Below are 72,089 nucleotides of genomic sequence, written 5' to 3'. Positions count from 1 at the left end.
ACCGCTGATCTCAGGGGCCAGTCAAGAATGGGGGGACGGAGGGAGGGTGGTCTAGGTTAGGGACCAATGCACACGGCAGAGAAACCATGCAGCTGGACTTTATGGCCATGGAAGAGTGTATGGGCACCCAATTTAAGGGAAGACATGCATGAGCTGGTGGCTCTGGGCAACTGTGCAACTTATTTTTCCATCCTCATCCCCACCCTTCAATCCTACGGAAAAGCATGTTAAAGCTTCCTTGGGATGATCATTTTTCTAAAAGTAGAGGAAGCAGAGCCAAGTAGAGAAGAGCCAGACGCGAGTTTAAATCTCAGCATTGCCACCCACCAGCTGTGGCCTTGGCAAGTAGTTTCTTCTGTGTGGGCTTCATTCAGTCTCTCCAGCTATGGGCCCTAAGCAGTGGATGAGAAGTCTCACTGAGGATGAGGCGCCTTGCTGAGCCCTTGCCTGGGAGGTTTCTGTGGCTCCCAGGAGGAAGGGGAGCAAGAGGCAGCAACATCCACTCCTCTGCCTCACTTAGCCCACACTCCCCACTCTAGGCTACTTAAGATTTAGGAGAAACGAAAAGGCACTTCCCTTTACCAAAATGCTGGGGATCCGCAGACTATGTCATATCTAAAGGCTCTTCCTACTTTAACATTTAATGGTTCACTAGTCACTTAAATCAAACAAACTGGATATTCAAGGAACTGATTCCAAGAGAATATTTTGTGAGCAAAGCTTTCAGTTAGGTTTTGGGTATAGATATTAGTTTTCTGTTCATATCCTTAATTACTGTGTGAAGGAATGTTGAGGCCTTTCTTCACTTATAAAATGTAATTTTGTCTGTATGTGCATTTATTTGTTTTTACTCGGCATGGTTACCACTGTAAGTGAAATATTTGTATTTACTAATTAAACAGGGCAATAACACTGTTATTGCTCTTAAGGAAGAATAAGAGAAAAAAAAAAAGCTAGCATGATGCTAATGGAGCAGCGTTTTCCAAAGTAGATTACATGAGAAACCAATTCCATAGAACGTAGTTTCCTTGGGGAAACATTGCCTGGTCACATGTTTGGGAAACACACTTCTGCCTTTTCAGGGGCCTGCTCCGCCTTCCAGAGGCCCACGTGGCCCTTCACACAGACAACGCCCTAGCCCTGTGAACTGACTTCCCTGATACTCAGCTTATTCCAATATTCCCACGGAAGTCTACAACTGTTCTGACCCGAATACCAAGGACTGGACAGCACATGCTAGTCAGTGAAGATGGTGAAGTTTCAATATACTTCTTTTTTTTTTTTTCTTAAGGTACCAAGTCTTCTGGGTTAGGGGCCTGTGAGTGGCTTCTTGTCCTCTCATCCCTGCTCATCATCATCCTGACCTTCCCTTTTTCTGTCTGGTTCTGCATAAAGGTGAGATCCTTTAAGTAATTTCCTGTAGCCTCTCAGTAACCACAACATGCCCTTTTACTTCTGTGTTTCAATAAGGGCTGTCTGCTCCCCATGGAATGCCCTCCCCACCCACCTTCTGGGAGAGCACCTACTCCTTTAAGACGTTGCTCACATGTAACTATGAAGACCTCCTTGACTTCCCCGGGCTGTCATTCCCTTCCTCGTGCTCTTGTGTCACTCTGCTTCCACATCCATTCCAGCACTTACCACATGTATGATATTTGTTGACACCCCATCTCTCTGATTACATGGAGAGCCCCTTCAAGACAGGGACCACACCTAGATCATCTGCACTCTGTAACACAAACGATGCCATTGTAATAACCTGGTTATTATTTAACAGGAAAGGAAAAAAGGGAAGACTAGAGAGACTACATACAATAGGCATGCCATTTATACAGCTTTGCCAAAAAACTGCCTTTAACTTCTCCAAGTCTGTTCCTCACTGACTGATGGGGGATGGGACTAGACAAAGGCAGTTTAGATACATGCCCAGTAAGGTCAGTGATGTGGGCGGGTGCCTGCCCTCTGCCAGGCATACTTGGGAACAAATTAGTGGCCAGGATAGGGGAGAACTTGTGACTAACTGGTATTACTTTTTCTTTAAATGTTTGGCAGAATTCACCAGCGAAGCCATCTAATCATGGATTTTTCTTAGTGTGAAATTTTTAAACTACTAATTACATCTCTTACTCCTAGTTCTTTTCAGTTTTTCTTTTTCTTCTTGAGTCAGCTTTGGTAGTTTGTGTATCTATAAGATTTTGTCCATTTCATCTAAGTTATCTAATTTGTTGGTGTATAGTTCACAGTATTTGTCTTATAATATTTTTTATTTCTTTAAGGACAGTAGTGATGTCCTTGTATCATTCCTCTTTGCTTCCTGGTTTTAACAATTTGAGTCTTCTTTTTTATTGGTCAGTCTAGATAAATATTGGTAAATTTTGTTGATGTTTTCAAAGAACCAACTTTTGGTTCTGCTGATTTTTCTCTATGGGTTTTCTCTTTTCTATTGCATTTATTTCCACTCTAATCTTCATTATCTTTCTTCTTGCTTTAGGTTTAGTTTGCTCTTCTATTTCCATTGTCCTAAGTAGAAGATTCAGGTATTATTTTGTGATACTTCTCACAGTTTGAAACAAAATATAAGAAGTGATATTAAAATATACTCCCTCTTTCTGTTAAATAACTGTTGATACATATAAAAACTAATCATGCAGAAGACACAGAAAAATATAAGATTGAACATGCTGTGGAAAACATTCTCTGATTTCTTTGAGTTAGGGCCTGTTGAACATTAGTGGAAGCATTTTTTTTTTTAGATAATCATGGCTCTTTAATCAAAATTCTGTTCATGGGCTCAAAAATGAACATGGCCAATATAGTTTTTTTTTTTATTGGTTTCTGAAACTCTACACTTACTAAAAGAAGATTTGGGAAATCTACATAGCAAGTTTTTTCTTGGTTCTCAAAACAAAAGATTCCTGATACTTAGAATTCCTCTCATGTCAAGGCCTTTTGAAGACTCTCTTTTTCTTTCTTGGAGTGATTCAAAAGTATTAAATTTGCTTTTAGGTTGTACAAGAGTATGAGAGAGTAATTATATTCCGGCTGGGACATCTGCTTCCTGGGAGAGCCAAAGGCCCTGGTAAGGAACAGTTTTTTAACCCCCTGTAGACTTGCCAATTTCTTCAATCCATGCATATTTGTAATATGGACCTTAGATTACAGGAAATAACTTGATTCATGATATCTCCATTTTCCAATCTGGTACTGGTAACATGGTTTATTAAGAAATTCTTCAGAGAGCATTACTACCAGGTCACAATAACCAAAAGAGAAGATGGGTGCAGAGAACTAAATGCCAGGGCCAGCCTGGCCAGAGTAACAGGTAGGCTTAGAACCCATGTCCAGGCACGAGTTTTAGTAGAATGTGTGTATGTTCAGAGTTCTGTGAGTTCTCAGAGCAAAGCTAAGCTAATTCAAAGTCTAGAGGGTCAGACCAAACTATGGGAAATAGGCAAAGTTCAGCATCCAGGTAACACATTGGTTTTAGTTGATGGAATTGAAGAAAAACAGATTGAGCACTTCTTATATTTCAGATACTGTATAACTACCAGAGATATCAACATGAATATGACATGGTTTCTGAATTCTAGGACCTTAAAGTCCAATGGAGCTGATGTTCAGAGGTCCAGGGTGATAATGGGCACTGACAGAAGCATGGTTAGTCTGAAAGGTCTAGTAGTTGGAATTTGGAGAGCCAAGTGAGCCAGGAAGGCATGAAAAGGAGCCAAGTCCCACAGTGCATATATTGGAAAGGCTCCAAAATTCCAAGCCAGCTCTACAGAAAAAGGTAGAAAATAGAGACCAGACTAGAAGACATAAATCAGAGTTAGGAGATTCATAATCAAAAGACCAAGGTGATTATACAGCCTATTTCGCCAAGGATAATCTCTGTTTATGCCTGTTGTCCTGGAGTAGGTTGTAACTGTGCTCTCTTTTCACTCTCAAAAGTGTTCCGGATCGAACAACAAATTATATAGTAACCTTAGCAACAACAAACACTATAGGGGTAGTGGTGGGGTTGCCCAATGGCCTGTGTGTAGTTGCAGGTTAAGAAAAGCAATGAAATGTGCAGCCTGACCCCCCAAAAGTGAACCCCAAACAGTCTCCATGCTAGCCATTCACCTGTAACTTTCTCCTCCCCCTCTTCTAGGTCTTTTCTTCTTTTTGCCCTACCTGGATACCTACCACAAGGTTGACCTTCGTCTCCAAACCTTGGAGATTCCCTTTCATGAGGTAAGCCAAATGATGGATTTTGCTTTCTCTACATTTTACATGGCTGGTCTAGGGCAAAATGACTACTTAAGATCAAAAGTAGAAAAGGGAAATAGAGATATGGACTACATCAAAACGAAAAAATTCCTGTACATCAAAGGACACAATCAACAGAATGAACAGGCACTCTATGGGATGGAAGAAAATAACATGTCTGATAAAGGGTTAATATCTAATATATATAAAGAAATCTTACAACTCAACAAGAAAGCAAACAACAAAAAAAGGACTTGTGATGGTTAATTTTTATGTATCAACTTGACTAAGCTATGGTACCTAGATATTTGGTCAGGAACATCTGGATGTTGCTGTGAAAGTACTTTTAGATAAGATTAATATTAAATTAGTAGACTTTGAGTAAGGCAGATTACGTTCTATAACGTGGCTGGGCCTCACCCAATCAGTTGGAGGCTTCAAGAGAAAGATTGCACTCCCCTTGAGGAGAGCATTCTGCCAACAGACTGCTCTCAGGCTGGAGCGGCAACATCAACTTTTCCTTGAGTTTCCTGTTGACCTCTCCTGAAGATTTTGGACACACCAGCTGGGCTAGCATGAGCTTTTGTCAGCCTCTACAATTGTGTAAACCAATTCCTTAGAATCTCTTACACACACACACACACACACACACACACACACACACACACACTGATTCTATTTCTCTGGAGAGACCTGGCTAATACAGACTTGAATAGCACGTCTCCAAAGAAAATATACAAATTGTCAACAAACACATGAACAAATGTTCAAAATCACTAATCATTAGAAAAATGCAAATCAAAGCCACAATGAGATCCTACCTCACATCTATTAGGGTGGCTACCAAAGAGAAGGGAAAAAAAAGCCAGAAAATAACAAGTGCAGGCATTGCAACCCTTGTATACTATTAGTGATTAGGTAAAATGGTACCACTGCTGTGGAAAACAGTACAGCAATTCCTCAAAAAATTTAAAACAGAATTGCCATTTGGTCCAGCAATTCCACTTCTGCGTATATACCCCAAGGGACTGAAAGCAAAATTTTGAAGAGGTATTTCTATACCTATGCTCATAGCAATATTAGTTACAATGACCAAGAGGTGAAAGAAACCCAAGTGTCCATCAGTGGCTGAATAAACAAAACGTGGTATATACCTACCATGGAAAATTATTCAACCTTGGAAAGTAAGGAAATTCAGACACTTACTACATCATGGATGAACCTGGAGAACATTAAGCTAAGTGAAATAAACCAGTCATAAAAAGACAATACTGTATGATTCCACTTATATGAGGTACCTAGAGTAGTCAAACTCATGGAAACAGAAAGTAGAGTGGGGGTTACAGGGGTTGGGAAGAGGAATGGAAAGTTCTTGCTTAATGGGTTTCAGTTTTACAAGATGAAAAGAGTTCTGGAGATTGGTTGCACAACAGTATGAATGTACTTAACACTACTGAACTGTACACTTAAAAATGGTTAAGATAGTAAATTTGATGTTATGTGTATTTTACCACAAATAAGAAATTTAAAAAGTAGAGGTAACACCTAGATTTTTTCTATTAGTAATTTAGATTTATAAGTCTTTCCTAACTGTCCCCCACTTTCAGTTTGAAGATCTTTCTTATGCTTTCTTTTGTTAAATAAAAACAGAAATTATATATATTTAAAGGCTTATTTCAGATAATAAAATGTAAAAAAGAAAAAGAAAATTTACCTCTAATCCTATTACCTATAGATAGATGTAGATATTTTGGAGTGTATCCTTTCAGACTTATCTGTGTGTGTGATTATATTTACAGACAGGAATATATATCAAACCATACATTGCATAGTATCATGACTTATTTTATTTTTAATATATTTTAATTGATTTCTTTTAGAGAAAGATGAGGAGAAAGGGAGAGAGAGAGAGAGAGAGAGAGAGAGAGAGAGAGAGAGAGAGAGAGAGAGAGAAACATCAATGACAGAAAAACATCAACATCAATCAGCTGCCTCCTGCATGCTTCCTACTGGGGATCAAGCCCATAACCCGGGCATGCGCCTTGACTGGAATTGAATCCTTACCTCTTTTTTTTTTCAAATCGTTACCTCTTGGTTCCTGGGTTGACATTCAACCACTGAGTCACACCAGCTGGCCTAGCATGACTTTTTTTTTACCCAACAATTTTTGTGATTATCTTTTCATACATTAGCTATGTTTCTACCTTTTTATTTTACATGGACACAAAGCATTCTAGTGTATGGACATACGTACCACAATTTATAATTCCCTATTGTTGATATTAGGTTGTTTCCAATTTCTTATTACAGTAAGCAATACTGTGAATAACATCCTTGCAGCTAAATCCTTATAATATGTCCTGTGAAGGGTCTGAGCGTGGAAATGCTGAGCACATGCGTCTGTGTGGGCACTGGTCGTGCATTACCAGCCTGCCCTCTAGTGTACACCCAGCACGTAGAGCATGCGCGTGCTTGTTTCCCGGACCGTGCTTCTCTTTAGCACATTTTTGGGGGCATCAGTTTAAAAAGACCTGATAAACGACTGATTTTTTCATGTAAGAAAATTCTTCCTGATTTTTTTTTTACAAAAATATTTACAACAGGATTCCCTTAAGTTGTGAGTGCTTTGGTGTAATTAATAAAAACTCCTTAATCTTCAGAAACAAGTCTATTTTGAATAATGGGTAGGCCAACTACTCTTTGGTTTTTTTCCTTGCTAAAATCTTCCTTTGAGAAAATTCCCCTTGAACACATTTAGTTCCAGTTCCTTTAATCCCGAATGGGAAAGGAGTCCAAGAATCAGGCCTGTCAGCCACACTCTCTTTTCTACGTAGGTTGTGACCAAAGACATGTTTATAATGGAGATAGATGCCATCTGCTACTACCGAATAGAAAATGCCTCTCTTCTCCTGAGCAGTCTTGCTCATGTGTCCAAAACTATTCAGTTCCTCGTGCAAACCACCATGAAGCGTCTGCTAGCACATCGATCCCTCACTGAAATTCTTCTAGAGAGGAAGACCATCGCCCAAGATGTAAAGGTACTTCAGTAAATTTAACATTGAATGTGTTGAAATTTAGCTTTATCTTTTACTCATTTTCTTCATTGATCATTTATAGAATCTGCCATGTGCCAGGCCTTCACTGTTGAAGGTGCTACCCCTTAAGAAACTGATAGTTAAGTAATGATTATCACATTGATCCTGAACCAATCATAGTCACCGGTGTGGTGCAGGATAGGCAATCATTGCCATAGTACTTGCTCTCAACCCTACTCCAGCAGCTTCAGACTCACTGTAAAGCGCCCACATAGCACAAAGTGGTGGGAGTGGGAGCTGGCCGGGTGAGGATGGGGGCTGGTTGGGAAAGGTTGGTGGCATCCCATGATGATAAGGAATGTCTCCTGGGAGCTGTCTAGTTGGGGAAACAAAGTTAAACAATGATAAGTTCAAATCAGACTTTCAGATAAAAAGATGTCACAGACCCTTACATGATTAATTTCCCAATCATCTAGATTTAACTGATCTGGAATTGGGGGGTGCGGGGAGAGAAGAGCCAGAACTGCCTCTCAAGATTGGGAAAGGTATTGAGAAGAGAGGCAAGAACAAAGCAGGATTCCAGAAAACGGACCAGTCAAGTGGTAGTTACCACCAGTGACAGAGCCTGAGTTAGGGGGTGATGAATCATGACTGAAAGGGGGACCTCCAAAAGGAGGCTCTAAGGACCAAAGGCATTGATGATGATTATGCTGATGGGGCCTGAGCAGACACTAATCTGAGAAAATGAAGTACCCAGATGTTTGTGAGTTGTCCCACTTGTTACTGATGAAACAGTGATTAGCATCCTGGTTGTAAATAAAGGGAAGAATTCAGTAAATAAGAGAAGCTAAAAAGAGGAAAAGTTATAACAAGAGGGACACAGGAGAGTTGTTGCTCTGGAATTTAAAAACCATCCAAGTGTGCCCCCCCTCGGTCCCCGTTCATCCGCTCTTCCTGTTCTTCCCTCCCCATTAAAGGGTAAAGTCCAGATTCTTGACATCCAAGCTTGCCTTGTTACACTGAATTATATTTTATGTATTTATACATTTGTCTTCCGGGTTATGAACTCCGTATGGCAGGGGCCATATTTTGTTCCTCTCTCTGTCTCAGAGCCTGGCCCAGGGCGATCACACAGCAGCCGGACACTGCTCTTTGGCTGAGTGAAGAAACAGCCCAGCTGTTGCAGCCTCACTTCTTGCTGTCCTTCCCCCGGGTACCTGATACTCCAGCCTCCTTAGCCTTCCGCCGGCTTCCTTGCCTCCTCTGAGGCTGTCTCCTCTGCATGGAATACTTCCCTTTCTCCACAGGCAAAATCCTATTTGTTCTTTACGATGCCACCTCCTCTGTGACGGCTTTTTCAACACTCCTTCCTCTCACCAAACTCCCAAATGAGTCAATCTTCTCAGGTTTCTCAATGCACTAAGCTTATTAGTTATCTAACAACTAAGAAATCATCAGAAATGATTAAAAAGGAAAAGAATATCAGCCCACATGTGGAGCTCCATGCCTTGTCCATTTTTCTCCAGAACCCGCAGTTCATTTTCTCCCGCCTCCTGGGACTGGACGTGGGGGAAACGGATGCCACCAACAGGAAGGCCGTGCAAGCACCTGTCATTGAAAACACCTGTTATTTGAGAGCAAGACTACAGACTCTGGGTTTCTCATAAATGCATTTTAAAACAGATTTAACAAATAAGCCATCTGTAGTATTCCCCATTGCTTTTATGACAAATTGCCACAGGCCTGGTGGCTTAAAACAACATCCATTGAATCTTGAACGGTTCTGAAGGCCAGAAGGCCAGAGTTAGTCTCACGGCCAAAGTCAAGGTGACAGCAGGGCTGGTGCCTCATGGAGGCTCTGAAAGGAGAATCCGTTTCCTTGCCTATTTCAGCTTCTAGCAGCCGCCTGCATTCCTTAGCTCGCGGCCCTTCCTCCATCTTCAAAGTACATCACTCCGCTGTCTGCTTCCGTCATCACATCGCCTTCTCTTCTGTAGTCGCATCTCCCTCTGCTTCCCTCTTGTAAGGACACTTACAAGCACCGCCTGGAGGTTGTCACTGACATCTCAACTCTTCCCTCTACAGGTCGCCTTGGATTCAGTGACCTGTATTTGGGGAATCAAAGTGGAGAGAACAGAAATGTGGGTAGGAAATTAACTGGGCAGAACAGTATGATAAATGGAAATATTTTGGTTTTATTAAAAAAAGTTTTATTTGATAAGTTATTTTTCATTGCGTGAGTATATGACCATAGCCATAATAGCATAAATTTGGGGGAGAAAAGAGAAAAAACACCTATACCAATTATTTCATAAACATAACACAATCATTGTGACATTTGGGCCAATTACTTTCATTTTTTTCTGTATGAATTAAAAAAATTTTTGAGATAAAATCACATAACGTAAAACTCATCTTTTAAGCCACTTTAAAGTACAATGCAGTGGTTTTTAGTATATTCACAAAGTGGTGCAAGCGTCACTACCAACTAATTCTAGAATATTTTCATCACCCCAAAAAGAAAGCCTGCGCCCTTAGCAGAAACTCCTCATTTTCCCTCCTCCTCAGGCCCTGATAACCACTCTCTCTCTCTGGACTTGCCTGTTCTGGCCATTGTATATAAAGGCAATTATACAATATGTGGCCTCTGTGTCTGGCTTCTTTCACTTAGCATAACGTTTTCAAAGTTCACTCATGCTGAAGCATGAATTAGTACGTCATTCCTTTTTACGGTCGAATATTATTCCATTGTCTGACTAGACCACATTTTGTTTATCTTCGCATCGACTGATGGACATTTGAGTTGTTCCCACTTTGGGGCTATTATGAATAATGCTGCAACGAACATTCACGTGCAGGTTTTTATGTGAACATGTTTTCAATTCTCTTGGGTAGATACCTAGGAGTGGAATTACTGGGTCATATGGTAACTCTATATTTAACTTTCTGAGGAATTGCCAGGCTGTTTTCGACCCATGTATTTTTCATTGTTGCATTCAGGGTAAAAGTAAAATGTTGTATCTTTTTTGTAATATATTAAGTATTGTTCTTATTCGGTCAGTTCTGTGCTTTTCAGAACAATTCTCTTGTATAAACCTAGATAACTTCCCTTATTCTTATTATTAATAACGTGGTTCTTCAAGGCTTTTTTCATTGTTCTAATTTAATAGCTGGGATTTAGATTAAACTAAGTGGGAGGAAAAGCAACATAATCCATCAACACAAAATTTGTTCTCCATGGAAGGAGAAAACCATAGCTCTACTGTAGCATCAGTGAAAATAAAAATCTGCAATAAGGCACTGACCCTTGAGACACACCCTTAGCCGACTGTCTGCCCAGGGATCTAGGGATGGCACTCTGTTAATCAGAATTTTCTGTGCGTCGTGAAACAACCGTAGGGGAGGGGGTAAGACTGTACGGAAGCTCTGACTGCTGAGAGCAGTGCCGCAAACCTACGTGGCCACGTTCTTTCTCTTTCAGTAAGGATGTGAGGCTGCCGGCCGGCCTTCAGCACTCCCTGGCTGTGGAAGCCGAAGCGCAGAGACAGGCCCGAGTGCGGGTGAGCCAGCACTGAGCAGGCCATCTGCCCTCCGAGGCTGTTCTTTGAGGAGCACCGGAGAATCCAGAAGGCCTGCTCATGCAGAGCATTTCCCCTTTGCTTCCCCACCTCCCATTCGTCCAGGCACTAAGAGGAATCCAACCAACTCTATTAAAATCGCTCGTGTGCTAGTAGCTCCTAAATGACTAATGCAACATCTCCTCCCGCTACTCCCTCTGAGGCCATTGGTAACAGTGACCATCTCCTCAGCTTGAGTCTTGTCTTCATTCTCTCTCCCTAAAGGCATCTCACCACACTTCATCCTTCTTCTCTTGTGCTGGCATCTGTCCTGGGTAATATCAGTCACCGGTCACCTATAGGTTAATGACACCCAGACCTGTCTCCCTAGCTCTGCGCAAGCTCTGGAGAGACAACCATGCTCAGGGGCCAGTTTCCTCCACACCAGAGCCAAGAGAAGGCTGTGGGACCCATAGCCTCTACTCAGACCTGCCAGTGAGAAGCAAGGATGTGGCTGCCAGCAACTCCTGACTGGTGTGGGTGGAATGGGAAGAGGAAAATGAGGACTGAAGGGGAGGCAGATTTCTTTTAAGGAACAGGAAGTAGGTGGAAAAACCCCTAACCACATAGAAGGCTGATAACTGAGGGGAAGTGGAGGCCGGGGAGGAAGATGGTCTTCTGGGCAGAATGGTATCTAACCCTCTCTGCCCACTTTACAGTGGCATTTAGGTGGTGAGATGGGTGTTTTTCCTTCTGAAAGGCTTTCTCACTCATTTTGCTTGAGTTGGGAATTACCCTTTCAGGATTCCATGTTTTTGCCTGGAATATTGGCCAACCTTTTCTCTATATGGCAAAATCCTTCTAATCTTTCAAGGCCCACTAGACATAACTCCCAAACACTTCACTATACTTGCCATTTGTTGCCTCAACAAATTCTGCCCTAAATTACAATTAATAGTGTAATCTGTCTTCCCTAGAGCAAGATCCTTGAAAACGAAGACCGTCTGTTCTATGCTTCACAGAACCTGCCACATAATAGATGCTTGCTGAATAGTGATTAAAACTGTCAAGGAACGAAGAAGGGAACTCACTTTGCTTTTCTTCACGTCTGTTCTCTAGATGATCGCTGCAGAAGGGGAGAAAGCCACCTCCGAGTCCCTGAGAATGGCAGCAGAGATTCTATCAGGCACTCCAGCTGCTGTTCAGCTTCGATACCTCCACACTCTTCAGTCCTTGTTCACAGACAAACCTTCCACCGTGGTTATACCTTTGCCATTTGACATGTTAAATTTCGTGTCTTCTCCCAGCAACAGAACTCAAGGAAGCATCCCCTTCCCAAATCCTTCCAAACCTGTTGAACCACTGAATCCTAGAAAGAAAGACTCTCCCATGTTATAAGAGGGGCGAAGGATAGTATGTGGGAGCCTGCCATGTAACAGCCACATCCCTGAGTGTTCTCACTTCCTGCTCTTTCTTTGGTTGCCAGATAGAATGCCCTTGGAATGTATGAAGTTGCAATGCAGCAACCTACCTACATGAGAAGACAGTGAAATCCTGTAATGACCAAGAAGAGATATAGCAAGTTTAAGTAGATCATCTAGTCAGAGTAATGATGGGAAAGAGCTTTAGCCAACATTCTACTTTGGGAAGAATTTTGAGTCCATATATGGCTAAACTTAAATGTGGTTCAAATGTCCTTTTTGCTGTGTGCCCTCTGGCCCCTTTGGCAAGGTCTTTGTTGCTCCCACGGCCCTTTCTTCATGCCCTGGTCATTGTGTTTATCACACTGTGTTGTATAATCCTGTAATTAAGATGCAGGCTTCTCTCCAACTATACTATGAACTCCTCAAAGGTACATCTTAGTCCCCCTCCCCCGACCACACTCAACCTTGTACACTCCACCCCATTGTCCTCACTCCTAATCCTGATACCTGCACCACAGTGACACTTAAATGTCCCTGAGTGAATGAAAGTAAAAGAGATATAGTTGGGCTAAATATAAATAAAGAATTTAAAAGGAATTTTTTTTATAAAGACTACTTTTTGAAATACAGGAATAAAAGGACAAAAACATTTATCTGATACATGTTGCTTAAAATTGGAGGAAGCATCACTATAAATATGGGGCCAATGTATTTTCAGTATAGAATTGACCAGTTTGCTTATTTTTCAAACAGTAACATTATGTGACCTATACATACTTTGAAGTATTCTTTTCTTGTATGTATTCCATAATATGAATACATTTATATAATTGGTCTTATTTTCTATTAACTTGCCTATACAATTAGAAATATATATCTATAGAAAAAAATAGTTAAATAAGAATATTTATATATATATATATATATATACATATATATATATATATATATATATATATAGTGAAACTTCTTATAAACTTAAAAAATCAACATTATAAAACATTACTAACATTACAAAAAAATGACTAAAATCATTATGAAGAGACATATGATAGAGATGACCCTGGGGTTTTCCATGTTGCTGTAGTGTAGCAGAAAGAAATGATGGTAGCTACCCCAGTGCTCACTAGTTGGTGATTTCTCTCCATCAAAGTGCCTCTTTACTCTTCATGTTATCTGATGTTATTATTGGGGATGTCTTCCTGCTAGCCCGTGAGAATTTTAAATATTTGGCATAAAAATACTGGTAAAGGACTTTTATGAATTTTATCCCATAAAACCCTGTTGAACATTATTTCAGAGAGAAATGTATTCTGAGCTCCTAACAGTGGACCTAGAAATTTTGTTAGCATTTTGTCTGTTGGAGACGGGCTGTTTTCCCACTATGTTTAAATAACAGAGACAAGGCTCCAAACCAAGGGTGCTTTGCCCATCCTGTTCTCTCTCAATCACTCCAATACTCCTTCCCTCTGCCATCCTTCTGTCCTCTAAAAAAGAACAAAAACTCCCTAGCAGTCTAATATAGCAGTGTATCATGAGGCCAACCTCAGGGTCATCTCCGTCATATGTCTCTAGGCCACCTCATCACCTCCATCCACACTGGGATAACCATACATTCTAGCCCAACCTTGCTATGCCCTTTGACTTGAGCCAAGCAATGAATCTTCCTAAGATTATGCAGGATTATTAGATTATTTCAGAACCTACATATGCATACTGCCATGCCAAATTCATTTATTAATATGACCATCTGCTTATAAGGTTACTATATAATGTGATAATTTTCAATTTTGTTTCAAAAGGCTATTTCATCCAGTTCTGAAAAATGTTTCTGAATGTTGTTAAGAGAGTTTCCCTAGTCCCTGCTCCCAAGGACCAGACTTGGTTGTGGGGGAATGGCGGTGCAAAAAGCCATAGATCCAACAGTCTCTGGGGCAATGGGAGATTCTGAAGCAGGAAAAGCTCTAAACCATGTTCAAGTGCCAAAATAGAAAGTGTGGAATCCAAAAGGTGGTCAAATCCAAGTAAGCCAAAGGCCGGTAATGAAATCTGCCAAGCTAGGAGTATGGTGCCAAAGAGAGGAAAGCAAGCACTAATGAGGCAGACAGAATGGGAAAGGGGGAAACTCCTGGGTGATTTCCTAGAATGCCTAATCCATTAGGTTTTGCAGTTTGTTTTTGTGCACCAGCCAGGGCACCGTCATAGGTGGCCCAGCCCATTTAAAGGGCCAATGGCAATTAGAGCATTCCTGAAGCGGGAAGAATTTTTCATTACCACTGTGTTGGCCTGTACCCATTCCAGTGTACTGTTGATTGAAGTTAAGATGACATCAAGAGTTGTTGGTCACTTTTCACCCCCTATAGATGGTTCTTGATATTGGGCTGGCAGATGTTGGAATGAGTAACGAAAAAAGGAGGTAGGGTCATGCTGGTTCAGGTAAAACCAGAGCCAGGAATGGAACAGTGAGAAGTGAATGCCAGGGTGACAATGAAACAATGGTTTGTATGGACCTTTAGTAATTCCTAAGACCCCCGACGTTAACAAAAAGTATTCTGAAAAACTTACTAAGAATTCTTTGTTGCCATGTTGAAAATGCGAATTCCTCCTCCATATTTTTGTGAATCCCAAAGCCTGAATAAAGTTTACTATGTCTCAAAAAAGAGAAAGAATTCTTAAGTCCCACCTAAAAGCCCCTAAATTTGTTAGGGTCATCCAAGGTCTGTTTGGGAAAGCAAAAGGGTACAGCTGTGTATGCTGGCAGGTGGTAACTTTACGTGTGAGTCTCAGCCTTGGCTTTCATTTAACCATGAACACAGCCAACTGTCTGAAAAATTTTATGTTTTCTTCCCCCAGATCTAAAGAACCGTTCCAGTATGCTCAGCATTTTTGAAACTCATCCCATACACACTTTGATGATGGCCAGGGGCAGGCATGGACAGGGGTTTGGCTTAAATAAGCAGGGGTTCTGGAATCGGGGTGGGGTTATCTGAGGCTTAAGGAACAGGCAAAGGTCTAAAATTTCAGGAGATAAATCCAAAGGAACACCAAATATGTGAGCCAAAGCAGGTGCAGAAATCTTCTTGCTATGTTACTACCCAGAACGTGCATTTGTCATTTGCAACTTACTTTTGCAGGTTAGTCCAACTCTAGTGCCTAGAAGAATCCACGGTCACAAACAGGATAGACAAATGAGGCAATAAAAGCAAAGAATGAAGATTCTGGGTGAACCTTCAGCAACACCGGCCTCTGTGAAGGAAACCGTTTGAACATTGATGGCCCATGGCCATTGTCAAACAATCCAGACACCCGTTCAGCAAGCTGGGGGCTCGGACACCGATCAGCTCAGTGACCTAGGGGGAGGCTTATAACCATTTGGGGCTTCAGTTTCATCTTCTGAGAAATTAGGCTAACAGTATGACCCCACTCACTTTATAGGGTTATTGTGAAAATCAGATAAACCATAAGAATGCCTGAAACCGTAAGAAATTTGAAAATACCGCAGAAACCTCAGAGTAATATCAGGATCCTCTCTTTTAAATTTAAAAATAATGCTTTTTATTTGTCATTCTTCTCTTCAAAAAGTATTATTTTCTTAACAGAAACAGACACTTTTCACAGACCTCTGGTAGGAAATAATTGAAGAGGTTAGCAAACTTTTGCACAAGCTCTTTTTAATCTGGGAATTAAGCTGATATACTGATTCCCTACAGCCATCACTGTGACTTTTAAAGGAAATGTTTGTGTGTGGTATGTCGTGGCTTTTCTCATAGCTATTGCAATGGAAGTCCTTCAGTTGAGGCACAGTGTCAGCTCAACTGCACCGAGATGCCTGGGGTGCACTCAGGTAGGGGAGCCACGGTGATGCCCAGCACCCTATGGATGTGGCTTTGGTTTGCCCTTACTGGATTTAGTCCGGATTCTGGATTTGCTGCCCAAAGTACTCTCCTTGCGTCGTACCTCTGAAAGACAAAAGCAATTAGAATGTTACACTAACACAATCTCATATTTACCAAATACTTTTTACTTTATAAAGCATTTTTTTGTAAATTACCTTTAGCTGAGGGTACTTTTTCCATTGATCTTTAGAGAGAATGGAAGGGAGGGAGGGAGGGAGGGAGGGAGAGAAAGACAAACATCGATGTGAGAGTAACACATTGAATGGTTGCCTCCCACACACAGCCTGACCAGAACCAGGAATAGAACCTGCAGCCCAGGTATGTGCCCTTGACGCACCACCCTCCAGGGCGTGGTGCGTGGACCAACACTCTAACCACTGAGCAACCAGCCAGGGCTACAAAGCAATTTTAAAATTCTATTCTGCCTGAGTAACTGCTAAGCTACCAACACATTCTGTGCCCAAAATTTGACTCTAAATTTGATATTGGAATTCAGAATGCATTTTCCTAAAGTTTAAGTGTAATCAGTTAGCCTGAAGTCTAGGTCCTAGAAGGGAACCATGTGGTCAAGGAGAGAAGAGAAAGAGGAAGAACGTTTTCTTCTTCCATCTTGTACACACCCCAAGCTTGGTGAGAAAACATTCAAATAGAGCTAGTATCCAGAATCCTGCCAGATCCATCCCTGTACCCCTGTTCTTTCTCTCCAGCCTCCTGAACACAGACCCTAACAAGCCCTATCCTTGGGATGGGTACAGGAGGCCTTCTGCCATCACACCTGCTATGTCTGTCTGCTCCATGACACAAACTTCGTAATCTGAATCCTTCTGACTGGCTACTGCCACCTCGATCCCACACTTGGTCACCTTGTTTGAACCCTTGTCTTGTATCTTCCCACTCCTAATTGTGGGCTTCACTGAGATCAGATTCAGTTTTGTAAACACCCCTCTCGATTCCTTTCTTCGTTCACAGCTCAGAGCAAAATTATTAAAAATATTGATATAAAACAAAAATAAATATCTCTCCCTATTCTGTCCAGACCTTCTCTTTACTTGGCACACACAAGGCTTCTTGCTTTACCGTACAGAATCTTCCATTCTTTCACTGCATAACTCTCAGGAGAAGAGTGGACTGCCTACACTAACTCGTACAAATATGATATTGTCTATGCCATATGGGTATCACATTGCTCCAGAGCTGTCTGCTAACTCAAAGGAATGTCTAACTTAGGATTTTCCAGAGAAAATGTTCCAGTCACCTGCATAGCATGGGGACTGCCTTACATAGGAGCCAATTCCCCTAAACTTTTCAGAGCTTCCCATCCGTTGTCCTGGGAACAGACCACAGGTTGAAGATGACAGCAAAAAATAAAAAAACAGTCTCCAATGTTGGAGATATTGAGAACTGCTTGAGGGAATATTATAGCACTCATTAGAGGTAAAAAAATAAAGAACTGGCAGGGGGGGGGGTCGGGCAATGGGGAGATAAGGACATATATGTAATACCTTAATCAATTAAAAAAAAAAAGTACTAAATGCCAAGTCCTAGCTGGTTTGGCTCAGTGGATAGAGAGCATCGGTCTGCGGACTGAAGGGTCCCGGGTTCAATTCTAGTCAAGGGCACATACCCAGGTTGCTCGATCCCCACTGGGGTGTGCAGGAGCTAGCTGATCAATGATTCTCTCTCATTATTGATGTTTCTATCTCTCTCTCCCTCTCCCTCTCCTTTCCTATCTGTAATCAATAAAAATATATATATTTTAAAAAGAACAAAATACCTTTTCCATTTAGTATAATAAAGGAGATATTTTCATCACAGAAAATCCAACAAGCACACAAAAATAAAGACAAAATTTCCCATAAAATTCCATCAACCAGAAACAATGTCTGTCAGTATTTGGGTATATTTACTTCTGGCCTGTTTCTAGCTTTAAAAAATAGTATTGTATGCATGCATATTGGCACAACCAATGGACACAGACGCTGGGATAGTGGGGGCTTGCCCGGGGTGGGAATGGATGGGGGGGGGGTTTAATCAGGGAAAAAGGAAACATATATAAAACTTTAGACAATAAATAAATAAAATAGAATTATAATTTATTTCTTGTATTTGATATGTTACCAGAATTTGTCATGTCTTATAACATGCAAGCAACATTTTACTGTATTCAGGTATATTAATGTATCATAACTTATTTAATTTTTCTTCCATAATTGGAGAGAGAGATTATTTCTTTTTTTCCCCCTATTATACATAAGGATGCACTGAACATCTTTATGCATTAATTTTTTTTCTGTATTTAGGATTATTTCCTTAGATTCTCAAGTGAAATTACTAGGTCAAAGTATATGTTGCTTTAAAGGCATATCCACACATACTCTCAAGTTATTTTTGTCTGTCTACCCACAAGTTTTCTGTAAAACTGACTACTTTGCCCCTCTGACCAGCATTGTATTCTTTCGTTTTAAACAATCTTTGCCAGTTTTATAAGTCAAAAATGTATCTCAAATTAGTTTACTAGTCTACAATTCTTAGTCATTTGGTTTTCTTTTTTATGTTTTCTGAATAAAATAAGTTATATAGTTAAATGTATGTGCAATCCTATGAGAAGTATGAAGTAGAAGATCAACACTAAATTTATTGATATTCTTCTAAAATATCTGTGACCCTTGCTCTGGCCAGTGTTGCTCAATGGTTTGAGTGTTGGCTCATACATCAAGGGTCTCAGGTTGGATTCTGGGTTGCAGGTTTGATCCCTGGCCCAGGTTGGGATGCGTGCAGGAGGCATCCAACTGATGTGTCTCTTTCACATCCATGCTTCCCTGTCTCTCTTAGTTTCTCTCTCTTTCCCCTCCTTCCCTCCCACTCTCTCTCTAAAAAAAAAAAAAAACAATGAAAAAAATATCCTCAGGTAAGGATTAACAAAGAAATATATAAAATAAAATATCTGGGACCCAATCAAGTTTTCTTTCATAAATACAACCTAAATAAAGCAAATCAAAAAGCAAGCCTCACCTTTCTGTAAAGGTTTGGAAGTTCCTGCTGAATAGTCGTCATCTTCTTCTTTTTCTTCTTCTGCTCTTTCGCCTTCATTTTCTTCTTCTCCTTCAAGCTCCTTCTTCCTAGACTTCTTTATTTCCTCCAGTTCCTTCTCTAGTTCTTTATTTCTTATAAGGGTAAAATGAAGTTGTTCATTTGCATCATCAAACTTCTTCTCTGCTTGTCTGGCTCGATTTTCAACCTCTCTGATGTGGACAAAGTCCAGAGAAACACAACAAAATGGAAAGGTTCAAAAAAGTATCATTCATATATAAAAACTCATTGCCTATAAAAAAAGGCAGTAGGATGAGGTAAATCTATCTAATGATGAAGGGTGCAAATAAGGGAAGCAGCAGCATCAATGATTACCCAAGAACTGGAGGCCTGGGATCTACTCTGGGTGATAATGTCAGAATTGCAGTCATTTAAGAACATACTTATAATTTCTTAATGAAATCTGATTTGGGGTATTTGGAAATCTTCATCAATACCCAAGAAATCCCTTTTCAGAAGTTAATTTCAGCTCCTCCTCATTGATGTGACCCAATAAACCAAATCCAACAGTATCCCTTTGTTAAAAAATAAATTCCTAAGCATAAGTGCCCAGAAACATACAGTCTTTTTTTTTTTCTTCATTCCTTTCTTTTTCAGCACCTTTAAAACCAGATTTTACAATCAAGAAAACCAGCTTGAGATGTGCTTCTTAATTACTACAGCACATAACTTGTATGGCTATGCTTCCGTTTTGGCATTCTCAGCCATCTTAACTATATTGTTCCTCCTACTTTTGGGGTTTTGTAAACTTTTTGTTGTTAATCCTCACCTGAGAATATTTTTTCCATTGATTTCTAGAGAGAGTGGAAGAAAGGAAGGCATGAGGAGGGAGGAAGGGAAAGAGGAAGGGAAAGAGTCAGAGAGCAAGGGGAGGGAGGGAAGGAAGGAGGAACATCTATGTGAGAAAGACACATCAACTGGTTGCCTCTCGAATGTGCCCCAGGGCTAGAGATCAAACCTGCAACCCAGGTACGTGCCATGCCCTTGACTAGTAATCAAACCCATGACCTTCCGGTGCTCGGGCTGATGCTCTAAGCACTGAGCAACGCCAGAAAGTGCTACATTCCTTCTTGTACACAGTAGTGTCTCCCTATTTCATCTATTTATCTAGTTCAGTGACAAATAAACCTTTTGAGCTTGGTGTGTCAAACTTCGCCAAAAAACTGAGCATAACTCGGGTAGTGTGTCACTTTGAGGAAAAAACATTATTTCGCAAATGTTTCATCCTGAGGAGCAGCAAATGTTTCATCCTCGGCATGCGGCCGCCTCAGCGGCCGCGTGTCATCAGAAATGGCTACGCGTGTCAGTGCTGACACGCGTGTCATAGGTTTGCCATCACTGATCTAATTCATGTATTAGAAACAAACTGAATTGGATCACTTCTAATTCCTCCCCCCCCCCCTCCCCCTAATTTGACTTCCTCCATCTCTACTGTGAGTGAGGTCAGATATTCCTTCTACAGCATGTAGTAGTTCACTGACTAGCAGAAGATTTGGAGATACCCTTCCCACTAGTGAGGATGGGAAGAAGCAGGAGAACCAAAGTCAGCCAAGAAGTGTGGATTTCTCAGCCAAACCTCCTGGCCAGCATCTTCATCTTCTTACCATTGTGGCACCTCACACTTACATTAACTTGTCCTGCATGTGTTCAATTATAGATATTGCTTCACGATACTTTGAGGCCAGTGTGCCTTGATTAGCTGCTTCTCTCTGACAAAGAAAATATGGGCAATGAATAAACTGAAAGTCCCAACAGTTAATACCCTACTTCCTCAGGATGTTCTGGACCAAGCCTTTCCGAATATGTTTTCTACTATCCATATTCACATAGTAGATAATTAAGTCCACTCTTAACAACAACAAAAATAGGGATTTCCTGTGGCCAAACAGCATCCCAGCTTTCAAATTATTTATGCTGCAGGTGGATTTAGATTTAGTTAGAGTTGTAAAGAAGAAGCAGAGAAAACAATATCAACAGAAAGAAACAGGGAAGGAAGAAAAGGCTTAATAATAAATAATGGGTAACCATGTTTCTCTATCAAATCAAATTAAGTATCAAGGAAATTATCTATATTTATCTTAATAACTTACTTTACACTAAGCACATAACATTGCAAAATCCAATAAGTTCTTTTAGTTTGATACGGAACTTCATAAATATCAAGGCAGTAAAATATGGGGCAGGGGAACACCTCTATAATGGTCCTAGAACTTTGTGTAGGAATTTTAAATCTGTTTTTCTGTTGAGTTTCTATAGCCACTGTCTAAAAGTTTCTAATTTCCCAGTAATTCTTATGGTTGGAGGTATGTGCTTAACATAGGTCTCAATAGAATCTGCTTAATAGATTTATTTAAAAATTGGTCAAATATTGACCAATAAATTGTTAAATGAAGGAAAGGAATGAGATGCTTATTTTAAAATAAGGTTTACACCCAGCAGGTGTGGCTTAGTGGTTGAGCGACGACGACTATGAACTAGAAGGTCACTGTTCAATTCCCAGTCAGGGCACTTGCACAGGTTGTGAGATCAATCCCCAGTGGGGGGTGTGAAAGAGGCAACTAATCAATGATTCTCTCTCATCACTGACGTTTCCATCTCTCTCTCTCCCTATCCCTTCCTCTCTAAAATCAATATGAGAGTTTTCTAGAGATGATGCTGGGAAGAAAAAAAAAAAGGATCTGGAAAATATATTACTTAGAAGCCCTTGGTCCTCATGGAGGAGATAAAAGTTAAGTTAGAGCTGTACCATTTTTGTAAAATGTTCAATTTCCTAGCTTTTCTCTCTAGCTTTGAATTTCCTAGTTGGGTTTCAGATACATACCCAGGAAGATAACCTATTTGCTCCAGATAGAGGTTTGGAATAAACGTTTTCATCTTCTCCAATGAATCGAATGAGTTTTTCATCCTCTGAAGGTTCCTAGGGCACAGAAATACCACAGACCTGTCAGTGAGCTCGTGTGTGACACAGTGGCATGGCAATTGCCTGGCACCAAGTCTAAACTTTCGTTTTCCGTTTGCTTTAATTATTTAACAAGTATTTTTGGAAGACTTACAGCAAATACCGTGCGATAATTTAGTGTGGATGGGGAAGTACTGTCGGACAAAGGGAGATACTGTGAGAAAAACAAAGCAGATTTCTTCTAGACCTCAGGAACTTATAGCACAGTAGGAGAGATAGACAATAAAGTAATTATAGTATATATGATTACTGCTAGCATAGAGGCATATTCCAAGGGCTGTGTATACCCAGAAAAGGGCCCTTCATTCTGCCTAGATACACAGAGAAGTTTCTACAGAGAAAATGATCTTTGAAGGCTAAATAGGAGTTTGTAAAATAGAGAGGAAATGGCCTGATCTAAGGCCACAGAAGAAGGAAAGGGAGAAAGGAGGTGATGCTCTATAGATTTAAAAGGTATGACAGAGTTTAGTGGCCAAATAATAATGTTTTCCATTTATGTTGTACCTTCTATATGCAAGCACTGTATCATAAACAGAACAGAAAATGCTGATCCAAAGAAGCTTGAGTGTTGTACAATATTTTTGTTCTGTTGTCCTGCATGTACAGCGAGTAGAGAATCTAGGACAGATCCTGGGTCATGCCAACATTTAAACTATTTGCAGAGAAGAAACATCAGGAAAGTAAATTAAGTAAATTAAAGAGTGTTAGATAATCATGATGAGTTCTGAAAGCCAAAGATGCATTCATTTTAGAAATTAACCAGGACTTATCTGAGTTTGAATGCTGGTTGTGCTACTTAGAGTCATATGATTTTGGGTAAGTCAATCTTTCTGATTTTCAGTTTTCTAATCTGTAAAATGGGGGTGGTAATATTTACTTTGAAATCATGTTGTGTAGATAAAAGATAACATGTGCAAAGCATATAGCTCATGCTAGGCATCAGTTATTAGTAATTATTGTATTTTTGTCATTATTACAAGTGCCCCAGGAAAGGTTATTACTACTAATGCCTCAACAGGGGTGGAGACAGGGTAAGGAAAAGAGAGATGTGGAGATGGGATTGGGAGGAGAGGGGAAAGGCAGCTCAGAATGGGAGCCGAAGAAGTGGAAAACGGAGTTTACACTATTTAAAGAATTTGCCTCCTGGCTGGTGCTCAGCAGTTGAGCATCAACCCATGAACCAGAAGGTCACAGTTCCATGCTCAGGTTGCAGGCTCAATCCCCAATTGGGGGCATGCAGGAGGCAGCTGATTGATGTTTCTCTGTCTTTCCCTCTCCATTCCTCTCTGAAGTCAATAAAAACATTATTTTTTAAAAAGAATTTGGCAATGAAAGAATAAAGAAACAGCATCGGGTGAGAGGTTGATTAGTTAGTAGGAATATAGGTGTGAATGAGGCTAATGGAAATGGCTGGATTTGAAATGAAAGAAAAAAGGATACTTCCTCAGAAAATTAAGAGGTAAGTTGTCTTCAGATATGGCTGCATCTATATGAGGAAAGGCCTTTTGTTGAAGTTGAAGAGTTTACTCCAAATGATCTGTTTTTATTTTCAACAGTATACATATAAGTTCTTTAAAAAATGATACTAAATAATCTTACTTCTTTCTCTTCTTCCTTCTCATATTTCTCAGTACTTTCTTCTTTATCCTCTTTAAAAGGCATGTCTATTTTAGTCTGGAGTAATCCTTTTATAATGTCCTGTGAGATAAAACAATAACATAATTATTTAGTATAGCTTAATATATATATTTAATATAGCTTTATATATATAATATAGCACTAAGATATATATTTTTTGAATAATTGCTAATATAACACTAAGATATATATATATATATATATCTTATATATAACACTAAGATACACACACACACATATGTGTGTGTGTGTGTGTGTGTGTGTGTGTGTGTATCTTAGTGCTATATTAGCAACTAGAGGCCCGGTGCACGAAATTCGTGCACGGAGGGGGGTTGTCCCTCAGCCCAGCCTGTACCCTCTCCAATATGAGACCCCTCAAGGGATGTCCGACTGCCCGTTTAGGCCCGATCCCTGGGAACGGGCCTAAACGGGCAGTTGGACATCCCTCTCACAATCCAGGACTGCTGGCTCCCAACTGCTTGCCTGCCTGCCTTCCTGATTGCCCCTAACCGCTTCTGCCTGCCAGCCTGATCACCCCCTAACCACTCTGCTGCCAGCCTGTTTGCCCACAATTTTCCTCCTCTGCCGGCCTAGTCACCCCTAACTGCCCTCTCCTGCAGGGTGATCACCTCCAACTGCCCTCCCTTGCAGGCTTGGTCCCTCTCAATTGCCCTCCCTTGCAGGCCAGGTGCCTCCCAACTGCCATCTCCTGCTGGCCATCTTGTGGTGGCCATCCTGTATCCACATGGGGGCAGGATCTTTGACCACAGGGGGCAGCTATATTGTGTGTTGCAGTGATGATCAATCTGCATAGTACTCTTTTATTAGATAGGATTATTCATTCAAAAATATTTAAAGGGCACTAATCCTGTGACTGGGCCCTGTGCTAAGGATAAGGATACAAAAGTTAATAAGAATGGTCTCTGCCCTCAAAGCGCTTACAATTTATTGTACAAGGAAATGCTATGGACTCATATAGTCAAACACTAGAAATACCCCATCTTGCTCTGGTAGAGTATAGGGGTAAAAGAAAGGGTGGTCAGGAAGGTTTCCTGAAGAAGATAATGTCTGGGTTTCTTCCTGACGGGTAAAAGAAAAACAGATGGCACAAGGGAGAGGATACTAATATGCACATTCTGGTAACTGGCTCTGAAAACAGAAGTACTGTAGTTCAACAGGACAGAAACTTAGGAGACAAGGGCACAGTCACAGCATGTCATGCAAGAGGACTGGGTTTTATCATGAAGGCAATGAGACACAAAAGGGAGGACAATGAGCATGGGATGAAGCGCTCAAAGGAATAGGTTGATGGGAAGACTAAGACTGCAGGGGCGGAGGGTGCGTGTGCAGAAGCAGGTAAGTCTGAGGATATGCCTCGGGAAGGGGCAGGCTGCTCTCCATGAAAGCCATCCTTTCCTTTCTGAAGTGGGAGACATCATCCTTCACCAAGAACGTGGAGAGAGGGCGGCGGCAGCAGTGGGTTCGGTTGCGCGTGGCGCACGGGGTGGGAGCGGAGCCCAGGCCGGGAACAGGCACAGCGGCCATCAACCATGGGGGAACGCGTTGGCCGCTAGCTCGCCATCCACGCCCGCCTTCGTGGGACCGCCGCCGCCTCCACCCTCTCCTTGGGCTTCATGCTGCCCCCGCTCAGGGACAGCCTGGGTGCTGCGGCTGGCGCGGGTCGAGGTTCAGAACGGACCCCCTGTACTGCAGGCTCCAGCGCCGCAGGGACCGCGGGGGCGATGGGGCCTGCAGCTGCCTTCCCAACCCGGCTCTTTCGCTGAGTGCCTCCCCAAGTGCAAGGAGCTGTTTCCTATTCAGATGGAAGGTGTCAAGCTCACAGGCAACAAAGGGTTGAGTAACCATTTCCCGGTGAACCAAACAGTAGCCCTCAGCACAATCGGGGAGTCCAACTATCATTTCGGGGTCACATATGTGGGGACAAAGCAGCTGAGTCCCACAGAGGCATTCCCCGTGTTGGTGGGTGACATGGACAATAGTGGCAAATTCATTCACCAGCTGGGTCCCGGTCAGGTCCAAGGTGGCCATCCAGACCCAGCAGTCAAAAGTTTGTGAACTGGCAGGTGGACGAGGAGTATCGGGGTTCTGACTTCACAGCAGCTGTCACTCTCAGGAACGCAGACCTCCTCGCAGCCCACTTACCTCCAAAGCATCCCGCCAGGTGGATGCTTCTGCCACCGGCGGCCTGGGGAGGAGTGTACTGTCATGTCTCCAGCTGGGAAATACACGTTGAACTGGTTGGCGACAGTAACATTGGGCCAGGCTGGCATGCACCACATACTACCACAAAGCCAGTGACAGCTGCAGGTAGGCGTGGAGTTTGAGACCAGCACAAGGATGCAAGACATGAATGTCTCCTTCGGGTACCAGCTGGACTTGCCCAAGGCCAACCCCTTTTCAAAGGCTCCGTGGACAGCAACCGGATCATGGGTGCCACGCCGGAGAAGAAGCTCCCGCCCCTGCCCCTGACGCTGGCCCTCGGGCCTTCCTGAATCACCTGAAGGACCAGTTCCAGTGTGGCTTTGGCCTCACCATCGGCTGAGCCCCTCCTGGCTCCTGCCTCCCACTCCCTCCCTCCTTGGTGATGGTGGTGGGGGGCAGCAGAAATAAGGGGGCCATCACCCCAGCAGCTGAGTGGGGAATTCTAGAACCACGGGTGCTTCAGGATTCAGAGCACCGGGAGCTGTGTGCCCAGTGGACCTGGGGCCCAGAACGGGATCTGGAATCGAGGGGCACGCCAGATTCTGAGCACCAGGGGCAGAGGCTGCCAGACAACTTCAGGGAGGTGTTGGGGCCCCACTCTGAGGGGGCAGCAAAAAGAGGAGCTTCCCCATCCCAGGTCTGCCCCTCCCCACTTCCCCATCCACTCCTCAGTATAAATCATGTTTATAAGTTACAGAAGAACCAGGACATTTTACAGGAAAAAAAAAAAAATATATATATATATATATATACATATACATATACATATACATATACATATACATAAAAATATATATATATATATATATATATATATAGATATAGAGAGAGAGAGAGAGAGAGAGAGAGAGAGAGGAAGAGAAGGTGAGGAGAGATGTTTGGGTGGTAACTCTCCCTGAGAAGGGAGAAGAGCTGCCAATGCTCTCGGTTGGAGTGAAATTCTCCTCTGAGAGAGTAAGTGAATGAGGATTCGGAACATTGATTGCAAACAGTCGCTGACCCCTTATCTATTAAAATACAGGAAGAACCTGAATAATGATGTGTGCTAGCACATGAAAAATACCTCTTCTTCAATCAGGTGGTCCTCTTCTTCATCTGTCAATAACTTTATTTTTCTGCCTTTGATCCCAGAGAGGAGTTGAGAGCATGTGGTGATCCACTCACAACATTCCTTCTGAGAAGAGATAAAAAAATCATTACTAAGCAGAAAAAAACCAGAGTACACCAACTCATTTATTCTTTCACTCCTACTGAGGAGCCGTTAAATACAATCCTCTAAATATAACTTCAATTAACATTGTATCACTTCAGTTCATTGATTTGTGCAGAAGTGTTTTTCTAGAGAGACCTAAAACGCCATTGTTTGCTTACTGACATCATTATAATGGGATAAGAAGTAGTGAAGTGTCATAAAATTAGATGAAGAAATATTGTTGGATTTACTATGGACAAGCAGTCTGTCCCAACAAATATACAACTGACCAGCTCACACTCTGGCTGGTGTTGCTCCGTTGCTAAGAGCACTGGCCCACGCACCAAAGGGTTGTGGGTTCAATTCCCGGTCAAGGGCACGTACCTGGGTTGCAGTTTTGATCCCTGGTCCTGGTCTGGGCATGTGTGGGAGACAACTGTTACTGTTTAGATGTCTCAAGTATTAACTAACCAAAATAGAAGGCAATTTAATATTTTGTGTGTTTTTTCCGAGTTTTATTGATATAAGCAACGTATAACATTGTATGTAAGTTTAAGATATATGACATAATGATCTGATAAATATAAAAATATATATATCAAAATGATTACATTAAATTTAGTTAATATCCATCACCTCACATAGTTGTTTTTTTCTTGTGATGAAAACTTTTAGGACCTATTCTCTTTAGCAACATTCAAATATACATTACACCAAAGGAGATATAGAGATGACAAATAAACACATGAAAAGATGTTCAACATTAATGGTCATTAAAGAAATGCAAATTAAAACCACGATGGCATACTACTACCCACCTATTAGAATGTCTAAACTTGAAAAGACTGATCATTATCAAGTGTTGGTGAGGATGTGAAGCAACTAGAACTCTCATATACTACTGACAGGAGTATAAAATGGCTTAACTACTTTGGAAGACAGTTTGATAGTTTCTTAAAGTTAAACATACACATTCCATATGACTCAGCCACTCCATTCCTAGATATTTACTTAAATTGCCACGATATTTTGAATTTAATTAAAAAAGGTTTGCCGTGTGCGTCTATAGATGCTTATATCGTACAAATGGTTAAGAGAAATGAAAACAATGCACATGTACATAAATATGCATTGAAGCTTTATTTATTATAATTGAAAAGTGGGAACAATTCAAATGCCCATCAACAGAGAATGGGTAAATCGTGTATATCCATACAATGAATACTACTCAGCACTAAAAAACATAAAATATGCTTTATGAAAAAAGCAACAATATGTGTGAACCTCAAAAAAATTTTGCTTAGTCAAAGCAGTCAGATCAAAAGTATATATTTTATATGATTCCATTTATACAAATTCTAGAATATGAAAAATCATCTTTGGTGTTAGAAAGGTGATCAGACATTGCCAGGGATGAGGATGGTGTACAAGGAAACTTATTTCTTTTCTTATCACGGTAATTGTTTTATGGGTGTATACAGATTTTAGAAATTATCAAATTGTACACTTTAAATATGTGTAGCTTGTTGTAAATCAATTAAACCTAAAATGTCTGCTCAGAACAAACAAAACAAAAGCAAGGGGAAGACAGAGTAGTTACCTTCATGTTATTCAGATCATGAAGTTCCTTAGCAGGATTTTTTTGTAGGTTGCCGGCTATACTCAGAGCCATAGCTGTTACCATCCCTTTGCAACAACTGGGGGGAAAGCACACACACACACACACACAGAGCAGACCTATTATTGTTGGTTCCCCTCTTAAGTGTTTTAAATCCAAATACAGTGGAAGTTTACCATTAACAATTAAGCTACTGACTCACCAAAGAGTATAATTTGTCTCTTTCTCAATTTTTCACTTTTTTTTTTTAAACCTTCCCAGATTTTCTGTGGATTCTCTTTTCTTTTTCTTTTTAAATATTTTATTGATTTTTTACAGGGAGGAAGGGAGAGGGATAGTTAGAAACATCGATGAGAGAGAAACATTGATCAGCTGCCTCCTACACACCCACTACTGGGGATGTACCCGCAACCAAGGTACATGCCCTTGACCGGAATCGAACCTGGGACCTTTCAGTCTGCAGGCCGACGCTCTATCTACTGAGCCAAACCGGTTAGGGCTGAATTTTCACTCTTGTCTTCTTCACTCCCCTCCATGCCTCTCACTTTTGACCATTGGTAACACTGAATGGAAATGAAGTGGGTAATTGGCTAGATTATAAAAGCTACTTCCCAAATTTGAAGTAATCAGAGACAGTATGCTTACTAGTTAATATTTTACAATTTTCCAGACTTCATCTTTATTTGGTGGGAATCCTCTAGCTTTCCAGACATAAGGTTTTAAAAAAGAGATGTTTTGGTTGGTGTTTATTGAAATACAAAAAAGTATACATTCAGCTTTGCGTGGAATTACATAGGACACTCACTATAAGCTTCTTAAATCCCCCAACTTGAGCAAAAGTGCAAAACGTTTCTTACTTATGCAAGTTAAGTGAGTCTTTTTGTTTTGTTACTAATTGTCACTCCCACATCTGTACATACTTCCCATCCTGCCCATGCTAACATTGTTTTCAAAAGAATTCTAAAGCCATCGGGAAAACACCAACATCTCATATTCCAACTGGGCTGTGTCAAAGCTAGTTTAGTGAAGAATTAGTGCTTCTTTCAAGGTTTTAGAACAATCCCTTATTGCTGCCCTTCTCTCCTCTGCTTTATGTCACATTTAATCTTCAAAGGGGCAGAAATAAAAGCAGATAGTTTTACCCGTTCAAATAACTGGAGTATCGGGACAGATTTTTGGCCAGTGCAATTGCGTCTAGCTCTAACTTTGCAATTCCTATATCACGTTTTTCATCACTTTCCTCCTCCAACTTTGGGAGACTGTCTCGGTCAGTAAAGTCAGGTACCATTATTATCAGCAAATGTACCATCCACTTGATCATAGATATATGCAATTCATCCATCTGTTAAAAAAAATTATAATACAAATGACCCATTTTAAATAAATCAAACAGTAAAAACCATGCCAAATTTAAAAATAGATGATATACTTGTATCCAATTTTTAGCAATGCTATCATCACTATGCAGCCGATATAACCATATATATATATTTTCTTGCTCACTATACTACATTAAACTCTTCTTTAGCTTGGTCAAGGGTATTAAAACTGCAGTTACCAAATTGTTCACCAAGGTATCCTAGGGCTCCACAGTGAACTCTCAAGGATGCCATGGAATTTTAAATTTTTGAGGGAAATAACAGTGATATTTGACATCTGTCAGACATAGCATGAACCTGACATAGTTCACACTCTCAACATCAGATGCACTATATCACTTTTGCAAAGCTGATTTTAGTGGTGGTGATATGGTAAAAACAAGCTCTGTGTGAGCCCTGGCCAGTGTGTCTTGGTGGTTAGAGCATCGGGCTGCACACTGGAGGGTGGAGGGCTTGATTCCTGGTCAAGGGCATGTCCCTTGGTTGCAGGTTCCATCCCCAGCCCCACTGGGAGGCAGGGTGCGTGTGGGAGGCAACCAATCGATGTATCTCTCTCACATTAATGTTTCTCTCTCCCCCCACTTTAAAAATCATTGGAAAAAATATTCTCTGGTGAAGATTGAAAAATTAAAAAAAAAACAAGTACTGTGTGAAAATCTAAGTGAAACAGGAAGGTGGCAACATTAAATCTGATTCCAAGGTTAGAAAAGTTGTACAGTGCCCCAGTACATACATCCCTTAGTAATTTTGATTGAGAATAAGTTTTTTCCCAATGTTTATATATATAAAAAGGTAAACTGAGACATTAAATTTTACAAAGTTTATTTCAGCAAAAAACTGTTTCAATTTGGCAATGCCAAACCTGGAAAATGGTTAGGGGTGCTCTGTGGGCAGGGCAGAGATGTTTATAATTGGCTGTAATTACTTACATGTTTGCCTTATTTGGGAAATTTTAGTTATTTGGCTGTTATGATAATTGTTCTTCCAAATCTCAGAAATTTCCCCCAACCCTGGATCCATACTTCTAGTCTTAATATATTTGCTTCTCAACTCTTGGTTCTATATATTTATAATGTGTTGTGATATACTGTAATGTAATGCTTCATAAGTAGTATTCCCATATAACTGATGAGCTCTGCTTTTCAAATTCCTAATTTAAACAATATTAAAATAAATTAAGTTCATTTTATCATATTAAGTTTACTTATAATAATTTTTCCAATGTAAATTTAGATTATAATTATGAGGTGAGAATAAATGTAATAAACTAAGACATCCTCTAGAAATTATTCATGTTATGCTGGCTAAGAAGTCAATGTAAGTTCCCATTTTGCCCTCCCAATCTCCTGCTTTAATTACATAGGCATGACCTGATTTTTTCTTAAAGAAAACTCTCAGCCAAGGCAAAATTAACCTCGAAAATAAGTACTTATTTGGCGCTGAAGTCAATGGGTTAAGTTCTTCAGAATTGAAGAACAATTCTATTTGTTCTAATAATTAAAGACCAATAGTATTGTGGCATCTTGTCTTTTCTCCTAGTAACATGTTTCTGTCATCCCTTCAACCAGTCTGGGGAACTAACATAAATCCTTAACATGGCCACACCCCTACTAAGGGAAAATATTCAGTATACTGAGTACAGAGTAAACATAATAATTAGAAGCCAAACAGCCCTAACTGGTTTGGTTCTCTGGATAGAGCGTTGGCCTGGGGACTGAAGGGTCCCAGGTTTGATTCCAGTCAAGGGCATGTACCTTGGTTGCGGGCACATCCCCAGTGGGGAGTGTGCAGGAGGCAGCTGATCAATGCTTCTCTCTCATTGATGTTTCTAACTCTCTATCCCTCTCCCTTCCTCTCTGTAAAAAATCAATAAAAATATATTAAAAAAAAAAAAAAGAAGCCTAACATTTTTTAACATCTCTGAAACTTAATTCCGGTGGCAGAAATATACTGCATTTAAAATCCACTGAAAATCATTTGAGTAATTATGTAAGTTCCCTTTTTGCCCTCCCAATCTCCTGCTTTCATTGCATAGGCATGACCTGATTTTTCCTTAAAGAAAACTCTCAGCCAAGGCAAAATTAACCTCACAAATCCCTGTAAGTACATACGTGGCGCTGAAGTTCAATGTTACCATTAGTAATCTCATTGCCTATCTTCAAATGCCATTGTTTAACCATGCTAAATATATGTGCTGCAAGTGCCCTGAAGGAAAAATTAAGCAAAATAAAGATAAGTGACTTACTTAGAATATAAAAGTAACTACCAGTTAAAGGAAAGGGTTTTATTTGGGTGGGCCTAGTATATATAGTGTTGACAAATGTTTGCGAATTCAAGGAAAGGTGAATGAAAACCTTGAATTATCTGGTATATTGGCTAATGCATGGACACGGCTTCCTAACATCCATAGCAATCAGCATGATGCACTTTGGATAATGTAGATCTTACCTTCAGTGCTAGCTCTCTACTGTAAAAACTCACACTCACATCCTTTATATTCACTCTTAGACCAGTGAGACCATAAAGTGAGAATGAATTTTTAAATTCTCTTAAGAAATCAGCTTCCAGCATGACAGTGTGAGGAGCAAAGCTGACCCATTTCCCAGTGAAATTGGTGAGAATTATTTCTTTTAAAAAAAAATCGAGCCCTGGCTCATTTGGCTCAGTGGATAGAGTGTCGGCCTACGGACAGAAGGGTCCTGGGTTTGATTCTGGTCAAGGGCACATACCTTGGTTGCAGGCACCTCCCTGGCCCGGGCCCAGGTCAGGACACATGCAAGAGGCAACCAATTGATGTGTTTCTCTCACACTGATGTTTCTGTCTGTCTTTCCCTCTCTCTTATACTCTCTCTTTATAAAAATCAGTGGTAAAAATATCCTTGGGAGAGGATTAAAAAAAAAAAATTTGAAAGCCTCTAAAAATGGTCCCAAGAACAAACAGCAACTGAAGAGATATCTCTTCAAGACAGTCTATGAAGATTCAGTAAGAAAGACAAGAATCTATGGTATCTGAACCATGACTGCCCCCACTCTTCCCCTTCCCAGCTCAGTGAGGCAGAAACTCCACTGTGGACTACTGCAGTCATGAACACAGGACTCCCTCACCCTCCTGCTCCCGGTGAGATGGGCTTTCTTCCTGGGAGGAACAGGATTTTAAGGTTTGTCATCTGACCCCAGCTACCTGTGGCTAAGGCTAGGTATTGGGAAAATGCAATTGAGAAGCAGACAGCTATGGGAACTTACGAGCCAGAATCTGCATCAAAGTACTGTGGAACAGTACCAACAATATTTAACAATGCATCCATCTGAGATACCATTTCATTAATTTTTTCTGTAAGTGCCTCCCAATCTTCAAGAAGAACTTCAGGAAACTCCAGATGGTCTTCGATCTTGTAAGAATAGAAGTCAAGAGTACTAATCAAATTTAAAAGAATTTTAGAGATACCTAGAAAAGTGAGAAAAGCATGAATTGTTATTAGTATTTGTAAGTTTAATATTTCTTTTTAAAAAATATATTTTTATTGATTTCAGAGAGGAAGGAGGGGGGAGGGAGGGAGAGAGACAGATATATATAGAGAGAAACATTAATGATGAGAGAGAATCATTGATCGGCTGCCTCCTGCATGACCCCTGCTGGGGATTGAGCTCGCAACCCAGTCATGTGCCCTTGACTAGAATTGAACCTGGGACCCTTCAGTCCGCAGGCTAATGCTCTAGCCACTGAGCCAAACCATCTAGGGCTAAGTTTACTATTTCAATAATCCTATATAATAAAAGGCTAATGTGCAAATAGACTGAATAGCAGAACAACTGGAAAACCTGAACAATTGGTCAATATGAAGTGCACTGACCACCCGGGGACGTATACAGAATATGGTGGGCACTAGCCACAGCGGGATAGTGGAGCAGGTGAGCAGAAGTGCCAGACCAACATGGGGTGCCAGTTGCTGTCATCATGGCAAGCGTCTGGTGGTTACTGAAAATTCTTTGTTCCTGTGTGCCGCATTCCTGCCCGGCGCTCACACCTGCTGCCAGCGCCAGCCTCACTTGCCACCCACAGCCAGCAGCAGAGCCGCTGCTCGCACCCTCTGCCAGTGCCTGGCACCATTAGCAGGTGTGAGCAGCAGCTGCCAGCCCAATTGCCCCTGAGGGCTTCTCCACCTCCCCTTGCTCCTGAGGGGTAATTGGGGCAGCAGCCTCTGATCGCACCCATTGCTGGCGCTGTCAGCGAGTGTGAGCGTGGCCGGCACCATCAGCATGTGGGAGCAGCAGGAGTGGGGCTGCCGGCAGCAAGAGATCGGGGGCCACGGCAGGAGGGGCCGGGCAGGGGCACGAAGGATGAGTCGAGATCCACCCCTGTGCCCAATGCAGCCTCATGGCCCAAAGTTCCTTTCTAGGTGCACGAATTTGTGCACTGGGCCCTTAGTAAATTATAAAAAAATCTAATGGGCAGGGGCATATTTTTTTTCACGTTTTTATTATCCTACAGCTTGCTGGGCAAAAATCTTATAAAGAACAATTCCTAGATAAATGTTTAATGAATAAATACTGTATAATTAGTGATTTTCTGACTGATAGAATATTTATTTGATGGCAACTTATACTCTGTCTCTTATCTTCTCAGCTGAAAACCAAATACATTAAACCCGGAAACTATAAACTATAGTTTTCTGAAAAAGGCATTAATTCACTGAGTCTTTCTGTTATGAAGACAATGGTGATAAACAGGTTCTTCATAATTATAGGATAGTTAATAAAGAGAAATGAAATATAGTTCTTGAGTTATTTTTTAAGTCCTTGTTCAGGTTTTCATAAGTTCATAGTTTTAGTCTGAACCAGAATCAAATATGGATCCTAGTCTTTGAATTGATTCACGTGAGATCATGGCAAAATAACCGCTTTAGACCTGTCTTATCTCATTTGCAAAATAAGAAATATAAATGCTCCCATCTCAGAGATATATAAAGAGAAATAATTTGAAAGCAAACTTTTTCTTATCTTTGATGAAAATATTTTCAATGCCTTCATCAGTAAACTTTGACCGCTTAGGAGTATTCAAAGTGATCTGTTAATTTCACTATCACTCTTCATTTTGACTCTCATTATTGAAAACCATTTACTAACTCATTTTTGTCTGCCCACGATAGGTATATTCTCACAGATAAGTATTGCCATTTTATCTGTAACTATATTACTGCTGTAACAGATCATAAAGATGTTTCTCCCCATCTAGAGTAGTTTGATATTGAACAACAGTGGTAGTCAATGCATCAGAGTTGCCTGGAACACTTCACAGAGAAGGACTGATTCTTAGGTAACATATGATGACATAGGGATTAAAAGTGTTTTGATGGATTTTTAATGTCTCTCATGGGTTTTGGAGGGCGAATTTTCAAAATGTCTCAAGGAAAACTGGGTTATTAGGACACCCCACTGGGGAAATAAAATTGAAGTTCAAAATCTGCTAACGAGTAGAGGCCCTGGTAAACACACCAGGCTTTCACTTGGGACCCCTGAATCCCAAGCCTGGAGCCACACTTCATCTCAGTTCAGTCCCTTTTTGGATTAAAATGATCTAGTCCTATCCTAAATAACCTGCCAGAATAAAAACTAAAACCATTCTTTTGAAATATAGCATCATCCCGAGTCTTAATTATTTGTAGAATTTGTCACACATGATGTCTAACATCAATTAGAAACAACCAGGAATATGGAAAGAATAGACTCAAAACCAAGACAAATTACAAACAATAAAAAAGGCCTAAGCAAAAAAGAAGAGAGAGAGAGAGAGGGGGGGGGGGGGGGAGAGAGAGAGAGAGGACACTATGGACACAGAAAACTGTGGTGATTGTGGGGTGGGGGGAGGTGGAGATGGAAGAGGGTATAGGGAGGATAAATGGTGATGGAAAAAAATAAATTAAAAAATTGAAAAAATACTTAATATACCTGAAACTAAGATAATATTATGTCAACTGTAATTTAAAAAATGAAAAAAAGACCTACAGGAGAACTAGATATCATCCAATTATCTAAAACTGACTGTAGTGATGGTTGCACACGTCTGTGAATACACTAAAAATAATCTAATTGTACACTTTAAACAGGTAAACTGTATTGTATAAGAATTACGTCTCAACAAAGTGATGCTCAATGGTTTATTTTGCTTTATTTCTAAAACTATTCAAGTACTATCTTGATTTTAACTATTAATTGTATTAAAAATAATAATTATTAAAATCCTTTATGTCAAGCAATCTAATTATCATTGTTTTTTTCTTACCATTATCCCCAGTTATCCTTAATTTAAATTCTTTGTAGAGTCTGTCTGTGTTTTTTATAATTTCCTCCATGTATTGGAGCTCTGGTGGCATTGCCCCCTCCATACTTTTATGGCGATGAAATATCGCAAACCCAACATCTGTCCAGTTTTCCTGTAAGTATTTAATAATCTTGAGAGAATCATATTTTGACACTAGAGAACTCCCAGTAAACTTCTCTTTATCTTCATTCAGTATCTAGAGAGTGAAAGGGAGGTAATGAAATTAGCACATTATCCACTAATGATTTCATCAAAGTCGAATCAGATCTTTATTTCAATTATTTTGGAGTTAAATATCCTATTATTATTTGTTCATACCATTTCTTCATCTGACATACATTTTATTTTCAAATTTAAAGTAAATTTAAATTAATTTGCTGTCTTATAAGATTATCCATCATTTACCAGGATGAAAATAACTATATTAAATCTATATGGGTAAAAAGTTGGTGATAGGCAATTAAGTACCAGAGAGCTAAGCACAGATAGAAAGGAAATTTGACACATGCTATGACATGAATAAAATTAAGAACATTATGCTGAAGGAAGGATGACAGTCACAAAGGCCAAATCTAAATGATTCCACTTATATGAGGTGCCCAGAGTAGTCAAATTCAGAGACAGAAAGTAGAGTGGTGGTTGCCAGGGACTAGGGCAGGAGGAAATGGGCAGTTAGTGTTTAATGGGTGGGTAGAGTTTCAATTTGGGAAAATGAAAGAAGTTTTAGAGATGGATGGTGGTGACGTTTGCACAACAATGTAAATGTACTTAATGCCATTGAACTGCACACTTAAATTGGTAAATTTTATGTTTATGTATATTTTACCACAATTTTAAAAATGATGTTATTGATTTTTAAAAGTCCAATTGTCCTTAAGACAAAAGCCAGGTATAGGAGAGGCACAAATGTTACATCTTACAGTTACATCTTACAGTTAATTGAAAAAAAGAAAAAAGAAAAGGAAAAAAAACCTATAGGAGAATCAGATATCTCCTCTCTGCCTTTTTTTCTGACAGCTTAACTAATTTGATCCAAAAATCTAAAATAGAACTGAAAATAAAATAGTTAAGCATATTTTTAAAAGCCCCTGTAGTCTTGCTGTTTTCCTTGTCTTACCCCAAACTTAGTATGGCATTTTAAAGATTGAGATGTGACTCAGTTGGAGGTGAGGAGTGGCAAGTCTTACCTTTAGCCAGTTCTTGAAGTCTGGAAGAATTGATTCAAATATATTTTCTTTACCAAGGGATAAACTGTCTTGTACACTGAAAGAAGGAAAAAGAAAAAGAGCAGGTCTCAGAACATGGTATAAAGAAAGAAAATCATGAGTCCATATACCATATGACAATATTATGCTTCTCCTTAATGATTTTCAAGCATGCCTTCCAGGTTCGGCCCCCCTTCCATAGGCATTCATCTTTAAATTTACAAATAAAAACATAAATTCAGATTCTACTCAGGCCTGAATAACCAAGAAACAAGGTCAGAAGCCATAGTAGTATTAAAAAAATCATTTCGCCCTAACTGGTTTGGCTCAATGGATAGAGCTTCCTGTGGATTGAAGGGTCTCGGGTTTGATTCTGGTCAAGGACACATACCTAGGTTGCATCTCAATTCCTGGCCCTGGTTGGGGGGCATGCAGGAGGCAACCAATCGATGTGTCTCTCTTATATTGATGTTTCTATCTCTCCTCCTCCCTTCCATTCTCTCTAAAAATCAATGGGAAAATACCCGCAGGTGAGGATTAAAAAAAAAAAAAAAGTTGATCTATGGGTCTTCTGGATCCAAAATTAGATCACCATAAGAATAATTCCTAGCCGAAACCAGTTTGGCTCAGTGGATAGAGCGTTGGTCTGTGGACTGAAGGGTCCCGGGTTCAATTCTGGTCAAGGGCATGTACATTGGTTGCGGGCACATCCCCGGTGGGGGGTGTGCAGGAGGCAGCTGGTCGATGTTTCTCTCTCATCGATGTTTCGAGCTCTCTATCCCTTTCCCTTCCTCTCCGTAGAAAATCAATAAAATATATATATTTTTAAAAAAAGAATAATTCCTGTTGAATACAGCTGTCAAAACAACATGTAAATAGAAAGGAAGCCTAATGAATAATTAAGGTCAGGAGCCCCAACTTATGGTAGGAAAGTTTCCTGTCCTATCTCTGAAGTCTCACAAGAAGAAAGCTGTTGATAAAGAAGTTCCTAGAGAGAAAGGGAGAAGAGAACCACTGCCATCTGTGCTCACCTCCCAGCTAAGGGTCAACAAATGGGAATGGCAGCAGCAACTAGCCTGGATATGTACAGCTTCAACTTCCAGAACTTCCAAATCTACTAACAGGGGATATGAAAAAACTGAAACCACCATTCTCAATTTGAAATGCAAACGATACTTAAATGTGTTGAGTCTAGCCTACATTCAAAGTATAGATTCCCACTAACTTTGGCTGTGATCCAGCCTAGACTTAACTACTTGATAGACAGCCTCTTCCACTGTCAGATTTTTCTAATTGTTATATAAGAGCCAATCAAAACCAATTTCCTTAGAACTGCCACTCGTGGATTCCACTTCTCTGCACCTGTGATGCGCTATGGTAAAGAATTTGCAAATAGATCCAGATAGAAGTAGCAGCAGATGGACTGAGGGATCAGGATGGACTACCAAGATAATTAGCACTAGAAACCATTAGACCAGTGGTCGGCAAACTCATTAGTCAACAGAGCCAAATATCAACAGTACAACGATTGAAATTTCTTTTGAGAGCCGAAAACCGACTTCTGTGCATGGGCCACGAAGTTTCAATCGCACTGTACGTGCACGCCCGCACGTGGTATTTTGTGGAAGAGCCACACTCAAGGGGCCAAAGAGCCGCATGTGGCTCGCGAGCCGCATTTTGCCGACCACTGCATTAGACCATTCAAACTTCCAGAACTGTGTCCTTGTAAGGGTTGCTGGTACATTACCAAAATCAATGGTAGAGTAATTACAAGGTAAAAGAGATAGAGAAAAGAGAGAGAGGAAGAATTGAACTGAGTTATCAGACATGACACAGTATAATCAGAAACACAAGATTCTTGGAGGCTCACTTATTAGTTCTGAAGAACTTCTGCCATTTGATAAGGCCATCCTTAATCACGAGCAATTTCTGCTTTGTAGACTCTTCGTTTTCTTCCACTTCCTGTTTAAATTTACTCACTGAGTTTCTCCATTTTTGTGTCAACTTCTGCAACAATGCAAGGTCCGAAGTGTCCTAGATAAAATGCATGGAATCAAACCACTTTTTCATTTATTAATGTAACAAATAGTTATTAGCATACACCAAGCCATTATCAATATTATAATACCAGAGACATCCATAGAAAATGGATTACAAAATTAAAAAGGTATTCCTCCTTCAAAATATCATCGGTGACACTACTATACAGTCCCTTCAGTGATAGATTTTCCGTGGAACAAGTATTAGAGGCAAAATTTTTTTCCTTTGCAACAAGAGCCAAATTTCCCCATGAAACTTTCATGGGAGGTAGTGCAGTGCACTGGAAAGAACAGAAATTCAAAGCAAAACAGGACAAAATGTTAATCTGAGATATTTAACTGGCTGTGGAACCTGGGGGAATGTTATTTAATCTATTTGAGATTAATTTTCTTATCCATTATAATAGGACTAAATAAAGATGTTGACCCTTAGCTGGGAGGGGAGCACAGATGGCGAAAATTCGTGTTCTGGGGGGTGGGGTCCCTCAGCCCAGCCTGCCCCCTCTCACAGTCCGGGAGCCCTCAGGGGATGTCCTACTGATGGCTTAGGCCGGCTCCCCGTGCCTAAGCCGCAGTCTGGCCTCCCTCTGCAGGAGGTGACCGGGCCAATCAGGGGAAGGCGCCACCCCCATCACCCTGCTACTGCTGCCATTGCTGGTCCTCGCAGCCACCGCAGCTGCCGGCCCTCCTCAGCCCTCACAGGTGCTACGGCTTTGTCCAGAAGGACATCCGGAAGACATCCAGTCTACCCGGTCTAATTAGCATATTACCCTTTTATTAGTATAGATTGTCAAAAGAATTAAATGAAATGACTAGGGTAAATGGTTTGAATCTAGAAACACTAAGTACCACTTTCCTCCTTTGTAACCTAGTGTGCTCACTGAATTTCCCCATTAAATTGCAGAGAATGCATCGATAATACAACTATTTTAATAAACACAGCTCATTACAACTTTTTTAGTTTAACTAATAAATAGAGTAACTATAAGTAACATTTACAGTGTTATTAACTTAGATAAACTGCTTAACTTGCTTTGATTAGAAGACCTTTATTCACCTTTCCTTCAATTTTTCATTCTACCACAATAAAGCACAAATGTAAAACTATATTTAAAATTTAACCTATAAATTTAGCAAAAGCCTCTTATAGTCTCAACTCTCAACAGTTGGAGTCTCTTTTTCCATAAGTTATGTGAACTGAGGTTTACCTTCGTTGACAGCATTATAATGAAATGCTTAGCATATTTATTCCAGGCTTTTTCATTGAGGTAAAGGTTTTTAGCCAATATGACTCTATTTTTTTGAATTACCTATATTAAAAAAGAACTGAAATTAAGATCCTAAATCATTAACAAACCACTTTAATTTATTAAACAAAAACCAATTTTACACTGAACTATGAACTCAATCACAATGACTTATATAAATCATGAACTAGTTTGAATCACAAATTTATATTTTCTAAAACTACTAAACTAGAACCAAATTGGAGTATAGTATGTAGCAGAAGTTCTCACACAATTAGATACCAAATACCCGTTACAGCCCTAGCTAGTTTGGCCCAGTGGATAGTGTCAGCCTGCAGACTGAAGGGTCCTGGGTTTGATTCCGGTCAAGGGCACATGCCCAGGTTGTGGGCTCGATCCCCAGTGTGGGGTGTGTAGGAGGCAGCCAATCAGTGATTTTCTCTTATCATCGTGTTTCTATTTCTCCCTCTCTCTTCCTCTCTGAAATCAATAAAAAAAATATATTAAAACAACACACACACAAAAAAAGTCATACTCTTAATAATTATTGAGAACTTCAAAGAGCTTTTCTATATATGATTTTATCTATTGATATTTACAATATTGCTAGTTAAAACTGAAAATATTTAAAATCCATTTGTTAATTCACTTAAATATAACATTAACGTATCCTCCAAAACAAAAAATATTGGAGAAAAGATCACCACTTTCACATTTAAAAAAATCTCTTTAATAGAATAGAGCTGAATTTCATATTTGCTTCTGCATTCAATCTGTTGCAATATTCCATATCATGTAACTTCAAAAAAATCCACTACACTCATGTGAGAATGACAGTGAGGCAAATAACATTCTAGCATTAAAATGAAAGTAGTTTTAAAATAAATAAGTGAAGAAAAAAAGATTAAAGTAGTTTTGACCTCATAAAAAGGTCTCATAGACCCCCAAGAGGTCATACTTTGAGAACCACTGATATACTGAATCAATTACCAGTATATAGTCATTCAATGAATGACTATTCTAGACACTGTGCATGTAGCTGTAAACAAAAGAAATAAAGTCCTTATTTTCAGGGAGTTGACATGCCAGCTGTCATTTCTTGTTGGAAGGAACTTTAGGGGTGATCTAACACAAAGCCCCATCAATTCGAGGCATTCTTTTAGAGAACCCTCTGCCAGCAGTCAATTCTCTACTGATTAAATACTTCTAGAGCGAGGGAACTCAATTGTCTTTATTTTTCCTAATGAATATGCCTAGCTCCCGGATTTGTTTCTTATATATTTACTGTCATGACTATTTTCTCTGGACATGACAATGTCCCTTTTAAATTCTGTATCAGGATAGAACGTTGTTTCCTGGATAAGTTCTGACTATTAGAGAAGAAAATAGGACAAAAATCTGAATCTGTTCCAGGTCATAATTTGCTATTAATTTTCTAAGTCCCATATGTGAGAATAGGCAACTTAACAGCACACACTTAACACTTCAGAAAAATAGAAGATTCTTGCTCATACTCCAAAGATTCTGGTGAGAAAAAAAAAAAAAAGAAAAGAACCCCTTAAGTGGGCAATAGGCAGGCACCCAATAGTAAGGAAACAAACAAAAAAATATAACTTTCCCTTTCCAAGGTTCATAATATCTACCATATTCATCAATTAAATATGCATCTTCATGTTTTTATTTGACTCTTCTTTTTTTAATTTATTTTTATTGTTGAGAGTATTACAAATGTTCCCCATTTTTACCCCTTTGCCCTCCTCCCCTTGGCTCCTACCCCATAATTTTTCAACTTTTAGTGCAATTGAAATTTGTAAAATGAAATTTTATTCAAACAAAAAAGAAGTTCAAGTTATGATTCCTGATGAACCAACCTTTAGGGCCAATTCATATGTGGCTGTGCTCCAGATATCTCTTTCTGCCATTAATTGTTTAAGATCATTCTCCATCCTTCCTCTTTGTAACATATATAAGTCATGGTAATCTTCTACAATTCTAAAAGAAAAATTAAGAGACAGCTATAAAGGACATTTTTAAGGTAATTATAGTATAATTTCTGGATGTTTTGATAATAGAAATAGAAGAAAAATATTCATAGTTCATTTAAAAATCTCACGAAAGTTAAAGTAAAGCCCTAACCGGTTTGGCTCAGTGTATAGAGCATCAGCCTGCAGACTGAAGGGTCCCAGGTTCGATTCCAGTCAAGGGCATGTACCTTGGTTGTGGGCACATCCCCAGTAGGGGGAGTGCGAGAGGCAGCTGATTGATGTTTCTCTCATTGAAGTTTCTAACTCTCTATCCCTCTCCCTTCCTCTATGTAAAAAATCAATAAAATATATTTAAAAAAAGAAAAGTTAAAGTAAAAAGTTCAATATACTGTTCTCTGCTCTAAATATTTTTCAATATATTCTTCTAATAGAATTTTCACAACATGGTATTCCAATAACATAACACTATATCTAATAAAAATTTTAGAAAACAAGTAGCAATAATACAGTAATGTTGCTGTTAAGCTTGTATTTCTCACAGACTTAGGATTCTTTACTAAAGGCATAAAGCCCAATCGTTGTGAGACATTACATTTTAAAATTACATTTAATTAGCATAAGATTTAAAGAAATTCACTTGCCGTGAAAAGAAATTCTCCACCAACCAACCAAAAGCTAAGTATAATTAAGTACCTTTTTCTTAAATGTTTCCTTCGTGTTTACCAGAACATACCTTTTCCTTCTAACCTACACTGAAGCTTCTCTTAGAATTAAAAGCCCTTCTGAGATTAAATACAAACACAAAAGTAGTAAAATTAATAGAAGCATTTGATAAACCTTTTAAAACACATCCTCCTAAGGCAGTGGTCGGCAAACTGCGGCTCGTGAGCCACATGCGGCTCTTTGGCCCCTTGAGTGTGGCTCTTCCACAAAATACCACGGCCTGGGCGAGTCTATTTTGAAGAAGTGGCATTAGAAGAAGTTTAAGTTTAAAAAATTTGGCTCTCAAAAGAAATTTCAATCGTTGTACTGTTGATATTTGGCTCTGTTGACTAATGAGTTTACCGACCACTGGCCTAAGGAATATTAACTTTGCTACATGAATTAAAAGCCAGCAAATCATTGAATCCTGGCTGCTTTCAAACTACAATGGCACGTTACAGAGGCAAAATTGATTGTGTAATTGCATCAGAAACCATATGTCACCATTTGACCCTTCACAGAAAAAATATTGCTAACCCCAAATAGAGAATAAAACATTAAGATCATAGTAGAGCCCTAACCAGTTTGGCTCAGTGGATGGAGCGTCGGCCTGTGGACTGAAAGGTCCCAGGTTCAATTCCGGTCAAGGGCATGTACCTTGGTTGCAGGCACATCCCCAGTGGGAGGTGTGCAGGAGGCAGCTGATCAATGTTTCTCTCTCATTGATGTTTCTAACTCTCTATCTCTCTCCCTTCCTCTCCATAAAAAAAAAAAATCAATAAAAATATATTAATAAAAGAGAAACCAAGATGGCGTCATAGTTAAACACCTAAACTGCAGCCTCGCACAACAATTTCAAAAATACAACTAAAAGACAAAACGGACATCATGCAGAACCACAGGAAAGCTGGCTGACTGGAAATCCTACAACTAGAAGGAAAGAGAAAACCACAAGGAAAATCAGAGGAGCTGTAAAAGCCTGAGGTACGGAGACACGTGTGCAGAGAGGATGGAGCCAGAGAGGACGGGGCGGCTGAGTGCCTGGCTGGCATTCTCTAGCAGGAAGGAGATAAAAGCTCCAGACTGCGCTGAACCCCAGCTCCGACTGCACTGAACTCTAGTTTCGGGCGAGACCCTGGGGACCCAGGCTCATACTGGGGGAATGAGGCTGTAAGGCAGAAACTCAGGGGAGTGGCAAAAGGCAGAGCTCCGGAGGTGCGCACGTGAATGTGCGCAGAGGACGGACTGTTGACTGTGCCACTGAATTGCCCTAGTGGGAAGGAGACAAAACCTCCAGACTGCACTGAACCCCAGTTCCGACTGCACTGAACCCCAGTTCCGGGTGAGAATCTGGGAATCCAGATTCATTGGGGGAGAGACTAGACTGTTTGGAAGCAGGTGAAACTCCAGGGCGCCTTTCTCTCAGAGGTGCTTGCAGCTAGTACTGAGGGACACTGAGGGACACTGAGACCCAGAAACCTCATAGGGCGGGGCTGACGGGAAGCCAAGGCTGTAGGCTCCACCCTGAAACTCCGCCCCATCCAAGCTGAGCACAGAGGCTTTTACAATTTTGCAAGTGTAGTCGAATAGGGCTGTCTCCCGGCGTAGACACAGCTGATTCTCACAGCCAATTGGCCTGGAGGTCAACTCCTCCCACTGATACCAACAACAATCAAGACTTAACTACATCAAGGCTGTACACACAGTCCACAAAGGGGTGCACCAAGAGCGTCCACCTCAGGTAACTGGGGAGGCCAAGCCACTGGCCCATATAGGACAACTAGCACACAAAGCTACCCTACCAACTCAGGGAAGCAGCAAAAATGCGGAGACAAAGAAATAGATCAAAAACCAAAGAAATGGAGGAAAACAAACGACTGGAGATAGAGTTCAAAACCACGGTTATAAGGTTTTTCAAGAATTTCCTAGAAAAGGCTGATAAATTTAGCAAGACCCTCGAGGATATGGAAAAGGACCAACTAGAAATTAAACATACACTGACTGAAATAAAAAATATTATACAGACACCCAACAGCAAACTAGAGGAATGCAAGAATCAAGTCAAAGATTTGAAATATAAAGAAGCAAAAATCACTCAAATGGAAAAGCTAACAGAAAAAAGAATCCAAAAATTTGAAGATAGTGTAAGAAGCCTCTGGGACAACTTCAAGCGTACCAACATCCAAATTATGGGGGTGCCAGAAGAAGAGAGAGAGCAAGATACTGAAAACCTATTTGAAGAAATATTGATTGAAAACTTCCCCCACCTGGTGAAAGAAATAGACTTACAAGTCCAGGAAGTGCACAGAACCCCAAACAAAAGGAATCCAAAGAGGACCACACCAAGACACATCATAATTAAAATGCCAAGAGCAAAAGACAAAGAGATAATATTAAAAGCAGCAAGAGAAAAACAGTTAATTACCTACAAGGGAGCACCCATACGATTGTCAGCTGATTTCTCAACAGAAATTATGCAGGCCAGACGAGAGTGGCAAGAAATAGTTAAAGTGATGAATAGCAAGAACCTACAACGAAGGGTACTCTACCCAGCCAAGCTGACATTCAGAATTGAAGGTCAGCTAAAGAGCTTCACAGATAAAAAAAAGCTAAAGGAGTTCATCACCACCAAACCAGTATTATATGAAATGCTGAAAGGTATTCTCTAAGAAGAGGAAGAAGAAGAAAAAGGTAAAGATAAAAATTATGAACAACAAATACATATCTATCAACAAGTGAATCTAAAAATCAAGTGAATTAAAAATCCGATGAACAGAATAAACTGGTGAATATAATAGAATCAGGGGCATAAAAAGGAAGTGTACTGACAACTTTCAGGGGTAAAGGGGTGTGGGGGGTGTGGGAAGAGACTGAACAAAAATTGTACACTTATGGATGAGGACAGTGGAGGGGAGGTAAGGGAAGAGGGTGGGATGGGAACCAGGTGGAGGGGAGCTATTGGGGGGAAAAAAGAGGAACAACTGTAATAATCTGAACAATAAAGATTTATTAAATTAAAAAAATATATATTAATAAAAATAAAAGAAGACCATAGTAGAATCACTAAAATCCTCTCCCAAAAAACTAGACTCACACTATTCATTACGAAAATGCAAACAAAAACCAGGTATCTTTTCATACCTATCCAATTAATAAGATATGGGCAAAAGGCAACTCTCCCATACTGATGAGTGGATATATACTGGCGCAACTACTTTGTGGAATATTTGGCAACATCTAGCAAGACTAGGCTATGCATATTATATGACGCAGTAACTCCACTGCTAGGTATACATCCCTAGAAGACTATCACTCAAGAAGACATTAGAGGAACCAAGATGGCGGCATAGTTAAACAACTAATCTGCTGCCTCACACAACAATTTCAAAAATACAACTAAAAGACAAAAACGTCTACCACCCAGAACCACGGGAAAGCTGGCTGAGTGGAAGATTTACAACTAAGAAGAGAAAGAAGCACAATCGCTGAAAAGCTGAGGTACGGAGGCACGCGAATCGGCCGGCGGCGGGCGGCTGGGTGCGCGGCTTTTCTTCAACCCGCAGGGAGACAAGCTCCCGATCACTCTGAAATCCAGTTTCTGGGGACACTCGGGGGACCCAGACACCTACGGGGAGAAGCTGGACTCTCGGCCATCGGGTCGGAAAGTGAGAGTGACTTTTTTGCGGTGGTGCGCCCAGCAATCATTGTTTACTGCGCTGGAGCGCGGGGCGCAGGGACTTGGAAACGTGGAAAGGCAGAGACAGCTGACGGCAGCCATTGCCGTTGGCCACGCCCCAGCCTAGTGACGTCCTGAGACCCCACCCAGCCCTGAGGCCCCGCCCTGAGGCCCCGCCCCACACATTCTACAAACCCGCCCCGGCTCCACACAGCGGCTTTTGCATATAAATGGCCTGTTCTGGAGCAGCTTAACCAACTGCAGCTCCAGTCAGACTGCTCCAAAACCGCCCAAGCAAAGGAGGAGGAAACTAGCCCTTGCTGTAGCTCCTGCTGGGGGACACACAGTACACAAGGGTATACCAAGAGTGTCCACCTCAAGTAACTGGGAGGCTGACCCGTTGAACCAATAGGACACCTAGTACACAAAACTACCCTACCAACTTAGGGAAGCAGAGAATATGAGAAGGCAAGGAAACAGATCACAAACCAAAGAAATGGAGGAGAACAAGCGACTGGACATAGAGTTCAAAACCACGGTTATAAGGTTTTTCAAGAATTTCATGGAAAAGGCCGATAAATTCAATGAGGACCAACAAGAAATTAAACATACACTGACTGAGATAAAAAATATTATACAGAGACCCAAAAGCAGACTAGAGGATTGCAAGAATCAACTCAAAGATTTGGAATACAAAGAGGCCAAGGACACTCTTCCTGAAAAGGCCGATAAATTCAATGAGGACCAACTAGAAATTAAACATACACTGACTAAGATAAAAAATATTATACAGAGACCCAAAAGCAGACTAGAGGATTGCAAGAATCAACTCAAAGATTTGGAATACAAAGAGGCCAAGGACACTCTTCCAGAGAAGCATGAAGAGAAGAGAATTCAGAAAGTTGAAGATAGTGTAAGAAGCCTCTGGGACAACTTCAAGCGAACCAACATCAGAATTATGGGGGTACCAGAAGAAGAGAGAGAGCAAGATACTGAAAACCTATTTGAAGAAATAATGAACGAAAACTTCCCCCACCTGATGAAAGAAATAGACTTACAAGTCCAGGAAGCATACAGAACCCCAAACAAAAGGAATCCAAAGAGGACCACACCAAGACACATCATAATTAAAATGCCAAGAGCAAAAGACAAAGAGAGAATCTTACAAGCAGCAAGAGAAAAACAGTTAGTTACCTACAAGGGAGCTCCCATACGATTATCAGCTAATTTCTCAACAGAAACCATGCAGGCCAGACGGGAGTGGCAAGAAATATTCAAAGTGATGAATAGCAGGAACCTACAACCAAGACTACTCTACCCAGCAAAGTTATCATTCAGAATTGAAGGGCAGATAAAGAGCTTCACAGATAAGAAAAAGCTAAAGGAGTTCATCACCACCAAACCAGCATTATATGAAATGCTGAAAGGTATTCTTTAAAAAGAGGAAAAAGAAGAAGAAAGATAAAAATTATGAACAACAAATACATATCTATCAACAAGTGAATCTAAAAGTCAAGTGAATTAAAAATCTGAGGAACAGAATAAACTGGTGAACTTAATAGAATCAGGCATAGAATGGGAGTGGATTGATAATTCTCAGGGGGAAAGGGGTGTCTGTGTGGGGAGTATGGGAAGAGACTGGACAAAAATCATACACCTATGGATAAGGACAGCGAGGGGGGGGGAGGTAAGGGAAGAGGGGGGGTAGGAACTGGGTGGTGGGGAGATATGTGGGGAAAAAGGAGAAACAATTGTAATCTGAACAATAAAGATTCATTAAAAAAATAATAATAAAATAAAAAATAAAAAAATAAAAAAAATAATAAATAAAAAATAAATAAAAAAAAAAAAAAAAAAAAAAGAAGACATTAGACATCTACAAGATGTGCATTACAACAGTGCCCGGAGGAGTTAATATATGTAATGGACTTTACACTGTTGTAATTTTAAAAAACCTTCAAATGTTTCTATAAAGTTTTGAAATAAAGTGTGAAGCAAGTATGACATAATGACAAACATTTGGTAACTCACTTGGCATTCTTTTCAGCATCTAAAAGAGCTTGTGCCAAATCCTGGTGGGTCTTCTCTGCATCCTTTGTTAACTTCATATCATGTGCCCGAACCAAACACAGCTCCCTGAAATAAAGCAAAGAACTTTTATAATCATAGTTAAAGATTTCCAAAACTTTCTACCCAGGAAAATCAAGTTTATACTCAAGAATCTTCGCAGTTATCACTGTACATTTCTTCCTAGTTTTTCCACCTTACAAACCAAATCAATAAACCTAGTGTACATCTGGATGGAATCTTGCCAGGTTTGTCAATGGAATCAGGCTGTCTAGAAAAGGCAGAAAGAAAATGTGGGGGTATTCTCTAGAATGGAGTGAAGGTAGGTACAGACAGGCAAGGCCTCCAGGCTGCTCTATCCTACCCTCTGACCTGCCTATCCTACCCTCTTCATTCCTGCCACTAATTACCTTGCTATGAGTTTAGGTGATCACTGACCTAAACTCACAATCTGATTGCTATATAATGCTTATTCTCTTTGGCATTTGAACCTTAACATCCATAATCAAGGCACTGCTCTGTAAACCTGATTTAAAAAAATCTCTATCTTAGATAGAAGAACCAGATCTTTTCCCTACTGAATATACACAGAGCCCTAGTTTTAACCTGTGTAATCCATGCCTATATGTCTATATCTACATCTACATCTATATCCAGTCCTTTCTGTTCTCTTGCTAAAGATGAAAAGAAAACAAGAGTCCTCACCTTTAACCATTTTACTTTCCCTGAGTATTCTTGACTCACTTTAGAGGCATGGCTTTGACTTTTGTGTTTAAGATAATCATTTTTTACCTGGTCAGTTCCTCAATAACATTCTTAAAATTGTACAATTCTTGCAAAATGCGCTGATCCATCAATCGCTGAGTTACCAGGTCCTTGTAGAAGTCAATCATCTGCCGGGCAATTTGGTCAAGCATTTGTACATACCGTTCTCTGCATGATAAAGAAGGAAACCAAGACATCATGAAGAAAAAGAAAAAGGAGCGAAAATATGAGAGAGAAAGCAATGTTAGAGAAACACTGAACAGACACAAATGCAAAAAAAGAAATGGATTCAGGCTGTGTATTCCTACTATACTCATACACATGAATGAACTTTGAAGAATTTTAACCAGTCATAATTGGAACATGGGAGATGCAAAACAGAATAGAACATCTTTCTTTCCCAAACTCTATCGGGATAAGAACCATGTCTTACATATTTATAACATCTAACAGAGTGCCTTGAATATAGTGTGATTTTTATAAATAGGTGAATTCGTGATTAAAACCACTTTCCTCTCAAACTGACCAAAATGTAACCACTATTTAAAAAGAAAAAAGACCTGCCCTTGCCAGTTTTCTCTGTGGTTAGAGTGTCAGCCCATAGACCAAAGGGTCTCTGGTTTGATTCCTGGTCAAGGGCATGTACCAAGGGCAGGTACCTTGTTTACAGGTTCAAACCCCAGCTCCTGGTTGGGGCTCATGCGGGAGACTATCAAAGTGTCTCTCTCACTTTGATGTTTCTCTCTCTCCACCCCCCCCACTTCCTCCCTTCCACTCTCTCTAAAAAAAAAATCAATGGAAAAAATATCCTCATGTAAAGATGAAAACAAACAAACAAACACCAAAAACTTTAAATACAAAGTTGTTTCTGAATAAAACCAAACAAGATATTTGGAAATGATTACAGATGATAAATTACAAATACCATAACTGAGCAGTCTTCATTTATATTAAAAGTGACTGAGGTATTTTATCCTAACCCTGAGACACCAAAATTATAATATATTTGAGTTGGAATGGTCAGTTAGTTTAATCTCTTACCCTTGGGCAGAAAGATTTAAACACTTAAAGTGAAAGAGAGTTTATCAGCTTAATATACAAGTCATATATGAGGAAATACCAATTTTAAGAACACCTTCAGGATTTCCCCTCCTACTAATATAGGACAAAATACTCTGCAGGGCCTTCTCATTACAAAACAACTATATCCATGCTACAGCATAGTTTTTGAAGCATTAATGGGCTCTCAGGAAGGAAAAAAAATGTCTCTAGGAATAAAATCAAAACAACAAACAAAATACAATTAGCTAAGAATGGAATAGGAAGTGGTACGCAGTATTTATTAGGCAAACCCAAAGTCAGGGTTGCCCCAGTAAAAATACCAACACTGAAACTAAGTCTTCAGACATCTTTAAAGTAGAAGACCAAAGTGTAGAACTACTGCATCAATCCAGGATTCCAGAAGGGAGAAAATGCAAATACTCCCTTCAGGAAGCATCCATGATTTATGTCCTAATGATTTAATGATTAAGATTAGTGAAGCATGAGCCACATAAGCAAAGTCTGCAAAATACTTATATAAATAAACCATTATGAATGAGACTCAGATGAAACAAAAAACAGGAGGTTTACATACTAACCGTCTTCATATATTAGGATTATCAGCTTTAGAATATAAAACTATGCATGAAATATTTGAGAAACAAAATATGGAATCTAAAAATTAATAAGTAATAAAAAATACTTATTAAATATGATGAGACAGATATGGAAAGAACCAACAGAACTCTTAGGGGAAATATATAATTATTGAATGGCAAACTCAACAGATGGGTTATAGCAGTATAGCTAGTTCAAGAAGATATTAATGTCCTGGGAAAAATTACCCAGAATGCAGCACAGAGACAAGGAAAAAGAAATTATGAAAAGGAGATTAAGAGACAAAGAGCATAGAATGAGAATGTCTAATATAAGTCTAATCAGAGTTCCAGAAAGAGAAAACAGAGAATGGAGAACAAACATTCATCAAAGAGGTGATCATGGATAATTTTTTTCCTAAAACTTATGAAGAACATTATTCTATACATAGGATTATAGTGTAGATACAACAATTATAAAAAGAAATCCAGTGGGACTAAATTTACTCTCTGGCCTAAAATAATGACATCAACAAAAAAAAGAGAAAATATGTGAAACAATGATCAAAACACTGGATATCATACAATGAAAGAAAGTGACACCTGAGAGGTCAGAAATAAAATAAGCCCTCTGGTTCTCCCACTGGACTCTCTGAGTTAAGGAGACAGAGCTAAGAGTCTAGAGAGATCAAAGTGATTAGAGTTCAAAGGACAAGTACCAGAGAGAAAGGAGCTGCAGAGAAAGAGACCTCTGGAAGTCTGCAGAGGGTTCCCCTTAAGCATGCAGCTAAGTAATGACCAAGGTATAAATGTGAACAAACTACCTGAGACCATGGTGCCTATTCTAACTGGCCGGATAGGAAAAACTCATGATTTATGGTGCACTGAATACAATTCAAAGAAAAGTCTTGCTTCAGTAGTTTTCACAAATAATTAGCCCTAAATTGAGCACTGTTTGGTCCCGTCTAAAGGTGCAAAAGGATCAAACTGTTTTCAAGTAATTTTATCATGTCCTGGACAAAACTCAAGAATATTTTTAGGAATACAAAAATATCCAGCACTCGTCCTAGCTGGTTTGGCTCAGTGGATAGAGAGTCAGCCTGCGGACTGAAGGGTCCCAGATTTGATTCGGGTCAAGGGCACATGCCGGGTTGCAGGCTCGATCCCCAGTAGAGGGTGTGCAAGAGGCAGCCAATCAATGATTCTCTCTCATCACTGATGTTTCTATCTCTCTCTACCTCTTCCTTCCCCTCTGAAATCAATAAAAATATAGATAAAAATATGTATATGTATATAGTACTTAATAGACATTTAAATACATAAAAATAAATGTCAATATAAAATGAAAATTTATACATATGACAAAAGACTAGTTTCTAGGATACATAAAGAACTACAACTCAATAATAAAGAGACAACACAATTTTAAAATAGGCAAACATTTTAAACATTTCACAAAAAGAACACATCCTCAATAAGCTCATGAAAAGTGCTCAACATAATCAGTTGGCAGGGAAATGCAAGTTAAAACCATAATAACATACACACCCACCAGAACTGTTAAAAATAGAAAGACTTGCAAAACCAAATGTGAGCAAAAATATGGAGTAACCAGAACACTCCTACATTGTCAGTGGAAGTATACAATGGTACAGCCACTTTGGGAAAAGATATGATAATTTCTTATAAAAATAAATGTAAATCTACCTTATGAACTGGTACTCTCACTCCTACATATTTATCCAAGAAATTAAAGTACATTTTAAAGATTTAAACAATTATGTTCATAGTATTTTTTTTTCAAAATACCCCCAAACTGGAAACAACCCAGTGTTCATCAATAGGGGGACAGATAAACTGGTTTTTGTTCCATCATACCATCTATATATATAAAAGCCTAAGTGACCGAATGACCGGAAGGACTGGAATGACCATTTCCTGGGGACTTCTAATGGATCCTCACAACAAACTTGTGAAGCAGGGAGAACTCTCTAAGACAGTGGTCCGTGAGGTCCAAAAGGTTGGTGACCGCTGCTCTAAGATACCGGGTTCAGGACAACAAAAGACTTTCTAATTGAAGGTTGCCCCTAGACCTTCAAAAGAGCTCCTACCACAACGAAATGCTAGCCACTAGATTATTCTGGACCTACGGAATGTTTCACCATTCCACAACACATCATGAGTGTTTGCAGCCATCACCCCGAGACCTCATTGCCTATTCTCACCTAGTTTGTATTCTTAACTCCAACTTTACCCTATTCTAAATCCTTGGCTTTGAAGACCTATTCTGATCCTATCTCTGGAAGTCTGGAGTTAGTATTTTTGTCTCCCCAGTGTCTGACTCAACTTTTCTTAAAGAGCTTTGTTTTGCCTGCCTGTCTCTTTCTTTTAGACTTCCTGGGATAGAACCCCACCCTATTTTGGCCTCTAGAATCTAACGCCTAAAGTCAGCTAGAAGATTCCTGCTTACACCAACTCCTCAGAAGGGGAAGGTTTGGATATACTGTAGGTCATCTAGCTCCTTTGCCAGGATTCCTCACCTATCCCTCCTGGCTTTGTTCTTAGGTTGACACTTCAGATTTTAGCTGTCCCTGTCCTCATTCTAATTTGGCATTCTCCAGCTCTTAATGATGTTCCAACAACTTACTCCTTCGTATCTAATCTTGACCGTCTCTTATCAATGGCTTTGCTCCTAGTGTCTCAGCACTGTCAGACAGGGGAGGTCAGCTTCCATAAATCACAGTGGACAAATAGGGCAATTTTATGTTATTAATGCCCATTCAGGAGAAACAGATATGACTCTATAGCAAGTAAGCTGTAGAATCCGGTACTTTCATTCTCCTGTTTCTTTCAGCTTTTGGAAAGTACCAGTGTCATGAGGAGGAGGATAATAATAATAATAATAATAATAATAATAATATTTATTATCATCATCTATAATAATTATATTTATTGAGTACCTAATTCTGTGCTTTCATTTAAACTTCACCACAATCCTATGAAGCATCTTAATGCTTGACAGAGTAGACAATCAATAAATATTACTGACTGAGTAATGATCAAATAAACAAATGAAAATTTTCACAGTAGCTATTATCTTCATTTACAGATGAGAAATATAAGGCTCAGACTTTTACCTAGATCACAAACAGGTGATATTTTGAAACCAGATCAGTCTATCTTCAGAATCTATACTTTTTCCACCATTTCACATAGCAGTTCACTCCCAATCATAAAAGAACATGATGTCAAACATCTCAACAGCAATCATCTTAAGGAAGTTCTCAACTATTATATTTTTATTATAGAAAATACAATAAAAATGTAATTAGGGCCAAAACCGGTTTGGCTCAGTGGATAGAGCGTCGGCCTGCGGACTAAGTGGTCCCAGGTTCGATTCTGGTCAAGGACATGTACACTGGTTGCGGGCACACCCCCTTTGGGAGGGTGTGCAGGAGGCAGCTGATCGATGTTTCTCTCTCATCGATGTTTCTAGCTCTCTGTCCCTCTCCCTTCCTCTCTGTAAAAAAATCAATAAGATATATTTTAAAAAATGTAATTAGGCTCCTTCTTATCAATAGGACAGAGAAGTGTACTTTTGTGATTTTCTCAGATGCAGAGATAAAAACAGAATTCTAATATAAAGTTCTGGAATACTCTAATAACAGCTCTCACCTGATTTTGGACAGTAGTTCTCCTCTATCTGCACAGTCCACAGTGACTTGTCGAATAAGTTCATGAAATACTGTATTATAAATGGTCTGTTCCTTCTTCAATGTATGTAGCAGTTTGTGCATCTGGCAGAAGATAAGTTAATTACCATTTATTATGGTCTTGTCAGTAAAAACGTTTTAGGATTGAATTACCCTGAATGTGAACTAAGTTTTAGGAACACCTTGATTAATTTATTTCACTTACATTTTCTGTTATAAATATTTATATACAAAAATTATAACTTATTTTTAAAAATCTGTGTCTAATCATTGAACCTCTTTATATGATGCACTGAGGTCACAATATCACTTTTATGTTATTTCTGCCAAAATACAAAACCTGAATCTAATTATGACTACACATTAGACAAACCAAAAATGAGGGACATTCTACAGAATAAATGGCCTGTGCTCTCCTAAATATCAAGATCAAGACACACAAAGAACTCTTTCAGATTATAGTTGTCTAAAGGAAAGTGACAGCCTGGCCGGTGTTGTTCAGTGGTTGAGTGTTAACCTATGAACCAGGAATCTGAGCCTTATATTTCTCATCTATTAGATACCTGGTCAGGGCACATTCCCAGGTTGTGAGCTTGATCCCCAGTAGGGAGGGTGCAAGCGGCAGCCAATCAATGATTTGCTATCATCATTGATGTTTCTATCTCTCCCTCTCCCTTCCTCTCTGCAATCAATAAAAAAAATTTTTTTTTTAAAGAAAAGTCACAAGGAAAAGCACTGTGTGATCCTGGGATCCTGAAAGAGCAGGAAAAATAGTGATGAAAGCCATTATAAGGACAATTGATAAATCTGAATTTGGATTATCACATCAATGTTAAATTCCCTGATTTTGAAAACTGTACTATGAAGATGTAAGAGAATGTCCTTATCCATAAGAAATATACCCTGAAATGTGTTTGGTGATAAAAAGGCATGATGTTTTCAGCTCACTCTAAAATGGTTCAGAAAAAAACTATACTTATAGAGATACGCAGAGAAGGAGAGAAAATGATAAAGCGTATAAGGCACAATGTAAACAACTGGTGAATCTGGGTAAAGGTTACATAAGAGTGTCTTATTTTGAACTATGTTTCCAATTCTATAAAAATAAAGATTTATGCCCTAGCTAGTTTGGCTCAGTGGATAGAGTCGACCTGCGGAGTCAAGGGTCCCAGGTTCAATTCCAGTCAAGGGCACAAGCCCATGTTGCGGGCTTGGTCCACAGTGGGGGGCGTGCAGGAGGCAGCCAATCAATGATTCTCTTTCATCATTGATGTTTCTGTCTCTCTCTCTCTCCCTCTCTCTTCCTCTCTGAAATCAATAAAAATATATTTTAAAAAAATAATTTAAAAAATAAAGATTTATAAAACAAAAAATAGCCTTCATAAAACCTCTATATCTATGTAAGATTGAAAGAGCCCTTCCATTAAGCACAAAATAAAAATTACAAGTGGTAAGAAAGCACAACTTAATTGGCAGTGCTTTTTATTGGTATGCAAAATAATAAGGGTGTTATAATCTATAGTACTTAATATTCAATGAAATACAGTAATAATAATACAGTTGACCTTGGAACAATGCAGGGGTTAGGAGCATCAACCCCCATGCAGTCAAAAGTCCATGCACAACTTTTGACTCCCCCAAAACATAACTACTAATAGTCTACTGTTGACTGGAAGCTTTGCCAATAACATAGTTGATTAACACATATTTTGTATGTTATATGTATTATATACTATATCCTTACAATAAATTAATCTAAAGAAAATGTTATTAAGAAAATCATAAGGAAGAGAAAATATGTTTACGTTATTTACTGAAAAAAATGCACATATAAATGGACAGCATAGTTCAAACCCCTGTTGCTTAAGGGTCAACTGTACTAACAATTAATTATACAAGGTTTACCACATACCAAACACTGTTCTCAGTCCTTTACATTCATTATGTCATTAATCTCCACAACAACTCTATGAGGTAAATATTATTATCATCTCTAATTTACAGGTGAGGAAAATGAGGCACAAATACATTAAATGACTTGCCCAGGGTCACCAGCTAATAAATGGCAGAGTCAGGATCCAATACAGGCATTCTACCATCCGGGAGTGTATGCTTGTAACCACTAACTAGGTCACACAGATCTTTACAATTACCTGGGTTGGCCCTGTATACTCCTTACTGTCCACACCAGCCCTCTCCAGCATAGTATCCATCACATCATTCAGTCGGACCACTTCTACTCTTTTATTGGGTTTCCTAAAAGATTAAGGTGGCAGACTTAATAATTAGTGTTACAATAGGTCATCCTCAAATCACAAAAAATTATATAATATGTATAAATCAAATGCATATACTATGGAATATTAATGGTATCTTAAAGCATTGCACCTGTAAGTATTGATCTAATGGGCATATCAGTAAAGACAGGAAAAGGGCAAAGAAGAAGAGGGGGAAAAAAGGATGTATCAGGCCAGCCGGCATGGCTCAGTGATTGATCATCAATCCATGAACCAAAAGGTCATGGTACGGTTCCGGGTCAGGGCATATGCCTGGGTTGTGGGCTCGATCCCTAGTAGGGAGCATGCAGGAGGCAGCTGATCAATGATTCTCTGTCATCATTGATGTTTCCATCTCTCTCTCTCCCTTCCTCTCTAAAATCAATAAAAAATATATTTTTTAAAAAGACTAGTAAAATGAAGAAATACTAATGGTTAAATGTAGCATATAAAAGTATTCTGTGTATTTTATATACTTTATTATATATGATCTCATAATCCCACTTCTGAGTATTCATCCAAAAGAACTGAAATCAGGATCTCAAAGAGATTAATAGCACCCCCATATTCACTGCAACACTAGTCACAACATGTAGAAACAACATAGATGTCCATGAATGAATGAATGGATGAGAAAATGTGGTATATACAGACAATGAAATATGATTCAGCCTTAAAAAAGAAGGAAATTCTGCTACATACAACATGTATGAACCTGGAGGATATGACACAAAGTGAAATAAACCAGTTACAGAAGAATAATACTGCATGATTCCACTCATATGAAGCATCTAAAATAGTCAAACTCATAGAATTATAGATTGGAATTGTGGTTTCCAGGGGCTGGCAGGAGAGGGAAACAGGAAATTGCTAATTAACAGGCATGAAGTTTCTGTTATGCAAGGTAAATTCTGCAGATTTTCTGTACAACACTATAGAGTTAACACTGTATTGCACAAACATTTGTTAAGAGAGTAGATCTCGCCGAAACCGTTTTGGCTCAGTGGATAGAGCGTCAGCCTGCAGACTGAAAGGTCCCAGGTTCGATTCCGGTCAAGGGCATGTACCTTGGTTGTGGCACATCCCCAGTAGGGGGTGTGCAGGAGGCAGCTGATTGATGTTTCTAACTCTCTCTCCCTTTCTCTCTGTAAAAAATCAATAAAATATATTAAAAAAAAAAAAGAGAGAAGATCTCACGTTATGTTCTTACCACAATAAAATAAAATTTAAAAACAATCAAAACTACTAAAAAGCATTTTATAGTACTTAAATATAATAAATATGCAAACATTGAATATGCAATTGGACAAATGAAAACACTGATTAGATAACAGAATTGTGGGCAATTATTATCTTGAGTTTCTGCTATCATCTTCATATTTTTATGTAATAAAGTACCAAGAAAACTGTATATTTTATATATAATATATACAGTTACCCTTTCTAAGAAACACAAAAATAAATTGTACTTACATAGATGGGAAGAGCAATAGCCTGTTTTCACTATCTTTGAGGAGAGTCGTATATTTGCTGCAATAAATAAGACAGGTAAATGTTACTATAAGAAAATTACCTGGCCTGTTTATCACATATCACAACATGATCAACTTAAGACCTCATGGAACTGAGAAGCTGGACAGTAATTAGAGAGGTCCACCATTTTGCACACATCAAGCCTAAATAGTCTCAGACATCTACAGATACAGGTGTAATGACATTTATCATATTAGAAGCTTTTTAAAATAAAGGACTTTAATCATATTCCTTAATATGTCACAATATGAAATTTTCCTATATTCATTTAAAAAACAGCCTTTTGGAAGAATCAGGGAAGGAAAAAAATGGCGGCAGCGTAAGTGGATGCTGCATGGACATGCTCCCAGGAACAAACTGGAATTACAAATAAAAGACAGCCTTTTCAAAGGTGGAAGAATTTTCTAAGAACCCTGAAGTAAGCAAAGTTAAGTGACTAAACAGAACCCAGTTTTCCTGACTCCAGGCCTTATCTGTCCTCTGGCAGTGCTTGTTTAGAGCTAAATGAGTATCGTGAGGAGAATGATCTGGTAATCCTTTAAATTCATTATTATTTATACATCTTTTTTCCTCCCCCTAGTTAATAAGCATTTCCTTTGGTTCTTCCCCTTACTGGAACACAGTTGGTTAATAAGGTCCATAGTCAGAATTTAGATCAGTGAAAAATCTCCAGGGGATATGAAGACTCAGTTTAAAAAATGAGTGAGGAGACATCCCAGGGGCAATGAGCACACCTAGCACCCAGATCTTGCTTCCTAAATATCATGTCATATCTGAAAACTTTTGAACATTGAAATAAATATCATAGTGAAGAATTATAAGCCACTGAAAACAAAAAGAAACCCATGAGTCCATGTGGTAAAATGTGAACTAATAAATATAGAAGAAATGATGGAGTTAAAAAGTCATCAAAAAGATCTATAACTAGTGGGTTGCTAGGAAATATAAAGTAAGTATTTTTGGTAAAGGGTCATGATGTTTCCAACTTACTCTTGAATAGTGTGTGTGTGTGTGTGTGTGTGTGTGTGTGTGTGTAAAGCAAATGAAGTACTAGGTGAGTCAGGATAGAAGGTATAGGGAATTCCTTCTCCTATTTTTGTAACTTTTTAAAAACTTTAATTATATAAAAATTAATAGTTATCCCAAAAATCAGTTCTATTTAGTTACTTGGCAAAATATTGTCCTGAAACCCATCATCACAAGGAAATGCCATATAACATATGTACTGGATAAGGTAAAAAGAGTGAGACATTCTGGATATCTATAATAATAAAAGCATAATATGCTAATTAGACCGGATGTCCTTCTGAACGACCTTCCGGAAGAAGCCGGGGCTGTGAGGGAAGCCTGGGTCCGGGTGCCAGAGGGAAGCCGGTGCCCGCAGCCAAGGGAAGGAAGGCCTACCCTTGCACGAAATTCATGCATTGGGCCTCTAGTTTCATTATAAAACATGAATCCAGTTCTAGTTTGTTGTTGTTGTTAATCCTCACCCAAGGATGTTTTCCATTGACTTAAAATTTTGTAGACGGGAGGGTGGGAGAGGGAGAGGGAGATGGAGATATTCAGTATATAACATAGTACTCACTCATCGAAGCACTCTAAACCTGAAACTCCTGTATTTGACACAATGTGAAATTCTTCAGGAATCAAAGTATCTGTTAGTTTCTTTGGCTTAAGAAGGACAAGAATGAAAACATTAGATTTTTTTTTAAAAAATGAATCCCCCAAATTCTAATTCCAGTCCCAAAGGGATGCTATTTATTAAGAGATTTTGATTAGAAAAATAATATTATTAGTAATATGGTACATGGCAAGTAGTAAAAAAAACATTTGGCAGAGCATGTCTTTTAAAAAAAACTTGAATTAGCCCTAACCGGTTTGGCTCAGTGGATAGAGCGTCGGCCTGTGGACTCAAGGGTCCCAGGTTCAATTCTGGTCAGGGGCATGTACCTTGGTTGCGGGCACATCCCCAGTAGGGGGATGTGCAGGAGGCAGCTGATTGATGTTTCTCTCTCATCGATGTTTCTAACTCTCTCTCCCTCTTCCTTTCTCTCTGTAAAAAATCAATAAAATGTTTTTTTTTTAAAAACTTGAATTACATAATAACTTTGGTCTATTAGTTACAGGTGTCCCATATACTATTCAGAAATCCATTGATTTTAAAATTAAATAGGAATTTAAAATTCACCTTAGCAATATCCCCCAAATAAGAATTCTACAACTTTAAACTGTGGATTCTAAAAAAAATTTTTTTAAATCTCCTAAACACCATTTTCTAAAAGTAATTAAAAGCACTATGAAAACTGGTAAGCAATGCAGATTTAGTTATAGTACAGCATTACTTTATATTTTGGGAAAACATTTTTTTTTTAAGTAAAGAGAGGAAGATGAAATTATCAAATTTCTTTTTTTTTTTCCAAAGCCAGTCCCAAAAGGCAGAGCCTAGCCCCCAACAGCTGAAGCCAGTCCCAAAGGGTGAAGCCTAACCCCAAAGAGCCTAGCAAAGAACTAAGAGCCAAATCTAGTCCCAAAAGGCTCCAATTCTTTCTTTACCTTATGAGGCACAATGGCACCATCATGTGACTGTAATGAATGGTGGGAACGTGGGGGACAAAGTATACCCTCCCGAGGCTCTCCTTTAACATATTTAACATCGTACAGAAAAGAAATATCCCTAAAAAGCAAGAAAAAAATATTTATAGAATCGATTTTCAGTCTGGCAACAGGATGAGAGCTGGTAAGGTCCACACACAGCCTTCTCATGGGTAGAAAGGGGCACAAAACTGGTCTCCGTACCTCATACTTACTAGGGCTGAAGCATTAGACCTGAGTGCTCCCCATACTCTTCTCTCCTCCACCTCAAATTTCTCACTCGCATCACAAATAAATTCCTTTCCTTCAATCACGGTTTAAGATATATTCCCTTTCTTGGTATTATTTCCTCCACTTATGGTCCTTGATTTCATCTTTGCCCACATCCTTGGGGATCTCATTTCACCAGTCATAAGCTCTGTGTATCTCCCCCCGCATTGGAACATTCTCCTTGGCCTATACCTGAAGTCTTTCCCCCTTCTAAAAATCTTCCTTGACCATGCACTGTCATTTTACCACGATGATTGGTTTATCGATCAATGGATCTATCATCTATCTCTCATTTTCAGTTAAACATCAAACTTCTTGAAATTTCCCAAAAATCTGATTTCCATCTTCATCTCTGTTCTGAAACTATTCTCCAGGAAGCCGACAATGACTTTCCACTACTTCCCTGGATTTTCTCCAGGGTTGGTCACCTCTCTTTTTTAAAACACTCTCCTCTATCCTGTGTTGCTGGAATCCCCTGGTTCTTTCGTCCTCTCTAACTACTACTCCTTGGACTTCTGTGACCTCCTGGCTACTAAATGGAAATGTTCCACAACACTCTGTCCTCATCCCTCTGTTCTTAACCTACACTTTCTCCCTTGGTAATGTCATGAAATCTTACCTTATCACATTTGTTACCTCCAGGCACAGCTGATATCTTCCTCCATTCTAACTTTCATCCTCCAATATTCACTAGTTCTATCAGTTGGCACCACCACTCTACTCATCAAAATCTCGGCATCCATAATTGATTGCTTCCCATCCTTAGCCCTCGATATCCACCTATCACTAACACATTAATTTTACAGCCACCCTTGTGTCATTCCATTGGTTGGTCCTCTTGTCTTTTGCCAATGCCAAAATCACTCCGCCCAGTTGTTGTTGTTATTTATGTGCATTCTCAAGTTTCTCTGGTATAGTCTACATGCCTCTACTTGATTTGTCTCCCTACAGAGGTTATAATCACGTCACTTACACTGCACATGATTTTCAGAAGTCTCTGTCCCTTCCACCAATAGTCATTATGGAATCCAGTCTATTGGTTCCCCTTGATGGTTGTCAGCTGAAGGCCATTCCCAGCTTCCAGTGGCCAATGACAATTCTCAGCTTGTTTTCTCGCTTCCTCCACCTTCGGAGCCAGCAATGGCAGGCTGAATCCCTCTTAGATTTCAAATGTCATCCTTCTCCTGTCGCATCTCTCCAACCCATTCAACTGCCTTCCTTTTCCACTTTTAAAGACTTGGGCAATTAATTTGGGCCCATCCTGATAATCCAGGATGATCCCTCCATCTCAGGGTCCTTAACCTTAATCACATCTGACAAGTCCCTTTTGCCACGTAAGCTTCCAAGGGTTACAGTGAGAACGTTTTGGGGGAAGCCATTATCCTGCCTATCACAAAACAGATCTTCACATTTAAAAAATTACAGTCAGGAGTCATTTGACATTGAAGCTTTAATGCCAGTTAATTGCCATATTCAGATATAGCTATTTTTTCAAAGTACTTCAAACATCTCATAACTACTGATTATTACTATTAATAATTATAGCCATGATCTGGTGCATAAAATATACTTTATGACACTTAGACCCCAGGACACAAAAGTCAATGGCCCAAGTTTCTGCCACCTTTTCTAGTACTGATATAGCTAACACCTTATATTTATTTATTTATTTTATTGTTTAAAGTATTACAAATAGTAGTACATATGTCTCCTTTTTTCCCCCATTGACCTTCCCCCTGGCCTCCCCTATCCTCCGCCCCCCAGTGTCTTGAGTCCATTGTAACACCTTATATTTAAATAGCACTGTGTAGTTTTACAAGTGCTCTTCCATTCATCATTTCATTTGTTGTTCTGTATCCCTGGGAAGTGCACAAAATGGAGCATGTCTATTTTTCTCTTTTCATAAATGAGAAAACAGAACTCAGAAAGACCCAAGTACCAGTAAACATTTTTTTTTTTTCAGATGAAGTGATATTTCAGTAACAAGCAGAGTTAAGTTGACAAATGGGCCATGCACAGAAAATGAGCAGGTCACAATCTTTCACAGGAAAATGTTGACATTTAGAATATTTTTAGGAATGATATGAAAACAACAAAGAGTATTTACGGATTTGATCTGAAACAGTGTAAAGGAAGGGTTCACTTTGAGGAAAACCAGGGTTTAAGCACTTATTTGTCAAGGTTTTCCACATCTTGAGGCTATGTTACCCAAGCATTCCTCAGATATACAAATACAAGAGGCACTAGAGGCATTCATTCTGCTTATATGATGTTGTCCCTTTTACTAGGGCACAAGGAATAGGAAATAAGGGGACAAATAAAGAAAGGCATGCAAAAAGAAAATTTACAGACTGTTGAACTTCAGAGGGAAGGCAGGGGAGGTTGGGTGGGAAGAGATCAAGCAATGAACTTGTATGCATATATGCATAACCCGTGGACATGGACAATGGAATGGTGAGGGCCTGGGGAGGGGGACAGCTACAGGCTAGAAAAGGTTACTGGTGGAAAAAGGAGGACCTATGTAATACTTTCAACAATAAAGATTTTTTTAAAAAGAAATATATACAAAAAAACTTTTAAACAAATTAAAATTACAGTTAGCACCTATTGCCATCCTACTGATAAGGTGGTCCCTTTTCAGATTGTATTGTGATTTATCAAAGATACTGAGAGCTTCAAAATGTTTGATTATGACTTTTCCAATGCTGCCCTTCCCAAGGAAATCATACGAAATAAAAAAAACACACAAATATTCATCTGCATCTACCCCTACTACCTTCCTTTTTTACCTTCCAGCTCCTGTTAGGGAAACAGGATGGTCAATCAGATATTTGAACTTATTCCTTCGAATAGGGTGATGCCAGACCTGATCAACAGTGCGTGGAAGGGTACCCTGGTAAAGAACAAAAACGTGAATACACAGCAGAGGGCGCACTAGTCAAATAAAACTTATTAATCATTTTGAATATTTACATTAGGGCATTTGTTTATTCTACATAAAAAAAGAGAGAGCAAAATTCTTATTCAATATTATGGAGAAAGATTGAAACTAGAACAATTCAATATGAAAGAAAAATATTAAGACTAAGAGTAGTAGTGATCATTTAGGTAAATCACACAAAAACAAGTTAATAGAAATATTCAAAGTATTTCCTTAGAAACATCCATGCAAAAGATTTTAGTTTTCAATATAGGAAATTAATGTAAACATACTTTTTAAGACACCTTGGACTATATAACATATGCTCAAATAAATAATGGATACCCAAAAGCTAAGTGTTCCAAAGTACATTATACATGTATATACACACCTTTGGGGCTTTACTTTTCTTAGGAGGCAGTAAGTTTTCAGGACAAGAACCAGCATTGGCTGCAGAGGTCAGAGAAAGAAGAACTTCCTGAGGGATGAACTCATTCTGAAGGGAAGTAGGACGGGGTTTTGAGCCATCCACCATATTTTTTCTCTCTCTCAGTTCAGGAAGTCCTAAGAAAGTAATGGGGGAAAAAAGCGTACTGTGGTTTTTTTGGAGTTAGTTGGCGGTTCCCAGGCTGTCTCATCAATCCCGTTTATATGTTTCTAACAGAAGAAACACTGCATTTGGTTGCCAAGAATATTTAAAATACTCGGCAGCACCTGATCAAGAAAAAGAAACTCATATTGCCTGCCCTACCTACACTTCCATCAGACACAGGTTCAAACGCTCATTATTCCATTACTCCAAATTCAAAGTTGAAAAATAAGTTCAGTTCACTTGCTCAATTAAGATGATGGGAATGTCTATTTTCCCGTTGATGTGAAAATGACAAAAGAAGCCTCCTGTTCTCAAAACTGTCAAATTATTTAGTATATTTTTTCTACATAAGTTCAAAGGTGGAAATGATTACATTAAACTGGGCATTTATAGAGTGGATGGAATCTGGATTAGGTTTAAAAGTAAAAGTAGAATTGGGCTTGTTGGAAATGAAGAGAGTGGAATAATCTGAGCAAATTGTTAGAGGAAGAACAGTACAGAGTGTCCTACTCAGCTTGACTAGGGCGGAGGAGTTATATAGGTAGGGCTAATACAGGAAAAGGTCTCCTATAAAGTCAGTCAAGGAAAATTAGGTTGTCACTCTTAATGAACTCTCCACTAGTTTCTGCCCCTCCCTTAGCATGGCGTGTGTTAATTTCTATAAGGAGGTATCATGCTTTGATCACCACCAAAACCTCTGAAGTTCACATGATCAAATCTCTGTTTCTTAAAAGTTTGGGGTGATATCTGAGTTATCAGAGGAAACAGAAAACCAAGTTCAGATGTGGCTTTAGCACAATTTCTCCTACAAAGAATGAGTCCAGCTGATTCTTATTCTAATACAGATCTGCATTTATCTGTATAGGAATGAATATCTTAAATAAGGTATTATTTTCATTTAGAATAATTACAAAAACCTGATACAAACTGGTTCCTTACTAGGTACCAAAAAATGTACTGTTTCATACAATTATTGGTATTTAAAACAGGGTGAACTTAAAACAATATAAAATCATCAGCCTTTGAGAATAAATTACACAGGTGGAGTAGTGAAACAGCAGCCCGACTCAAAAATACTATAAAAGGAATGGCTTTTATTGCAACAAGTGTATTGGAAAAAAAAACACGAAGCTACTTAAGGTGTCCTGAAATCTCAGATGAAAGAAAAGGGTGGACAGATCATGATCTCTGTCTATGGCCATGATTATTTACGTCTGTAGGACCCTTGAAGAACTTTACCTGTCTCTTCCTTGGATACAGAGACTTTTAATTTTTTGCCCTCGAGAGATGTGGAGGGCGTTTTCGGGTGAGCCATAATAAACAATGCCTCAAATCACTCTCCTTAGTAATTTGAAATATCCTTCCAGAAAGCTAACCTAGAAACAAATCAGCAGCATGTTAGGCAGGGCTGCCACAGTGACCTGCAGGCAAAAAAAAAAAAAAAAAGAGAGGGAGAGACCCGTTATGAGCTTATGTTAAATATCGGAATTAACAATTCGTCTATCATGGGTTTGTCTTCCTTGAGGAGACTTCAGCGTTCCCCACCCAACGCGACTAAGAAGCCTGCGGGTGGGTCAGGGTCAGCGTCCGAGTGGAAGGACACGCTGGCCACCCACCGACCGCCGGCACCCCTGTCGGCCCGGTCTCCGGCGACCCCACGGGCAGCGCCTCGCACGCCAGCTCCACGGGCTCGGGTCGGGCACCGTTCGCACCGTTTCTGTCTGAGACCCGAAGGGAAACGGACACTTGCAAACCCGTATTCGTAATCACATTTCCCGCCAGACATCTTGCGCCCCCCGCCTTTTCTTGGAACGCCTACGTGTCGTCATAGCAACCTAGGACCCCGACCCTTAGCCGCTCTTAATGAGGGCTGCCTAGGGCGGTGCCTGAGAAGGAGGGAGGCAGCTAAGAATCCCAACACTCGCTCGGGGACTCAGTGTGTTTTAAATCGCAGCACAAGCTCAGTAGCCACAGAATAAAAATGTTTAATCGGGCCGTTCTCACAGAGCCCGAGTGTCCGCAGGGCTCCCACCCACGGGCTGGCGATAGTGCGCATGCGCCATCCCTCTCCCCCGGGGGCCACCTCAGGCTGACCGCTCCAGGCGCCGCAGGATTTGAGCTTCAGTCCCTTAAGCGTAGTTCGCGTTCCCTCCCCATCTCACCCCCCCACGCCCAATTTTTCGCTGTTTTGCATATTTTTCTAAAAGCCAAATTCTGGGGGGGGGGGGGGGGGGAGAATGGGTAATTAAAACCTGAGTTGCCATTGGTTGAGGCTTTATTGTGGGGGTTGCCCCGTCCTTGCAATCTGGATCAAGTCTTCCTAGGACACTTAAGCTACGTCCTCCTGAGCACGCGGAAGGCATTCCTTGGTTGGAACATTTGTGGGGGGAAGTGTGGGGACGGAACAAAAAGAAATTGCCCTTAAGCCTGAGCCAACCGAGGCAAAATCGTTGCGTCTTGCTCGAAAACCTGTTCTCAGGGAAGAGTGTGATCAACACCTTTGCACCATGGAGTTGAATCCATGCCCCTTGCAGCCACCAGAGATCACTTTGTACACGATGGAGCCTTTAATGCCGCTGAAATCCCACCGTCCAGATGCCTCTAGTCTAGAAAATAACTTTCAGAAGGAAAGAAAACTTACCTTGTTCAATCGTCATATTCCTTAGTGCCAAGCACAGTGCTTGGCACAAGCACCCTTCGATACGTGATGCTTGAAAATCAACTAGACAGTTCTATTGCTTTTGTATTGATAGACAAATTTCTGGTTTCCAGGGTAATAGTAATGAGAGATATAAGCAAAATGTTGAAAATAAAAACAATCTCTAAGACCCCTTTTCATTCTCCTAATCAAACACTTTTAGCCTTTACAGTATTTAGCCCTGTCTTCCATCATTCTAATTTTTCTCTAGATTTTCCAAGAATTAAAACACACATATAGCATTCACATAGCACACACAGTTCACCATTCAGGAGTGGCAACCTTCAAAACCGGTGATGCAAGGCACAAGCAGGTGGAAGGTGATTTTCTCCCAAAGTGTACCGTATTTGCTTTCCTCGCCCCTCACTGCTGTTGTGACTGCATTATAATTAGGAACCATACCAAGATAATGAACTCAGAGGTCCCAAAACTCCTACATCAGCTTATACATGGTTTCAAGCATTTAGGTACTGAAAGAACAAAGTACCACCTTGCATAAACGTAACCTAGTTTTTAAAAAAATCTAAGTAGGACATTGATAGACGAGATAGAGATAAGTGAACAGATTCAAGAGATACACAGTAAAGTCTATAGGATTTGGGAAGTGATTGAAACTGTGAAGGAGACATCAAAGGTTACTTCTCGCCCTAGCCGGTTTGGCTCAGTACATAGAGCACTGGCCTGCGGACTAAAGGGCCCCAGGTTCGATTTCAGCCAAGGGCACATGGCTGGGTTGCGGGCTCAATTGCTCCGCCCCAGTTGGGGGCGTGCAGGAGGCAGTCAATCAATGATTCTCATCATTGATGTTTCTATCTCTCCGCCTTCCTCTCTGAAATCAATGAAAAAATATATTAAAAAGGAAAAGAATATGGTTCCTTAAATTTTTTTTTTTACAAAAGTTACTTCTCATTTTCTATCCTGTGCAATGGTGTGATTGTATATGCTGTTTCCTGAGCAAAGGTCTGGGTTAAAGTCGCAGAAGTATGAAAAATAGTAAGTACAGTAGATGAGAAGATAAGAGCATTATACTAAGACCATTCAGAATACAACTGAAACTTTTGTGAAAGATCCTCTCATAATTTTGAATTATACCAAGAACCCTAAGATGGAGTAAGATAAAAACGCAAAATGAGCAGGTAATAATTTTCCTAAATAGAAACATTATGACATAGAAGTGACAGTCATAGTTGTAAATGGGGCCAATATTGCTTGTTGGCTGACTTCTGTTCGCAGCTTAACATCAACTCAGCAGCAGAGTCCTCTGGGGCTTCAGGTGAACAGACCATTTCCTCAGAAGAGAGCCAGTCAGTGTGATCATCAAACATGCCCTGAACTGGGAAAAGCACAAGGAACAGTAGGTGTGCTTTTGCAACGATGTCCTTTTTACCAACTCATTTCCCCAGGGTGTGGGCAGGGCTTACACACACATCTGTGGGCACTTAAACACAGCATGCAAGGAGTCTGAATGTGAAGTAGGCCAGAATTGTTTAATGTAACTAAAAAATGAAGGCATTAACCAGAAATGTTAAAGAAGAGACACTGAGAAATCTCGGCACTGCTCAAATTCTTCTCTGGGGCAGAAGAGCTTCTAATATTGATTCCACACAAGAACACCACTAAAATTGAACTGATGTCACCAATTGTCTTAGTTTTAAGTCAGAATTCATCTAAGTACCCTCCTTCTGATTCCACATGAGTGTGCCTACAGGATGTGAAATGCTTTTTAAAATGTACTGACCTTAGAGAAAGGGGGAGAGAGACATAGATTTTTGTTGTTCCACTTATTAATGCACTAATGGGTCAGTTCTTTTATGTGCCCTGATCAGGAATCAAACCCAAAACCTTGGCATATTGGACAATGCTAGAACTGAGCTACCCAGCCAGGGCAGTAATATGCTTTCTGTCTTATTCATAAGTGTATCTTCAGTGCATAGCACAGTACCTGGCACATGGTGGCGATTCAGTTTAAAATACATTCATCTTTCTCATCATACAGTAAGTTGGGTTTCTACACAGGACAGATTCAGTGACGATACCAACCTGAATATATCACTCCATGTGCGATTTCTCATGGTATATTTACAAATTGGTATTCTTCTTTATTAGTCAGATACATGAACCTAGCTACTTTGGGTCCAAATGCAAGCTGAGCCTAAAAGGACAGCATACTAAACTAATAAATTCATCAAGGAGGGGGCATGTCTAATTTCTGAAGAGATTTCCCCTTCCCACTCATCTACAGACAGGTGAGTAAAGCCACACCATGGAGGGTAACTAGAGAGTATTTTTCTGGCTGTAACTACCATACAGTGGGCCCTTCATATCCACACATCCTGCATCTGCAGAATCAACCAACTGTGGGTGGGAAATACTTGAAAAAAATTTAGATTGTTGCTGATGTGTACCATGTAGTTAATTAAGCCTATGATGCTTGCATCTCCTTAACATGTATAGACTTCCTTCCTTGTCATTCTAAACAATAAAGTATAACCATTCATAAGCCATTTATATTATATTATGGATTATAGGTAATTTAGAGATTAAATTGTACAGGAGGATATGTAGGTTATATGTAAATATGCCATTTCACATAAGGTACCTGAGCATCCTCAGATTTGGATATCCACAGAATACTCTTTTCTCCCTGCACTACTGGTTTTCAAACTTGGGGGTAGGAGACAAAGGGGGGTTCAAACACGAAGGGCCCCAGCACCCCCATCTCTATCTCAACCAGAAGCAGCGATATTTTATCTGTTTTACATGCTGGGCTAAAGCGTAACAATTTATTCTTTTACTGGTCTAGGCTACCTGTTCCCTACAGTTATATGAGTTTATCTTCATTATTTTTCCCCATACAAAACAATGAACTGTACACAAAATTACTTATGATCACACAAAACAAAGATTATCTTTTTTTGCATAAAAGACTTCAACAATTCATAAATTATATCTTTTCAGGCTACACTACCCACATGACCAGCTTTTAAGCACACAATGTTCTGATATGTTTTCGCTAAGACTTCAGGATTCAATTTTCCAGGCAAGTATAATTTTGATAGATGAAAATTGCCCATACTAAATGAATTTCTTCTACAGCATAATCTGTTTGCAAATATAGAACATTTACACTCTGTACTTTAACCTGTCAATGTCATTCACTTTTACCTTGCAATGATTAAAAAGGGGAAAAAAACATTTCCTCACTCCTTTTGCTTCCAAATGTTGTAGTCTCAATTTTCTAATTAAATTCTAATGCGAGGCAACTGCAGTACATTAATGCACCAAAATAACTCCATTTTCCGTCATTACCCAGGGTCAGAATATAAAAGCACCTAAGAAATTTATGACAAAGTTAGAGCTCTTAGTTGTTCTCTTGGATAACAAACTCAAAATAATAGTTACTATCATTAATATCTCTTGCAGGAAAGAAATTTTAAATTCTTTATTTTCAAAGGAAAAAAGTATCATCCAGTAACTGAAAATAATTTTAGCAAGAGGGGAAAAGAATCAATCTTCCTGAAACATATTACTAAGAAGTTTTTGTTTGACTTGTTTAAAGACTTTTGCTAAAAGCAGCTAGTGATAAGACCACGG

The 72,089-nt window shown here is 39.6% G+C and overlaps 2 protein-coding genes across 4 annotated transcripts in view; one reads left to right on the top strand and one right to left on the bottom strand.

Moving 5' to 3' along the window:
• Positions 1-12,988, top strand: part of NPHS2 (NPHS2 stomatin family member, podocin) — a 13,462-nt gene extending 474 nt beyond the window's left edge. Inside the window, exons 2-7 of the mRNA XM_054711748.1 lie at positions 1,292-1,395; positions 3,007-3,079; positions 4,151-4,233; positions 9,369-9,424; positions 10,765-10,843; positions 11,960-12,988. Coding sequence (XP_054567723.1) covers positions 1,292-1,395; positions 3,007-3,079; positions 4,151-4,233; positions 9,369-9,424; positions 10,765-10,843; positions 11,960-12,238 — 674 coding nt within the window. The 3' untranslated portion in view covers positions 12,239-12,988. The remainder of the gene's footprint in view (positions 1-1,291; positions 1,396-3,006; positions 3,080-4,150; positions 4,234-9,368; positions 9,425-10,764; positions 10,844-11,959) is intronic.
• Positions 12,989-15,801: 2,813 nt separating this feature from the next.
• AXDND1 (axonemal dynein light chain domain containing 1) lies at positions 15,802-67,595 on the bottom strand. Of its 3 annotated transcripts, XM_054711668.1 has the most exons (26): positions 67,510-67,595; positions 67,037-67,173; positions 65,597-65,769; positions 65,075-65,178; positions 61,977-62,097; positions 61,009-61,094; positions 59,364-59,420; positions 57,768-57,870; positions 55,577-55,698; positions 50,292-50,432; positions 49,464-49,568; positions 42,941-43,061; positions 41,031-41,132; positions 39,654-39,817; positions 37,766-37,841; positions 36,540-36,774; positions 33,503-33,704; positions 32,371-32,464; positions 30,023-30,222; positions 28,863-28,959; positions 27,134-27,244; positions 23,809-23,907; positions 22,072-22,167; positions 20,877-20,959; positions 19,173-19,402; positions 15,802-16,223 (listed from the first exon to the last, which is right to left on the bottom strand). In XM_054711668.1, the coding sequence occupies exons 2-26, from the start codon at positions 67,110-67,112 to the stop codon at positions 16,138-16,140; spliced, it is 3,084 nt and encodes a 1,027-aa protein (XP_054567643.1). In that variant the 5' UTR covers positions 67,113-67,173; positions 67,510-67,595; the 3' UTR covers positions 15,802-16,137. The 3 variants fall into 3 exon arrangements, with proteins under 3 accessions (XP_054567643.1, XP_054567644.1, XP_054567645.1); XM_054711669.1 differs by lacking the exons at positions 30,023-30,222; positions 32,371-32,464; XM_054711670.1 differs by lacking the exons at positions 15,802-16,223; positions 20,877-20,959 and having other exon boundaries at positions 19,325-19,402.
• Positions 67,596-72,089: the final 4,494 nt, after the last annotated feature.

This window comes from Eptesicus fuscus, chromosome 22 (genome assembly GCF_027574615.1).
Source record: "Eptesicus fuscus isolate TK198812 chromosome 22, DD_ASM_mEF_20220401, whole genome shotgun sequence".
Classification (NCBI taxonomy): domain Eukaryota; kingdom Metazoa; phylum Chordata; class Mammalia; order Chiroptera; family Vespertilionidae; genus Eptesicus; species Eptesicus fuscus.
Note: the sequence above shows the minus strand (reverse complement) of the source record. Positions and strands in the feature narration are given on the sequence as shown.

Excerpts from the sequence above, each read along its gene's own strand:
- AXDND1 (XM_054711668.1), bottom strand. The coding sequence starts at position 67,112 with ATGGCTCACCCGAAAACGCCCTCCACATCTCTCGAGGGCAAAAAATTA. Across the intron at positions 65,179-65,596 it reads AGAAAAGTAAAGCCCCAAAG|GGTACCCTTCCACGCACTGT; the intron begins GTGTGTATATAC and ends GTTCTTTACCAG. Across the intron at positions 39,818-41,030 it reads TTATAATGCTGTCAACGAAG|GACACTTCGGACCTTGCATT; the intron begins GTAAACCTCAGT and ends CATTTTATCTAG.